Source organism: Sturnus vulgaris, chromosome 3 (assembly GCF_052056855.1).
Source record: "Sturnus vulgaris isolate bStuVul1 chromosome 3, bStuVul1.hap1, whole genome shotgun sequence".
Taxonomy (NCBI): Eukaryota; Metazoa; Chordata; class Aves; order Passeriformes; family Sturnidae; genus Sturnus; species Sturnus vulgaris.
Genome location: NC_142245.1, coordinates 64897160 through 64969248, shown reverse-complemented (window position 1 = coordinate 64969248; position 72089 = coordinate 64897160). Strand labels below are relative to the sequence as shown.

Below are 72089 nucleotides of genomic sequence, written 5' to 3'. Positions count from 1 at the left end.
AGTACAGCATAAATGAACAGCTTCACAATTGAAGGGCTTGGGTTTTTTAAATTAGTGGCTATTCTATTTTTTTATTTTTTCAAGTGAACGGAAATTGACCTTCATTGTCTCTTTAGTCATTCCAGCTCAGAATCAAAGAGCAAGTTAATTATAACCATTTAAAACTTAACAGTTGAAGCCTTTTGATGTAATATCGCATTCATTTCTAATTAACTGTACATATGTCTTGCTGAGTTATCCAATAACTCTTGAGATCTGTCAGCATAAAACCTTAATAAAAGCACGAACACTTCAGGATGAAGATCAGACAATCCTTACATAAGAAGAAACAGAAGGTGACAGGGAACAAGAGTGCCTATAGGAAATCTCTGCCTTATTGCTTCTCCCTGATGTTCTTTAAAACATGCTTGCTCCTCCTGCTGCTGCTGCATAGCAGCTCACTATCCCGAGAGTCTGGGTTGTCACTTTTAGTTTTAGAAGAAAAACCAAAATACATGATTTAAAAAAAAAAAAATTCGATCAAGCATAAGTATTTTCTTCCTGTGGTTATTTATGGCCGAGATCCTAAACCTGGCCCTTCAAAAACAGTGAAAACCATCCCAGAAGCTCAGTGGAGGATACTAAAGGCAAGAAGATGCTGTCTCTCTCTCCCAGTGAAACTCTTCTCTCTAGTGACCAGATTTACTGGATGTGCTGTTTGAGTTGGCTTATAGGTTTGGCAATCAAGATCCAGCAATGTGCTGGGCCTGTTTGGGATCTGAAAATGAAAATACTAATTCATAAAGATTAGCATTATGATCATTATCCTTAATATCGTTCTCTCAAACATAAGTCATCTTGAAAAAAACTTCACACCATGGTCCGAAATATGACTTTTGTTCCGTATGACATTTAAATTAAATCTAAAGAGCGCTCAGGAAAAGATCCAAAGTCAAGGTGTGCCTGCCTTATTCAAAGCTGCATCTATCACCCAAGGAATAGATTTGTCTGGGTGGTCTTTTAACTTGGTGTGGGAAAGAGAGGAACAGGTTGATTGTCCACTCTGCTTCTTCCCTTCAGCTTTTAACCATGTATGAGGTAACTGATGACAAAACTGAACCAAGCACTGTCCCCAGAGCTCTGTTCACCCCACTGAGCCCAGCTGCCCACAGTCAAGGAATATGAAATGCAGAGCAATCTCTTTGCTCTGAGCAGTGACACTTAGGGGGAGGTGGTTGTCTTTGTCTACAGCAGTAAACATATGCCAGGGTGAGAGTGATAGTCATGTGGAGGAATACAGAGACCAGAACTAAATAGCTGGAAACCCTTTGGAAAGACAAAAGGAAGTTCTACGAGAGGATGCTGGAAAGACCAAAACATCAAGATCAGAGTGAGAAGGAGCTGTGCTGGTTTTTCTTGATTATACATTGAATGCTGTTGGGAGGCTACTCTGGAAGAAAGGTTTACAAGACAGCTCTGAGGAAGGTCCAGGGCAACTGAAAAAACATTGTGAATCCACATTATTCTGAGGGATGTAATTTATTACGGGTTACTGGTACCATGGGAAGGATGAAAATCACTACGTACTGGATAATTAGAGCAGTCAGGAAAAGAAGCAAGGAGCAATAGTAGGCACCATTGGACAAAGTCCATATATTGCATTTTCATGGATAAAAGAGTGACACATCATAAGTCAAGCTACTGCACATTCTGCTCTGCTCATTTCCATTGAAATCAATGAGAAGACAGGAGTGAAGAAATGTCAATCACACTCAAAGTATGTTTCCCATAATTTTCCCAAGGAGTTTTACTTTATTTTATTTATTGAAAATCCATTGTACTTTGCAGATAGGTGCATTCTTTAGTTTTTAATTAACTGGGTTTTTTGTCCCACTGAAAATTGGTAAGCAGAAAGCCTATTGCTGCCAAGGTCTGGGAAGAATCAGACAGAAGGACTTCTGTTGCATAATTCTGTATCCAGTTAGACTTAAAATAAAAGCATATAATTGACCACAAAAATTAGTTTTGTCCTCATAAAATCTTTCCAAAAAATACTGAGAGGAAATTATGTCAGTGAGAATATTTTGTATTCAAATGTTTTTGTTTAGCTTCTAGTCATAGCCAACTAGCTGTCATGAAAACACTTTCATATTTACAATGTTTCTCAGCATGAATGATCCCGAAATGTTTCGGGTTTGGTTTCTTTTGGTTTCTTTTGGTTTCTTTGCTTTTTCAAATGAGAAAAAAAATCACCATTGAAATGCAGTCCCTTTGGCCTGGAAGAAGGCAGGCAACTAAACAAAAGGGATATGGAAAGGCCATATAACTATAAAATGAACTAAATTATGACCAGTGCTTTAAAGCAAAACTGCAGCATAAAAGTGTGAGCAGAATGAATTTTATATCCATACAATGTTTCTATTTTGAGGGTCTACACCAAAACTACACTTTATAATAGAAATTCACTTAGGAAACTAGATGCTGCTGATCAATATGGCTCTGGGATACAAGAGACCTAATTTATCAGCCTTTAAGTTCTCATTGCTCTTGCCCTAACCACATGTAAGTTGAACTTGGGATAAATTCAAATGCAATTCTCCAATTTGAGCTACCTGTAGTGCAAGAGATTAGTATAATTAATTTATCAGCATGCTGGCCATTTCCTCAGTGTAGCTATACCCAGTCTCTGGTAAATGGATAGTATAATTTACCTTTCATGGATCTGCAAAATTAATAGTGGAATCTGCAAGAAATTTAGGTTTTTTTCCCCTTTTTCAGCTCTGACAACAGCAGCCAAAATACAATTTATTCATGTATGACCTACAGCTATTCAAAGACTTCTATGTTCATTTTTTTCTTGCTTCTAATCTCCACTGGAAATTGTCCACTCAACATCAGCAGAAAAGCAGTCTCTATTATTTACAATATCGAGGTTTAGTTGAGTCTACTTTAAAGGACTGACTATAGATACATCAATCACTTTTGAAGTGTGATGGCCAGTTTACCAAGTAACTAAAAGTTTTTTCTAATAAATCTTTCCTACATGAAATGCCATTCAGGGATTCATGGCCGATGTCAAGCAGAGGTCAGCAGCTTGCATGATCATAAAATCATCATAGAGTCATTAAGGTTGAAGAAACATTCTGCACAAGTTCTAGACAAAAATGAAACAGCTGCTCATTATGAAAACCTGAAAGATCGTGATGACAGGACTGAAAATCCAGAAAATAAACTTGCATTGGAAAGGAGTTATCTAGACAGTCACTTATATTTAATGAATATGAAAACCGTATTCTGAGGTGGGGGGAGCCATGGGATGCTCATTTAACTCCTCATTTTTTCAAGTCAATAAAAGACAAAGCTGGGAAAGGAAGCATGGGAACCAAACATCTGCTATCACACCCTGCCATGTCATTCTTTTCAGTTATTCAATCTGAAGCAGTTTGGGTTTTGGTCTGTGTTACTTGTCCTAGCCAGTTATTCCAAAGCATCCAGACTCTGACAGTCGGAGACCACATTCTCCATTCCTGGATGAGTCTATCTGTGCTTCTCTACAGACTTCAGTATTCATCTTACACAGTTTTTCCCCCTTTTCATATCTAACAGTCTGTTGTCTTTATAGGCAATATAACCCCTCTCCCCCCTTTTCTCCCTGATTCTAGCAATCATCACTTTTTGGTATTGAGTTACTTCTCCCAGTTTTGACCAGTGCAGCCACAGTTGTCACCCCTGAAGAGATGACAATCACAACACTTCAGAACTGAGAAGAAGCAGAAGTTATTAGTCTTCCAAAAACTCCATGTAGAGTTTTTCAGAGCAACCCAAACAGGTATGATGACATGAAACGGATGCTGTGATCTTTCAGGAGTCTGTTAGCCTAGGTGTTGAAAAAGGGTGTTTTAAATATCTGTGGTTTTCATCTGTGTTTCCCCAATACAGAAATCTGTATCCAAATACTTAGATTAATTTGTAAATTATTTCCTTGCCTATATTTTGACCAACAGTGTTCTCAGTCTTGTTCTCCCCCTGTCCTGCTTCCAGCAGTGAATGGCTGTGTGGTCCTTGGCCAAGTGCTGAGGCCAACCCTACACATATAAACAGAATGCCCTTTTGAGGTAAAACAAATTTCTCCAGTTGTCTTTCAGGAACTCCTCTTGAAAACTTAAACATTTCAGGTTTGCCTTCTTATTTGTGTTTGTCTGTAAGGAGCCTGAAAGAAAGAGTTTCTGCCTTCTGCAGAAGTAAAAGGAGAGGATGTCCAGGAATCAGGATTTATTGAATACTGTCTGTTTTGGGCACTGAACATTGCCCAACTAGCAAGGGAGTCTCCTTATCCAGGTAACAGAAAGAAAGAAAAGGTCTGAAAACATAAGAATGTAAAGGTAATATTATTTACTCCAATTATAAGCAGAAAATATCAAGTTTAGTAATATACTTCAGACTGATTCATAATGAAGTATGCATCAAAGACACCACAGCTCAACAGGTCTGGTAGATAAGATGAGAAATGACAAAGCCTGCAATTCCCAGTACAAGAAAGAGGAAGAAAAGGGGATGGGGAGACTAGCTTTGAAATTATGATCACATAAGCTAGATGTTTTCAAATCATCTTGAACTTATAGAGCTGCTTCTAAGATGCCAGCATATCAGCAGTTATTCCTGAGAACTTCTGGAGGAAGTGGGAGGCATCAGAGGTCTAAGAAATGAAAAATAGTGCCACTCTTTTAAAGGAGATAAAGGTTTGAGTCGACACAACTTCAGTTCTGTTTCAGACACACACGAAAACAAAAACAAAAACAAAAACAAAAAACCAAAAAACCACAAAAACAAACAAACAAAAAAAACCACAAAAAAAACCCCAACAACAGAAAACAAAACTACCAAGAAGAAAAAGAAGAGGGAGGGAATTTGTCAAGAATGTATTGTTTCAAACCATTCTATCTTTTTTTCTAGGGCAATGTAATAACTAACTTTAGCAAAACATCTATTTCCTACTTGTTCCTACCAAACAAATTCTAAAGTTTTGTAAGGGTCTTCCCTGGATGCAATATATTAGCCATCTCAGGGATACAATAGAGTACACTTAATACAAACACTGGCAGGAAGAGACTGAAATCATATTTGATCTAAAAATGATTTTGTTCAGGAAAAATAAAGCGTTATTCAGGCATGAAAAATTTTATAAAATAATTTATTTGAAACAGAATTATAAGCTGCTGAAAATATCACAGTTCTGCTGAAACCGATTGGAAAGTTATAAAGGATAATAGGTAAAACACAGGTTAATAACTTTATGCTGTTGCTATAATAACTTTTTTAAAAGGATAAACAACACACTAGATTTCTAATTAGGATTACAGACAGCAAGATTTACAAAGGGATCCTTCTGTTCCATCCAACATCAAGAGCTTTACTACAAAATGTATCTGTTGACCAAATTTCAAGGGAGATTCAGAAGAACCAGGCAAGTGTAGAGCAGAGCAATGAGAACAATGAGAACTAGAAAACACCCTTGGTTAGTGAAGATAGACAAAATTAGAAGAGAAGGTGAGGTAAGATATAGCAAATCTTTCAAAAGCAGGACAAACAGAAATAAACAGAAAAGGATTAGTTTATTCTCTTATGTCATTTTAGATGTCCTAAGGTATCCCACTTGGCCTCAGTTGCCTGTCCGAGACAGCATCCTGTAGGATTTGTTCCACATGGGCCAAGCCTTCAGAGATGCCATAGGGCATTTGAAATATCACTGAGCACCTCTGACAGCAATCTCTTCTTCTACAGGAAGATGACTGGCACATAGATCATGCTGTGGGCAATAGACCTAAAGGCTAAGTAAATACTGAGTAGTGTGCCCTCTACCTGTACCCCATTACTTCCAAAAGTCTTATATCTAAAATAAATCAGACGAATTGCACTCTAAGTATTTACTCAATTCCATTCTCCACAAGGGGTAAGCAACTAAGGCAGGTGTAGATATGTGTACTGTAAAAATAATGTCCCCCATAGTACAAATATTAACTCCTAGGTCATCCAATATTTTCACTCCATCACAAGTAATGGTTTTGATGCAAGAAATACAGACTGAAGTACTACAAGCTATGCTAAAAATGTCAGATAGTAAATCCTTGATTATTCTTTTAACCTATTCTGTATGAGAAACCTCTACTCGTCTGTACAGTGCTCCACTAAACTTCCTGAACTCTGGTCAGAGTTGCCATTACACACTACAGAAGTCATAAATCACAAAAACAGCATGACTGTTCTGAAGGTAATAACATTCCTCAAAACAAAAGGAAAGGAAATTTTAGCTGTTATGCATTCAACAGAGAAGTCAGTAAGTGCACTGGAATATGGTTGTGCTTGGCATTTTATCTCTATATTATGTTATAAAACTTCATTGTCAGATACCATTAAGAAGATCAAACGAAGACCATATTTTGGCCTTGTATTCGTAAAAGACAAAATGTTTTCCATTTCTGGAAACAGACAAACTCATTCACAGTAATTGGCCATCTACCTAGCAAGATATAACCCAAAGCATTCCAAATTGGTATCTTTTAGTTTCATCTGTGTTTTGAAGGAGGGAAGAAAATGTCAAAAAGAAAATAAACCATTGCTTCTCTGCAGAAATTCATTTTCAGCTTTCCCATCCTGCCTATTTACTCTGTGTCAAATAGTACATAAACAAAAGAATAGTGAGACCATTGGTGTGACTTTTTTCTCATAATCTGGCAATTTAATAAAATAGTACACCTGGCAATTGTAAACTGCTACTGGCAACAACTTCTTCAAATAAATTCTCTGAGTAGCCTATACAAATAAATTTTCTATGACTCTGATTTACTTAAGTAGGACTGTGGTAATATTTTCCAGAAAATTTTGCACTCCTTTGGTAGCATAGTAAAGCATGTCTAAGATGAAATGCACGACAGACTCATCCTGGGTTACATGTGTGTAAGCCATCAGCTGACGTGGTTCTTTGATTCCTTGTGGAGTCTTTGATAAACTCACTTATAAATTGCAGTTGAGCTTCACCTTCAGTTTCTGGCATGCTCAATGGTGAAGTTTACAGTATTTTTTATGATCTTTGTGGCATGAATACAAGCAAAAGATACGATCAAAGAAATCAGTGAAACTGAACAGATTAGGCTTGAAAAACCTCACCAAATATGAAGTAAAAAGATCTTAGACTTCTGGATCCCAACCTGTATTTTGCTTCAGCACCATCCTACAGGCAGTGTGATATTCTGGGATAACTTGTGTCTAACATAGAAAACAGATGAAAAGTTTACACTAGTGTTTACAAAACTCACATTGTATGTAGGGAAAATCAATGAACAAATAACTGTGCATAATACTTTCTGTTCTTCATTTGCCTCTTGGATACCTACAGATCTGAGCCACAAACTAGTTAGGGTATTTCCAATACTCTTGTTGCACAAAGCTCAGCATGCAACTTTATAATAACCAATGGTAACTGAAACAAAATTGATTTCACTCACATAGATTCCCCACACCCCCATTTTCAAGTTCAAACAGTCTGGCTAGGAACACTTCAGTGATGAGACAAGGGACACTGGCTATTCGTGATATCACCTGTCTTAGACTGGCAAGCATGTGCTGGTTCCCTGATTTGCCTTTTGTGCCTGTTAGGGCTTGACAAGAATGCTGGTATTTTGCCTTTTCAACCAAGCAGAACTCCTGTAAGTCATCAGGTAACACTGATGACATTCTCATTATTCTCTAGATTCCATTTCCACATGTAGCCTCTCCTTTATCTTAGCGTGTCCTTCATTTTCCTTCTTGCAATGTCTTGAGAATATGGAAGTAAATATACTTACCAGCAGCTAATCTGGATGCCATCAACATGTGCCATTCTCTTATTCCTTCTTCTTGCTTTGTGGGGTTTTTTAAAATTAATTTTACTGCTACTTTTATATATAGACACTCTCATTCATGTCCGTCTTAACATTTCTAATGTGAATCTCTGCATTCTTAATGCTGAAACTCAGTAGGGAATGGTAAACATCAGTTATCTTATTAGCCCCTTCCCTCTTTATTCATGAAAACAGTAGGCTCAAAATCCTTTCCTTACCTGAATGCATAATACAAAGAGCGAAGCACAGTGTAGAAACAAATATACTAAAGACCTGAATCAAGATGAGAGTTAAAATGCAGTTCCATTTCATATATAGAAATTCTTTTCGCAATAAGAAGAAAACATAGAGGTGATAATTTTGAAATTTTCAGGACAATCACTAATTGAAGAGCAATTAAAGATCTAGGATAAAGGAAAGCACTTTAAGAAATATGTTTTCATAAAAGGCAATTGTCACTCAATCAGTGTGACTTTAACAAACCCTTATTTAATATGATCCCCATCACTTGCCTGATATACCAAAACACCATAAGGCAGGCACGTACTTCCAACTAATTCAGTAGTACTAATTTTAGTACTTTTTACACTGCCACAAGAAACATAATGAGCAGAGTCTTAAAAGATGTTTTTTCTCCCTGTGGCTGGCAATTCACTGCAGCTCACAACTGCTCAAAGGCATTATGATACGAGTGCCGCTACTCCTGCACAGCAGAACAATAGCCATTTTCAAAGGCAACAAAAGAATGATGGACAAATGGCTTAGTATGAACTAACAAATCTTAAAAGGCTTTTGCCCTGTCCTCCACTTGCCCTTTTGGAAAGGAGTTTTTGTGTTATCCTTATAGCTTAGTTACAGTGCATACACCATTTCAGTGTCTAGAAACCTTCAGAGATATTCACATCCTGTCATTTAAGGGAAAGAATGGAGCTTTTCAGAGCACAGCTATTTTTCAAGCAGTGTCATATTTGAGATAATAATGCTATCTACTTTTTAAAGCTGAAGGTGGGGGTTTCAAAACAACTCACAATATCACTACTCCTTCTTTCAACTAAAATGCTGCAGGACTAGAGAAAGTGCTATATATTGGAGCAGTGTAGGGAGAAAACATGGCAATTCTGGGAAAGTAATGGAAAAGGTCTGGTGGGTTAGGGTGTCCTTAATTTTAAAAAAATAAGATACCAGGGAGCTTTGTTTTAAGTGTTTGAATTCCAGCAAAGAGGAAAAGGGAGAGGGTTATGATGGACATAAGTCTATCTCCTCTTGAGAGGAAGGACAAAAATGAAGCCCCAGCAAGCCCAGTACCACTGCAAGCAGCTGTCTCCACTGTAGTCTGAAGTCCTAAGAGAAAAAGACCTGACTGCCCAAACAGCCTCAAAGATCCCACACCTAGGGACATGGTGTAGCTCACAATATTTGGTGCAGCTCTATACTTACCTTGTTCATTACTATAGAAGATTCAGGTACTCACCACCACTTTTGAACAAAGAATGCAGGCATACAGGTTACCCTTTGTAGGATATTACGAGTAAAAAAAGTCTAGAGAAAATGCAAACATGAAGAAACGCTCTCATTTAACAAAAAAAAAATAAATCAATGTTGAGGAATTAAAGGTTAGAATCACAATTTAAGTTTCTGGGGTTATCTAAAAGAGACCTTATCTAAAATTTATTCAAATACTAAAATCTGAAATAGGAACAGGTACAGGGTCTTCAAAGACACATTCTTTGTATTCCTTTATTCCTCACATAGATGGGTATCTCTAGTTACTTGAAATGACAGCTGGCATTCATGTGGAAGGAAGGAGTTTCTTTTTTCACTATTACCTCATTGTATATACAAAAACGTTCTTCTGAGAGATGATGTGATTTGACATGAAGTGAGGCAACGGTAAAAAGATTTTTTTTAAAGGTTTCCTTCAGCTTGGGTGATTCCTGTCAACTTACAAGACTGCCACAGAGCAAAATGTTTTGTGAATAATTAGCAGGTTAATTACCCATAAGCAGTGAGTAATTTGTATTACCTATGTGGTTAGCTCACCACACTCAGACCCATGCTGATTGCACATGTCTGTGTTGCACTACAAATTAAAGGATCAACCCTACAAGGCACTGTCTGTCCTTGAGCCCTATTGCTGTTCCAACAGTGTGCAACACCTAATCCAAAAGAGATTCCTAAGGGATGACAAATGTGTGGTGGAATGGATAGGATGCCCTAGGACAATGTACTTTTGAAAATAATAGAGTCAAGAAAAGCAAAGGAAGAGGCAAGTTTAAGTGTATGTGCCCCACCACAGCAAAACAAAATACTTGTTCTTCTGGTTATAATAATTTTCTTTTATTGTCTATTCAGTATTCACGAAATCACAGGAATCATCTGCTGTAGGAAATGAGACAAACATTACTGCTGAAGTGGCCTCAGCTGCTGACCATATGCATGCCAACATCCCTCGCCTGTACCCACCCCATCCTGTGGCTTCAGGAAAATGAGAAATTTCTCATTTTGCCCAGAAACACACTCCCAGAGTTTCTCTGAACTTGCCATAGTTCATGTCTGTTGTTTTCAGTCGTACGCTTACACATGCAATTTGTAAGTCAACAGAGCTGGTTACCCATGGTTAAAAAGACCTTATTGACTAAATTTGGAGAAATTTGTGGAATTTTACTATATTGACCACACTGAAACCAAAACTTCCCCTGACAACACTGCACTGCCAAGTTCCCTGGTGATTCCATGAGGTCATTTTGTGACCTGACCTGAACCAGATGTGTGCCAGGAAGGGAGTGGGTTCACAGCCTGCTCATGCTGCACCCCACCAGGCACAGCACCAAGTACAAAGCACTTCCTGGCTGGCACTGGATCAGGGTGAGTTTAAAGCATGTTGCTACCACCCAGCTGTCTCCTCTCTCACCGAGCTCTGCAGCCCCCCTACCATCTCACAAATGGGACACTGCTTTGAATAGATTTCCTTTTAATTTAATAAAGCATTGAGGTGAGTTACAGGACAACTCGTCTCTGAACTCTGCCTCAGCTGGAAGCTGTAATGCCAAAAAAGAAAGTTATCAGTCAACAACAGTGACTCAGAAGCGAGTTCCCACTTTTTGGTATCCAAAAGCCATTAAGTAAGCATCAGAATGCCAAGTATCCTAGGCTGCCAAGGGAAGTATGTGTGAATGAGGCAGAAGGATGAAAAAGTATCCTGTACTATGTAGAAATGTTGCACTACAGTCCAAAGGAAATATGTCTGAATGTCTTATTTAGTGTGAAAGAACAGAGTCTGTTTTACTGTAGGCGTAAAAGGCTTCTTCCATTTTCTGCATACTGTGCACAAATGTCTTCCAGTAGAAAGTTTTGCTTTGCTTTTTCACCAAAATACTAAAAGGTTTACAAGGGCTTGTTTTCCCAACGGCCTTAAAAATGTTGGTAGACAGAGCTGTGACCCCAGTGCCACAGATCCTACAACATGAGAATTACTCTATGCTACTTTCAGGCAAAATCAAAACTGCAAGCTGTAATATGGTATAAACATGAGCTCAGTCTTTAGATTAGTGCTTGTGTAAGACGGTGCTCCAAATAGCAAGCAAACTAATATCCAGCATGCTGCAGCTCTTTGATTTGACATTTCCTTAAAGATGGGCTTTTAACTCCATCTCTGAAACAATGGGCTTCTGTGGGTTCATGCAAGACCTTTAAATGTCATTTGATGCATTTATCAGAAATTAGTTGTGTGAATTCTCCTTAGTTGCAAATCATCAATATGCGGTCTGTTGCATAGCTGCACCTCCGTCTACTCAAAAGCTGCGGGCAGAAGTTTTTCGCCGGTGCTTGAAATGTTTCCCAAAACTGTGATTTTAACCACTGGAATAGCGTTAGCACCACCTAGAGGCACACGTAAAAACCACGCTTACCTTTGACCCAGACTAACTGGAAAATGACTCTGTCACCCAGAAAGATTCCAGTTTGAAATTGTCATATCTCTTTATGTCATATCTCTTTAGTTTAAGGAGGTTCCCTTGGGCCAGTTGTTTTGAGGGCTATTTCATATAAAAAGCTGTACTCCAACATCTTCACCAAATACGATACTTCTAATCACAAAAAAAAAGGAGGAATGTTTGCTTTGATTTTATCTTCTGCTTTGAAAGAAAGAAACCTAGAAAGAAAATTAATTCAGATTTCTTTTCATATAATTTGAATGGAAAAAAAATCTCCACAACGAGAGCCAAAACCCACAAGTGGTTCTGTTTTAAACAAATTAACAAATTGTACTAAAACTGCAGTCTTAGTACACCTGATTTTGAACACAGCTGATCAGATCTGTCTTTTAAGTAAGCTCAGCCCCCTGAGATTACTGTGATGTTTAGCCACCTTCAGCATCTCCTTCAGGCTCAGATATACTTTGCCTGCTATCTTTTTCTGAGTCCATATCATGTCAGTGACTTTAAGGCATCACAGAGCATCCCTGGTAAAGATTTAGTGATGGTGACTGAGGCTCACAAAAACAGTTTGGGAAAGATGTATGCCAACTTTCCTTGTCAATTTTATTCTGCTCTTGAAAGAGCATTAACAGAACAAAATTAATGTGGGAAAATGACAGTCTTTTTTTGAGGCTACTGTTTACCTTTTGGTCAGTTTGAGTAATGATGTCACATTGATGATTCTCTTCAAGCAACATGTTGTTTTCTAAAATAGCTAAGGACTCTGTGTGTTCTTGGGTGAAAATATAGTAGCCAAAGCCCTCAGTGCTTCTACGCTATCATTCTCAATCTGAGTACTAAATCAAAGTGGAAGTAATCATCTAGAATTGGGTTATAATGTCAAGAAGACTGAAAGCACGGTCTAGTGATCTAACCTCCACATTGAAAAGATGAGAATTAGTTTGCTTTTTGTCTTCTAAGGCAAGAGATAAGAATGAAAAGTTTAATGCAATTGTAAGGACAGATTACTGGACAGATTACTGGATTGAACAGAGTTTTTTGTTTTGGTTTGGGTTTTGGTTTGTTTTCGTTTGGTTGGGTTTTTTTAAGAAATTAAACTATACAAACCTAAACCTGTTCTTTTGACTCAAAAGAATAGGTCAAAAGACTGAAAACAACATGTTTATTAAACCAAATCTCAAATATGAGGCCCAAGTTTTTAGATTAGCAGTGTATCATTCTGGGCATTTGTATTTCTAGATCAGCAATTTTACTGGTAGGAAAGGCAATATGAGGTTTTGAAAGTTGTGGTAAGCTTTCTGACAAGTGCAAAGCAAGAATGAAAATACGTAATTAGCTCAATTTTTTTAATTGACTAGCATTGTTTAAAATGTTACATGACTGGTTATTTCAAATAATTGCTAGTAAAGAAGACTTACTAAAAATCTGTCTTCTGTTCTGACTTCCATGTCGTTTAGCCTTCACCAAACTAATTACTCTGCATCTCTGTTCCTCTGAGTTGGTGCTGACTGTTTTCCTGTGCAAAGATTAGGCTCCTACATGCTGAAATCTGGCATTTTGGAGTTTGTAAAAGAACTGTTAACATAGCCTAAAAAGACAGTGGTTTGTCTTAGTCACATTTCTATCAGATTTACTGTAGACATAACATAACTGCTTGATTGTCTTGTCCAGTGTAGTATGTCAGAGCCCAGGCACAGAGGACAATTATTAGTTGCATAGGCAGGATTAATCTTTACAGCTTCAAAGCTCGGTACTTAAAGCCTTGCCTTAAAGCCTTACATACCCTTGGGACAAAAGGTACTTGCTTTGGTCTAAATGCTTGTGTTAACCTGTCAGTCAAATGTTTGTTCCTCTTATTTTTTCTGCAGAAAAATGCAATGTTTCCACTTACAGGACATCATGTGTAGTGTCTAATTTATTAATGTATTATAGGTTACTTTGTATTCGATGAGATCTATCTTATTCATCTGCCAAATCTGTTCCTACTTTGGAGTTCTCCTCTTACAAGATTGTAACATAATTTTTTCATAACTTATCACAGTGTCCTTTCACTTTAGTTTTCCTTGCTAGTTTCTCTTTGTTGGTTACAGTAAAATTTAGGAGCATGTCATACACACGTAAGCTTTGAGTCAACACAGCAAAAATGTTTTACTAACATTTTATAGATACATTTGAAGAATCTGCTGTGATTCTATTTTCTTTTTGCATAAATTGTCCGAATAATCAGTCTGTTACGTCCTAATGCAACAAAACAGTTCCAAATATTGTGATAGGTTTCATAAATATTTTTATTCACCCTAAGACAGAAAAAAGTCTTTGTCTTTGGGTTTGGTGTTGTTTTTTTTTATTTGTTGCTGGTTTTTCTTGGGGTTTTTTTGTCACTTGACTACTTCTGACCTTAATTTTTGCATTCATCTTACCTTAACAGGTAAAAAATATTTTATATGTTATGCTTGGTAATTCAGTGGCAGAATTCAGAAAGAGACACAAAAAGTTTAAAATAAATTGAAAAGAACTCTGTACTTACTGAAAAATAAGATTTTGGGAGAGGAAAAAGAATGCATGTGCGTGTTTACATTATGTAACAGAAGCCCTTCTGATTTTGGCAGAGTACAATTGTCATACATTCATCTTTCAGTTCCTTTGCTAACTTTCTCCTCTGTCTTCTGCCCCCAAATAATATTCTGAAAGTTTTCTTTGCTGTGAACTCTGTCCTTTTCAGTTCCTCAGTTGTTTAGTTTGGAGTCCTGGGATGGAGGAAAGGTGTGTCATTCTTTTCTAAGAACTGAGTTATTTAGTCTAATGCTGAAGAACTTTTATGTATTAGAGACTGTGTTTAAAGTAGTTCCTCAAGAGTACCAGGATCCACAATGCAGTTTATTTGGACTGAGAATCTGGGTAGTATCTTCGTACAGAAGCTAAAAATGCAGGCCAAAGACTTTAGTGGGGGCATGTTTTTGTGGTGAGTGGGAGGTGTTTGGGTTTTTTCACTCTGGGTCTTCATCAAAATGTGGATGCCTCAATTGTCATTTACACTTTAGAATATTTGAAAAGGACCTTAAAATTCCAAAGGGAGATTTGTTTCCCTCCTTCTCTCTCTCCCCACCTCCTAGTCCCATTCTGTGGAAAAACTTCCATCTGTTTGCCTGGTTTTTTTTTTTCTTTTTCACAAAAGGTCAAAACTTTGGCCACATCTGTGTCCAGTTTCAGCAGCTCAATGTACCGTTCTCCTTGCTAATGCAAGTCTTAACTGTTTTGTTTTGCCCTTTTATTTGCACACAAAGCCATGCCATTTACCTAAAACTTTGTGTTTTTCGTTGCTTTTAAATTACTTTCAACAATTTATACAATATGAGTGAGGCTTTGCTAAGCAAGAACAATATGGCTCTGGAAAGCAGCAAAACCTCCTTTTCCAATAAATGTCAGGAAAATCTGCTGTGAAAGATAAAAAGAAAAATAACTTCAATTTAAGCTTCTAGGTAATAATAGCTTCAGTTTGTTCCTTAATTTGAAATATTACACATCTGCTTGGTCTTAGGGCATCTCACAGACCAAATACAGAGATATATATATACAGATATTCTAGTCTTGGACTTGGTTAGTCATTTTCATCTTGTAAAGTATGAGAGGCCTTTATGGGTGTTGCTGAGAGTGTCAGTATTCCTACTATGAAGTTTTTCTGGTTGCACACAATGTGGCTACAACCTCTGTAGTCCTCTATTAGCACTATGACACAAGAAAACTTTTCATGTTTTCATGATAACACATTATCTTCAGGTTAAAAATGTAAAAACTCAAAGGCACAAACTGCTGTCTCGAAAGGCACAATTTGTGTCTGATCCTGAAATGCTGACAATTCATGCAAATCTAACTGCTGTGTCTAAAGAGCTGTATAAACAGTGTTCTTATTTTGGAATTTAAAGACCTCATTTCAGTTAATGTGAATGTTAGAGAAGTGCACAAGCTTGTTTGTTCTGGTTCTTCAAGCTAATTTTCCTTCTGTCATATGACACAAAGGAGACAGACAGGTTCTTTTAAGGATCCTGGGCATAATAATGATGACACTAACCTGTAGTTACAATTAAAGCTTTATTTCCTTCACAGGCTACTATGATTACTATAGAACGGAATTTACAATTAGTATGGCACAGGATTTCTAGAAACAGACTCAATGTAGTACAATTTATAATTACATACTGCAACTAATCTTTTAATTTCTAATCACCTGGACCCTCTGCAGGTCGAGTCAGATCTTTGCTGGTTTGCTGTATCAATATAACAATCATAATCTAGACTCACATTCATATACAATAATACAAGTGACTCCCTCAAACCTCCAGCAGTGGAGCCATCCCTGATCATGGAGAGGTGTTGAGTCTTGCAGTCCAGCAGCAGTTTGGGTCCAAGTTCACTACTGAGGACTTGCTGATTTTACAGACAGCTCTGTGTGCTGTTAGGCTTCCCTCAGGGCCAACAGCAGCACCTCCCTGCTGGGTGCCTGGGGCCTCCAGGGCTGGCAGGGAAGGGAGTCATTATCCTGGCACCCAGCAACCTTGAGGCAGGTTGGGAGGGGAAGAAGAAATCTCTTTGGTTTGTCTACTTGGTCCACTAGACCTTCAGGACCTGATAATAGGGGGAAGGGAATGAATTCTCTGCTCAGACAGAGAGCGATGGCTTGACTTACAAAATGCTGTTAGTTAGGCTAACCACAGTGGGGGATACTGGTCATGGATACGTGCTTTCATTTTCATGAACCTTCTGAGAATGTGAGGGAGATATTGAATAAAATAAGTTGTTAAGCATTTGTTTTGTCTCTTTCTCACTGCTTTTATTCAGTGGGAACAACCATTTTGATTGGTTTGGGGACTTTATACATTGCATAGAAATTGGTAAATGTGATCTAGAGGAGATTGACAAGGTGTTAGCTCACCAGGTTCAAGAAAAGCACAAAGTAATGGATTCCACAGTTTGATCATTAAAACAGTATGTTAAATCCTTCTAAAGCTGGTATTTATGAGACCTGAGCATGTGCATTCTTTCTGGGCTTATAGGTGGGAGGTTACTTATTTTCTTCATTATCCTCAACAGTCAAAATCCTTATATGTTTGGGTACTGCTGGGACGTAGTAATTCCAATTTTTCTCTGGAAAGCTATCCCATTATAAAACTGCACATCTGTTGGTTGCCACAGGGGTCTGCTTAATGGGATGGGACTGATCTGCTAATGAAATGTGGTAGCTAACAGTTTGCTCTGTTTTCATAGGTGGGGCCATTGCATCTGACTTATGTAAAGCATTGCCCTTTTTTACCAATTTTGAACCACACTCCTAATTAACATCTTTAGGATACCAATACTAGCCAACCTAGTAATCATTTTCTTTGCAACCACTTATCAACCAGGGTAGACAAGAGATAATCTAACTACTAAACTAAGGAACTCTAAAATTAGATCTCTAAAGTCATCTTCTTCTAGTATGCAATAAATTACTTTTTAGATGTTCATGGCTCCTTGAATCTGGATTCATTAGCTTAGATGTCATCTTTTTAGATGCCTGAAGGTGGCTGAAATGTAGCATGCCTGGAGTGCCTTATGCCTGTTGTAGAGTTAATCAGTTAAGTCTGATGCGCAGCTGATTTATGAGAATGCATTTCTTAAGCAGAATTTTAAATCTTGTATTATAAAAGAAAGTCAGAGAACCTAAATTGCCTAGAATGTTCTTGTTCAACTTTTTTTCTTGGAGAACCCCTAGTGGTGAAAGCCAAGAAGCCATCTGAGGACTGGTACCTCACTGAAACCTTTTCATAGCTTTTGAACACTTTCCTGAAGACTTGATCTTTAAAGCTAATTCAGGAGACAGAGTCAGTACCTTGGATGTACATAATTTCTGCTTCTTCAGGAGAAATACCATATATTTTCATCTGTTTATGACGATTGTTGGCTAACTTCCTCTCCAATGTTACTTCTTGTTTTCCAAGAGAAACAGCTCCTTTAATACAGAAATTTATTTTATTAAACACCATTGTGATAATGAAGTTCTTCCCTGTCCCCAGGGATTCAATTTCTTCCTGCTGCCTTTTCCCACAGAATTGCATTACAAAATGAACATAAGTGTGTAAGGGTGCTGCTTTCTCAATCTAGGGAGTTCCCAAAAATGTAATCCTTTCTGATATATCAAGGCTTTTTTTTTGGTTTGGAGTAGACTTTTTTTGCTGTGCATGACATTTTGATGAAGTGCTGTGAAAATCTTGAGAGATTCTGCATTATGAAGGTACGTGAATCTTGCTAAATCAGTATCCTGATTTTTCACTATCACCTCTTTTCAGAGACTAAGTGTGGTAAAATTATATATATATCACCTGAGGTTTGTGGAGAGGGGTAGTTGTCTTTTATTAAGCTGACTTATAATGGGATAGGGTGCCACACAGGCTTTTCGACACATGGTGACCTCAGAAGGCTTGTATGCCCAGACACTCATCAGGTCTTTTTTCCAGCTATATTAGTTATTCTAATAAAAGGAATTACCTCTCCATAGAAACACTGCCTGACTTGCAGCCTTCATGGTCTAAATATACAGCAACATGGCAACCATTATCAAGACTGAGCTTTCTATGTAATCACACCAGTCACCTCCTCTCTTGTTTGCCAAATGCACTTTTCTTTTCAGGTCTAGACGGTTTTATATTCAAGATATAAAGTCCTCTTTAATCAATGTGATTTGTAGATAAATTGGGAAATAAAATGTGTCTAAATTGAAATGGAAAATTCCACTTTGCAGTGCCTCTGCATGTTTCACCATCAGTTTAGAGCACGTTTTTAGTAAGTGAGACCCAGATTTATAACTCTGGGAACCTAAATGTCATCCGTATTTCAGGTATAAGCAGGTGTAATCTATCACCATGTCATGTTTGCTTTAAGACTAATTTGTGTGCATGAGCAGTACAATGCTTCATGGGGCAACGCTTATTGTTGCCTTTCAGTTACTGAGTAAGGGATACTAGAAACTTGTTTATGAGATCTACTTTATGCAAGATTATTTCCTGTTTGAGATAATGATTACACTCAAAAGCAGTTTAACTAATGAAGTGTTAGACTGTGTCAGTATGGTCTCTTTACTTGCCCTGTTTTAGATCCTTAGATCTCTGTTTTCATGTAAATAGGTTTTACAGAAGTATTCAATTATTGTTTTCAAGAGTTTAGTGTTGCTTACAGAATTCCAGTTTCCCTTCACTTTTTTTTTTCTGAAAATGCTGAACTTTTTTAAGATTACTGGAATATTTCCCTTGAACTTTCAAGGGGAAAAGAGCTCTTTGAAAGGAAGTTATTGATCTTAATGCAGAAACAAATGAGGCATCAATAGATCTGTTGAGGCAGTGAGTAAACATAGCTCCAGAGGGATGCTAAAACACAAAATTTGCTATGGTTTAAAATTGTGTGATTATGTTTAGCTTACTAAAGTACTTCTGACACAGAGGAACATACTGGTGTCCACCTGTGTTTGTCAGCTGTATGGACTTCCAAGACAAATTTTGGCTTCAACAGGTAAAATATCGTGGGGGTTTATATTGCTTCCCTTCAGAATTCTTTACTTATATCTGATTATTCTGAGATATTTCAGGTGAAATATTTAATGTCTTTCCTAATCTTATAAACATGTATGTTTGTATATAAGAAATATCAATATGACATATCTGTCTAGGCAGTTAAAATGATCAAGAGGAGGAAGCCAGAAAGACATATTTGCTCTGGTGGTTTTCATACTGTGAACAATCTGTTTCATTACAATAGGGTTTTTTTTTGCAGGCAATTTAAGGATAATGGCTGTTCAGTATGTAAGTTTGGGATTTTTAAAACTGTGATCTAATTGGTTATTGTGAAACCTGATTTTGTAAGAGGAGAAAATATAGCCATAGTGCCTAAATATATACATTTTCATAAACTGTGTGCATTTAGTTTTCTATTACAATTTGCAAACGCTCCTCAAGTCTTCTAATGATTATCTGAAGAAGTCAGATCTCTGTGTTTTCAATGTAATTGAAATTACAATACTCTCATAAGTAATCTATAAACCTCTAGCTGTAGCCTTCCCCAAGCACTTACAACTTTTATTATAGCTCCTGAAAATTATATAGTAAATGAATTTTGGTCAGTTGCTAGTAGGTCATCCTTACCTTACCTATCCTTACCTGGGTATCAGTACTCCTCTGAGTCATACCTCTTTTGTTGATTTGGAAGTTATAGCATCCTTAATGCTAGGACAGAGGAATTTAATATAGTTAATGCCACCTCATGGTTCTGAGGTTTTTGTCTTACGATTGTGAACAATAACTGACATGTTGCTTATTTTGATTATGAATGAACATCTGGAGTTCAACTGATGTAGAAAGAATTATTTTTACTAACTGGAGTGGCAAGTGGTCTGTTCTCCAGTTCACACTCCCTCCCTCCTCCTAAAAATATCACATTACAATCTTACAGTCCAACTCTTGGCCTGACACCAAGAAAAAAAAAAACCCTAAACAGTTAAATGAAAACAATAGTGAAACTTTTACTTTCTGAAAACATTTGAGCCAAGTGTTCTGCATTATCTGTGTCTCTACTATAGTATCTCCTATGGGTTTCTCTTAGAATTTCAGTCTCTTTTTTCAGAACCAGTTTAGGAAATTTCCTCTCTTGATATTCAAGTGATCTAAATGTGAGGCTAGTGGGCTTTTAGTCCTTTTGCAAAATACATAAGGTGGTGAGCAATTACATAAAGAAAATGCCATTGGTTACAAATCATGGATTTGCTTCACAGCTACTTGAGTGACTTAAATTTTCTACACAAGTGCTTGTAAATGAGACACTTTTTTCAGAACCTTTTTTTAAACATAACATCTTGTAGCGTTTGAATTCTATGTCTAAATCTGTTTCAAGCCTATTTCTGAATGGAAATCCTGGAAGATTTGTAATCACAGAATCAGAGAATGTGCTGAGTTGGAAGGAACCCAGCAGGATCATCAAGTCTAACTCCTGGCCCTGCACAGGAACCCCAAGAGTGACACCATGTTGCCCAAGAGTTTTTTCCAAACACTTCTTGAACTCTGTCGGGCTGGTGCTGTGACCCCCTCCCTGGGGAGCCTGTGCCAGTGTCCAACCACCCTCTGGGTAAAAAAATCTTTTCCTGATATCCAGCCTGAGCCTCCCCTGAGACAGCTTCATGCCATTTCCTCAAGTCCTGCCACTGGTCATGAAAGTGATAGGTAAGAATATACACACCCAGCACTTGTCATATTAGTAGATTTAGGTTTGTTTTTACCAGATGTGTTTTGCAGGTCCTTTAAAAGTAATTCACAATCCATACACTTGAGATAGAAGTTAAAAACTACTGGTCTCTATTTCCATAAAATTTCTTATGTTTGTTTGCTTTTTTTCCCTGTATTCTTAGCCAGTAACTGTTCTACCACAAACCCCAAGAACTTACAGCTCTTCCCTAGAGTAACTGGTGATGTTCAACACAAATTTGTTCTGTCATGGCTCCAGCTCACTCAGTCTGCACTTGAATTCATTACTTATGGATAAATGATACAATTAACATAGTAGTTAATTCATACAATCAGTTCTATTCAATCCTTCCTAAGGATGTAGGATAAAGGAATTCTTCCTCTTAGAGGTTTTTCATTTGGCCTTAAGCTCTAACTCTCATTAGCTTTTTAGCTTAGCAATAATTATCACCACTTAAAACAACACTGATGCAGCTAATCAAGTTTTTGCAATGCATTTGTTTTTCTTATTGCTGATGTGGGATCTAAGTAACTCCATATGAAAACAACAAGAAGTGTACACACTGAAAAATATGAAGTAACTTTTGTGACCTCCCTGTAAGAGTACTCTTGCTCCATTCTTCATAGTACCAGTGCAATTTTTGGGTAGTCTCAGTGTTAAGAGTTGGGGGTGTTTAAATTAAAAGGAAAAACCAGGTGCTTAACTGGATCAGTTCTCCTGTGTTCTGCTGTGTATTTTTCAGGGTCAAATAACTGATTGAAAAAAGCATATTCTTCATGACATTGTGAAAATATGCCACATATGACAGTAATTCTTACTACCTACATAGGGTCATTCTAACTTGCTGTTCTTGAAAATATGTTTATTTTTAAACATTCAAGTTAATATCATGCAGTGTTGAAATGGAATTTGTTCAGTCTTGATACAAAGAATCTCAAAGTTTAAAAAAAGTTTTAGTAGTCACACTATACTGTTAGCACAGTAATCTCAATATTTGGAAATTGAGAAGTTAGCTTTGTTATTAGACTCATTTGGAAAATATTCATTTCCTGAAAGATATACTACATAAAGTCTTGCTATGCTACTTAATATCTGAAATATTGAGAAAGAATGTTATGTAACTTGAGTTTAATCTTTTGCATACTAGTTGTAAGGGGCTGTAATTCAGCAAGCATGGGTAAAATTTTAAATTAAATGAATACATCTCTTTTTTCATATTCTTTGGATTGTCACCAGGGAGCACTCATTTTCTTACTGAATTTTAAATTGCCAGATCCTTTTTTGGCATTAGAAAAGTTCAGTTCTGTGGGTTTAGATATTTATTTTAAACTTCTAATACAATTAAAATATTGATAGAAATGGGGTTTTGGACCTTCACAGAGGAGAGGGTTTTTGAGGGACTGTATAAAAATAGTATGCCTTCCTGAAAGAGTAGAAAAATTAGCTGGTGGCCTCAGAGCTGTAGTCATCAGAGAACCGTGTTTCTTTCCATGACAGATATTGAACTGCCAGTCAAGCTGTTTGGATATTGGGGTTAATATTTTGCCTACAAAAGTTCCCATAAAAACACTAAACAATCCTGAGGACAAAAATTATTGTGTTAAATGTAGTGATGATGATCAAAATGGCAGAAAATTTACTTTTCTCTGAAAATGGAATTTTGGTAAATTCAATGAATCAAATTTCTAAATTTGGAAATAAAGTGTTAGGAAGCCCATTCTTGATCTTTGTTGAGGTTGATCAACAAAACTGTGTTATGAGTGACTGAAGTTCAAAGCCCTCATACACTGTGTAATACCTACACTTAAGAGCAAACCCACTAATGGAATGGGCTGTCAGGGAGGTGGAGGAGTCACCATCCCTGAAGGTGTTTAAGAAAAGACTGGATGTGGCCATGGTCTAGTTGATAAGGTGGTATTAGGTCATAGGTTGGACTTGATGATGTCCAGAATCTTTTCCAACCTAGCTGACTCTGTGATTCTACAAAGACCTACCCTCTCCATTGTCCCTAAGCAGTGCTGAAGCAAGGCCATTTTAGAGGTTATTCAATACTGTCATTCTCCCATTTGTGACTGTAGCAGTCCCCTCCTCACATTCTTTGTACAATCTAAGCTAAACTTGGATAATTCCTTGCAACATAAATTAAATAGGGCTGTACAGTTATGAACTTTATTTTTAATTTGCTTTACACTGAATAAAGATTTAATTGTTTCAAAGAAAACTGCAGCCTGGTATAGGGAAAAGTTTCATGCTGGGATTTTTTGTTTGTTTCTGTTCTTGTTGGTTTTTTTCCCTAAAAACAGCCACTGAGGTGCCTTTTATTTTTCCTTTCTGAGTTTGGAAAATTAATGTGATGGGACAAGAAGCAGAACTAAAGTTGGAGTTGGTGGTCTTGATCAATGAAGAGTTGGAGCAGACACATCTCAAACACTGAAAAGGACAGCTGAAGAGTAAGAGCAGTGCATTCAAATTTAGGAGGAAAAGAGTACCAGAACTTTAAGATCTAGCTAAGCAAGAAGACCGGTCTTGAAGTTTAGCATTGTGTAACAAAGAGGAAAGAGCTTTTCTGTAACCAAGCTGAAGTAATGTTCTTTCTTCTGGTATCCTGTTTGCCTTCAGCTGTGGCTGAAGTTGTCCTGATTCATGACAGCTGGTTCAGCATTTTCTAGCTTGCGATCACAGCTGGTTTGAGTTAACTGATTTTGAACTAAAAAGGGGAAAATTAGTAAGAGAGAAAGGAAGAGTATTGTGTAGGGTAGGAGGGCATGTTGTGAATGATCAGTAGATATTACATTTGTTTGAATCTTGATAAAGAGCAATGATATGGCTGAAAATAATGTGCTACTCCATAAACTTACCTGTCCTTTCTATTTATGAGTTAAGAACAAGAGACGGAGCTTTTGCAAGTTCTATTAAGATAAAAAGAGACTGGGAAGAGCTCCTTCTGGTGACAGAACAAGAGTGAGAAAAGGGAACCTGTTTTCTGCCTCTACAGAGACTCTTTCCTTACAGACCTGCTGATTCTCAGGTTATTATTCATTTTTACTTGGTAGGTTATGAGTTGAAAAGTGAATTTTGGAGTTTTTTGTTTGTTTGAGTTTTCTGTTTGTGTTGTAAGTGGAGTTAAAGCAGAAACGGGAAGTGGACAAAGTGTTCAGTCACTCTAAGTTGTTGTGGTCAAACAGCTGCTCCAAGTGAGTCGTGAGCAACATGATGCATTTTAGTTCTTGCTGTTGAGTATGGAGTTCTGCCATGGACAAAAGCAAAGGCCTCAGAATGGCAGCTTGGGCTCAATGCTGGTATGAGGTGGGAATGGGTTTTCTTGGCTCCCTACACAAGGAGTGCAAGTGCCAGTTGTTAGTGCAACTTCTCTGTTAGCAACAGGTACTCTAGTTAAGCTCTTAAAAGGGAATTTGAGTAGTATTCAGCACATTGATATGCCAGAATGAACATACACTGTGGACCCTGGAATGACCATCTGATATGCTAATGAGATACATCTCCTTGAACAAAACAAAGATGTGAAGTTGTTGCTGTTTTGAATTAACTGCAGTTCTTTCAGACAGCTCAGTAATACTTGAGACCTGCCAGGCAAAATCTGACAAATTTGAACCATGCATATTTTGGTTTAAAGCTGCCTTTCTAGAGTATGTTTAAGAGTGTTTTAATCTTTGACATACGTTGTTGCTGATGTCAGGTTATCTTGCAGAATGGTAATTTAATGAAGCTTTTTAATATGGATAAAGTGGATTGCATTTCCCTCCATGTTTTCTGGCGGGCTGGTGTTGAGAATCTGTTGAGAAAATGTGTCCTGTTTTGATGCCATGGTTTAACTTCTTTGCTAGAAATCAAAAGACTAAATAAGTTGGTAGGCAGACCACTGTGTTTTGACTCCAAGAGAACAGAACACAAGCTTAAGAAAATGTAGAGATTGCAGTTTGTATGCTCCTGGAGCTGGCTACTTGTATAGTATAAGTGAGCACTTCAAGAAGTCTGAGATTGAGAAGCTTGCTGCCAGTTCTGAGGAACTCGTGTAACTAACTGATTTCACATCTCTGCTAAAGGGTATATGAGACTTTTTATACAAAGTGAAAACTAGATCAAGATTTGCACAAGGCTGTGGTGTCATTAAATTATTTCACCCACTTCCCTGTAACAGTCGGTAGAATTTGTCTACTGTTTTGTGGTTTGAAGCATTTCTTTTGTTTAAAAGATTTACCTCTCCTAAGTCTCCTTAGGCTTCTCCTTAACTGCAGGATCATTAGCTGAAACATTCTAAGGAATAATCCAGTTCTGGTTCCTATTTTCAGTATAAAGTGATGTAAAAAAAAAAATCTGTTTGTTGACATTTATTGTGTATGCACACAGAGGCAACATGTTGTTTGTGGCTTCCAAAAAAGCTGAAAATTAATGTATAGTTGAAATTACATGATTCTGTGGTATCAAATAATTTGACTTACTAATAAGATCTTTTGCTTTAGTGAAGAACTCTTTCCTTTTTTACACCTTTGCTCATATAGTTTGAGAGAGAATGCATATCAGTGCAGTAATATGAACACGGGTTAAAATGTAGTAACCCTATAAGAAGTTACTACAACTGAGGTGTAAGACAAGTCAGTCATTTAAGCAAAACACAGGTGTGGGCTGTGTACAACCCAAAATTTGCATCATCACTTGCATTTCAACTCCTGTCTGGCATGGTTACTAATCATGTTACCAAGAACAACTCTATGACTGGATTAATGTTATCTTAAAGTTTGCATAAAATCAAAGAAACTAAATTGTTGGTTAAACCTTCTGATTATTTTATGCAATGAGCCATGTGGCTGTCTTCAGTCACTTTTGGTTGTTTTTTCAGTAGGTCTGAAATTTTGTCATGGTTACCTTTTATTGGAACACTTCTAAATAATTTGGGGTTGCACAGCACATGGTGTGTTAATGCTTTCTTTTTATTTTTAGTATGCTAGAACTATCTGTTCCACCCTACAGCATGAGCTGGCTTTCCTTGGCCACATTCCTTGCAGTTCATCTGCCTATAAATGTTTTTAGAGTACATTGAATGATAATGCTAAGATACTGTTGTCTTAAGTCTTTAACAATAAAAATCAAGCATAAAATTTTGTGGTGCGTTTTGTCCAAACACATTCCACTACTACTGCAAAATTGAGCAGCCTCTATTTTTTAATTAAAATCTTATTTGTAAGATTTAATCTAAAACCAGCACTTATAACAATTGTTGAGAGTGTTGGGGAATTTTTTTTTTCCCTGATAGAATAACTTTGCCTTGTGCAAAGCAAAGAGCAAAAGTTTGTAATTAGGGCAGGCAGTGAGAAATGTGTCGTCTCAGACTTGGGGAGAATCTGAATGTGTTTTCCAAGATGTTAGGAAGTGAAGGAGCCTAAAAGAGGCTATATTCCTATTCAGCAAGCAGGTTATATTTTCTGAGAGGTGGGTGATTTTCACTTGATAATCTTCACTCAAATCAAAACCATTACGTTGGGATGTTGTATTATAAAGCACTGTATATTTACAAAGCAGCAGAGGTTGCTACTTCTTGCTTTACCTCAGTAATTATGGATCTAAAAATACTAACAAACTTACAGCTGCCTGCAGTTCACAAACTGCAATTTTTGCAGCAGGCCCCCTAGGATTTCTGAACATGCTTTAGGCGTAATGCTTCCACTGGTGGAGCCTTGAACTTAAACTGCTTTTAAGCAAGAGTCATAGATCTTGTGATCCCACAGTGGAAAAAGAAAACAGGTGGTAGGGCTAGATGTAATGGCTCTTTCCATTTTTACCATTGCTCTGACAGCTTGCCCTAGGAAGCTTTCCTTTTAGAAAAGAGATAAAATAGTAAACAGAATAGCCAGGCATATATAGTGCTTGTCAGCCTCTGACTTTTGCCATAAATCTTTAATCCATAAATTAAGAGTTGGTGCTTTATTGTTTATGCAGCAATAAAACATTTTATTCTTACTTAAAAAAAAAATTGTTGTCAGTGTATGACATACTTAATTCAGTAACACCGAAGCTAAATTTGTGTTGTCTGACAACGCCTATGTATGACTTTAAAAAAAAGTAGTGAGTAAGCAGGTGATTCAATGCATACTTTACCAGATCCAGATCAGTATCTAAATAGAGCTTCATATACCCACAGTCTTGTAAGGAGTAATACTTATGTATTTAGTATCACTGTCTTCTACCACAGTTCTTTTTCCTTCATGGTAGAAAAGGCTTTGAGGTGAGAGTTCTGTACACATTTGAGTCAGTACTAACAGCTTTGCACTGGTATTGTTCTCATCAACAGCCACTCAGGGATGAGCAGAGCACCGTGTCACTGGCACAAACCTAGATTACATCAAGAAAGAAGGAACAAGCAGAACTGATGCTACTTCATCTGGATCACCACAGCAGATACTGTGTTAGGACCCTTCAACACTTAAATGAGCATTGCATGCGCATCTGGATCTTGTCTGTAAGAATGCTCTGGAAAATGAGTCTTAAATACCTGTGCATAATATGTCACTTCTGGCATTTCAGTATCCAAATCTTGGTAGGTTAACCAAGCTTTTTTGAAAGAGCATGTCCACCTACCTCACTGTTTTTATATTAATTTCTTCTATGATGCAGCCTTTTCTTCAAACCTTTGTGCTAGTTAATAAGTATAGCAATGATGGCTTACATGAGTTATCTCAAATGAGTATTTAAAGGGTTAGATTCTGGATTCAAATCATACTGATTTTATCCTTTAGATAGTGGGGTGACTCAAAATGCCTTTGTCAGATGTCTTTAACCTCTCCACCTGTCCTGTCAGTGAGGATGAGTCAGAAGCTGGAGTCTTACAACCAACACTCCCTAAATCTGGAAAGCCCAGCTGTTACCATAACTGATTTGGCAGCTTGAGGCAGGATGGGGACTAATGTGTTACTGAGATGACAGCAGCTTTTCCAGAGTGCTCCTGCATCTTTCAGAGAAGAGAGGAAATTCTCTTTGTCCTTTGTTTTATTCTACACTGATAGTGAAAACAGTATTTTTGAGGGGAGCTGAGCTGATTCATGTATAGGAGAAATAGTGTCTTGATAACTTATGAGGCTGATAGTATGGAACACTTTGTTCACTTCCTATGCTGGCATTTGAAGCAAAGTGCTGAATTTGTAGAACATGTGTGGTACAGGATGCAACTGGTCTGTTGATTGAGTCTGAAAGAAATGTGTCTGGTCCAGGTGGAGAGGGCTCTATTAACAACTGGAAATTTCACTGTTTGGTAAATATATATGGCATACACACAGACTGAATTTATGTGTTCAGTCCTGAAATATCTATACCTGTGTTATACCTGTATGCCCATTTATACCTGTGTCACCCAGTGCCAAGGGGACAGACTGGTTCTCTTACAGATCTTAGGCAGAATGATGATGATATCCTGTAGTGTGGAGGGAGCAGAAAACATTCATAAAGCAGAGAGCTTCTCTGTGTCCCTAGAACAGGCCCCATGGAAAACCATAGCTTAAAGATAAGAAACTGCTTGTTAAATGACGAATTCAAAAAGGAATTCAAACCCCCATTAGTGGACCCTCTGTTATCTATCTGTAATATTAGTGGTTCATTTTCCTTTAGTATCTATAGGCTACTTTTGAATGTAAAATCCTTCGTGGATTGGTTAGAATGTAGAATTCCCTTGGTAATTGGTGCAAAATGTAAAACCCTCAAAATATATAAAAACCCCTGAAAAACACCAACCATTGAATATGCTAGACTGGATACATTCAAAGAATAAACTATGGAATTGTGCCTCTCTTCGTGTTCTGATCTCTTCACCCTGCTAGCTTGAAGCCATGCCAGAGGCCAAATTCTATCTGGGCAAGGCTTGGAAGCGTGCTCTGTTGTTGAGGACTCCTTTGGCAGTCTCGGGGATCCCAGGCGGACCCAAGAACCCACCAGCGACACTGTAGTAACAATTAAAACTTTATTTTCTTAGCAGCCTATTATAGAAATTTATTGCTAGAATGGCACTGGATTTCTAGAAGCAGAATCAGGGTAGTCCAATTTAGAAGTAGCCTAATACAGCATTTCTAATACAACCTAACTTGCAATTATAGCTCTGTGTGCTGTTAGGCTTCCCTCAGGGCCAACAACAGCACCTCCCTGCTGGGTGCCTGGGGCCTCCAGGGCTGGCAGGGAAGGGAGTCATTATCCTGGCACCCAGCAACCTTGAGGCAGGTTGGGAGGTGAAGAAGAAATCTCTTTGGCTTGTCTACTTGGTTCACTGGATGTTTAGGGCCTGATAATGAGTGAAAATGAACAAATACACTACCTACTCGGTTACAGAGAGCTGCTGCTTGGCTTATAGAATGGCATTGGCTATAGCAACCATGGAACACGAGGTCAGGAGCAGGGGGTACTGGTCTCATACACACGATGGTTTTGGTAGCATTGTGCTATGGATGTTAAGTAGAAATACCCCTTCTCACAGTGAGTGTAATAAAATACTTCATAGAAAGTAATTCTGTACAAATTGTGGTTAGAGCCTGTAGGTTGCATCTGTGGCCTTTGCTGCCTTGAAGTCTTCCAAAGGGGAGCTCTGCACTTCATGAACACCTGGCAACTGCATATACAACAGAGGGATTTTACCCTTTTCAACTAGCCATAGTTATAAACTGGTATGGTCATAGATTATTCCCCCCCGCCCCGTTCCAAAGAAACTCCACAGATCTAACAGCTAATTTTTTATCGGTATTTCTTTTAAAATTTCATTTAACATTTCAGGTCTTTAGGCATAATCAAACAATGCTTTCCTGAGATTTTGTTGATGGTTGCTATGGCTGCATGTTTGAGTAGACTTGGTCTTGGTTTTGCTTTCAGGGTAATGTTAAAACTATTACACAAACAATGCTTTCATTTTACTTCCACAATATCTCCTACAGGCTTCAACAGAAACACATGCAGGAAATGAGAGTTCTAGCACTTTCATTGTTATCTTTAAAATGCAGATTTTACAGTGGTAATAATAAAATTTCCAAGTGTTTTTGATTTTTTTTTTTAAGCTAACTAGATTTTGAGTAGTCTGCTGAATAGTTGTGAAAAGGAACTAGTCCATGTAATAAAGTTACTAAGCCTGAGATCTGCTTTAGTCAAGACCTGCTTTCAAGTACTTTAAGTACTTGAAAATAGAATTTTGTTGCTTTTATAATGCTTCACCTCACTTCATAAATCCTTTTCCGGGAGAATCTCAAGGTATAGTCTGCCCTAGCTCAAGCTTCCTAGCTCTTTACTTCCAGTGCTAGGACGTTGTTTCGGCTAGGATGCTGCAACTGCTTTTGGATCTGAATTATAGTCTAGGGAACGCAACAGGTGTCCAAAGAATTATTTGTGTGTATGTGGTTTTTAATATAATTTGCCTTGATCTAATAGTTATTGCAACTTAGCGCTGGAAGTAACACAGCAGTAAGGGAGTGAAAAGCATTAAATGACACTGTATTGTAAAGTGAGGCAGAGGGGGAGAAAAATGTTATTGAACCTTTATCCTATATATGCTTTATATACTTGAAGGATATGAAGCCTTTCATATCCCTAGGATTCTTGCAGTGTTCTCTCTGTGAAGGAGCAGTACTTAGATGAACTTAAGGACAGCAGTTTTTTAACAATAACATGGAGAAAACGCTTTGTTTCTTTTGGAGAAAAAGTATTATGTTAATGAGACTTCTTTAGTAATATAACTAGTAAATGTGCAAGTGGAATGTCAAAGTGGTGCTCCATTTGTCTAACTGGCATGGTAACAGAAGAACTTAGGAGCTTTAAGAGTACAGATTCTGATTCATAGCACTTGTCAGTAGTGCCACGCTTGTATCAGAAATAATGTGGCCAGCAAGACCAGGGCAATGACTGCCCCTCTGTACTTGGGACTGGTAAGGACACACCTCGAGTCCTGTGTCCTGGTTTGGGTCCCTCACTACATGAAAATATTGAGGTAGTGGAGTATGTCTTGAGACGGGCAATTGAGCTGGTGAATGCTCTGGACAACAAGTTTTATGAAGAGCAGATGGGGTTGTTTATCCTGGAGAAAATAAGACTCATTCTATACAACTGCCAGAAAAGAGGGTATAGCCAGGTAGAGGTCAGTCTCTTTTCCCAAGTAATAAGCAATGGAACATGAGGAAATGGCCCCAAGTTGCATCAGGGGAAGTTTAGATTAGATATTAGGGAAAATTCCTTTACTGAAAAGGTGGTCAAGATTTGGATCCAGCTGCCCATGGAAGCGGTGGAGTCCCCATCCCTGGAGATATTTAAAAGACATGTGGATGTAGTGCTTAGGAACATGTTTTAGGGGTGCACTTGGCAGAGTTAGGTTGATGGCAGGACTTGATTATCTTAAAGGTCTTTTCCAACCTAAATGGTTCCATGGTTTTCTAATTTTCAGGTGCTCTGCTCATCCAGCAAATTATGAATGTGATCATAATTCCATAATTTTCAGGTGCTCTAACAAAGCACTTGACACTTGTACCCCAGCACTGAAGGATGGACCTTAATGATGAGGAGGGAAGTCTAATGAATATTAACTTATTTGTTATGTCCCTAAAACATGTGGTATTGGGCTATGACTGTAGCTCTTATCTAGAGCAGGGGAGAGGAGGAAGTGACATAGTGTTGAGACTACATTAAAATTCCAAGATAAGGCACCAAATACGTGCAAACCACAGACAGAATCTGCCAGAACTGTGACGTCAAGATGCTCTGTCTGTGTTGAATTCTTACACCTGCATAACACAGAAAACTACCAATTGCAGGGGATTCTCAACTTAATGGTCAATTTGTGTGGGGAAGAATAAGCAGCCTAGCACGGGAGACAACACTGATGCACATTCAATAAGGGCTTGATTACATTTGACCAACTTAACAGCGGCAATGACAGCTGCAACTGCAGTTACACTATAGACAGCATTTCAGTCACCAGCTGTCCACTCAACTGTGCTGGGTGGCTGCTATAGCAGTAGTTTTAACTAAACTGGGAAGGAAATAGCAGAATCCTCTGGAAACTACAGTAAATAATTGGTTTTTTTTCTAGTATCTCTGACAATACAGGAAAACTAGTAATTTGGACCATGTTTCTGGAAATCAAGCAATTTTTTTCCTTTAAAAAAATTTACAGGAGCCTGAACAAACAATGAGAACAGTAGATTAGGCACAGACACAGTTCTACCTATTCAGATTCAGGTAAATTAGATTGAGATTACCCAGTTTGGTTTGTTTTGTTTTCAGTCTCGGTGCTTTATGGTTTAAAGGCTGAAGAGAGTTTTTAAATGGTGATTATCACTGGGAGACATGATATGACAGACTCCACACCCACAGAGCAGGTGCTTTTTATCCATTCAAATCATATCTCTGAATGGCCTTGAGAGCAGACTAATCTAATCTAATTTATTCTTGAAAATAATGTTAATTTTAAAACTTAAAAAGAACATTGTTGCTTTTCTGTGTCAAATATATGGTTAAGGTTGCTCACTGATACTTTGACAAGAATCTCTACTGTGCTTTTGATAAGAATAAGCCAATGCAAAGGCCATTCTTCTTTGAAGAAAGCTTTGTCATGCTCTGGAATTGAGCTGACAAACAGTTATTTTATGGAAGTCCTAATGTTTGGAATGTGAAATTGCATGAAATTGAGGCCTTACAAAAAGTAAATCATGGATGTAGTATGTGGTTTATAAACTAGCTTCAGGTGAGATAAAACTTCTCATGCTTTATGCTGATTTATGAGCCTTTCATTGCCACAATGTTCAGAACTTCTGTGTAACAAAATCCTCTTTGAAGCAGAGAAAACTCTGCTAACAGGTTTTTGTATCTACTTCTTATTTTAGAGTAAAACAGTGTTAAGTTTGGATGACCAAATGAGCACAAATACTTTGGATTTTTTTCTTACTATTGAACTTCCACAATTGCCAAACATGGTCACAGAAATTTGCTCAAACGCCAGTAAAGTTTTCTGCCAGGTGTACCACCCATGAAACCCCCTTCCCCCCTCTTTTTTCCAAATCTACCATCTTTTCAAAAGCTTCAATATAAAGATTACCTGATTTTCAGGGTTTTCTACAGAGGTAATCTGGTCTGAACTCCTTGTTAGCAAGTTAAGAAATGGGTTTCAACTCAGATATTATTTTGCCTCCTTTTTTAAGATGAGGTTTTTAATGGCTTCAAGCATTTTAAATCTTGAATTTCTTTCAAGACACTAAGTAAACTTGAAGGCTATCTCAACTGAACAATGCTACAGTTTATTTAAAATAGATCTTTTCCAAGTTTGTAACTTTTCCTCATATTACAAGAAAACAGTCTTTTAAGAAACACCAAGCATTTTCAAGGTGTATGGAAGATCTTGTCCAATTGGGAAAGTCTGTTTCAAGCATTCCTCACACATAAGCAAATAAGAAATGGATACAACTCCTGTGCTATTTGCAAAGTAAGCTATCTTGGAGGGTTTGTAGTCAATATGAATGTAGGTCTGAATTTTCCTTTCAAAAATGAAAAGCCACTCATCATGAATGGAAGTTGGTTTCAGTTATCATAGCTTAATTTGAAATATACTGTGGAGAACAATTATCAAAGCTTAATTTTGAAATTTGATGCCAGCCTTTGTTTTATCACTGTCTATTAAATATCTGGTGTGCTGACTGTGCCATCTGTTCTTCCTGCAGGGCATAAGAAGGAAAATGAATCATCTTAGCCATCCAAAACACTGAGTGGTACTTGAATCAGATGCACAAGGATGGCATTACATCAACTGAATGGATATTACTGAATGGATATTACTTTGGAAGATTAATCTCTATAGAAGCTTTCTGAAATGTCATCTACCTTGGCTATTCTAGCTGGTTTCATCACAAATACAGATATCTCAGACTATCCTTGGTTCAAGGGGGATAAATTTAAAGCTAGACCAAGAGGTCCCAAAGAAGGGACACTTTTGATTCAAGGAGAATCAAAGTATGTGCAGAGCTGGGACTTTCAGGAACCCTTTCAGTGATTTAAGCAGTGTAATAATTTTTTTAATGTGGCAGGCTTGCATCAAATTTGGCTATGAAGTGCTCTGCAGTGTTTGATCCAGGACAGCCGACTTGTGGCTGGCTGTATGTCCTTGTTCTGGGGGTAACATTTGTGCAAGCTCATTGTCTGATTTTTGTCTCTTGCTTTCATATAGATCAATACAAGTGAATCAATAAAGATAACCTTCAAATGGTGGCCTTTCAGGCAGGAGAAATAGTGGTTGCAAAAAGAGAAGGGTATTGCCTTGAAATCTGTCACCCTGCCTTTGTCTTTCCTGTCATTTTCAGTTTCTTGTTTTGCATCATGCTGTTTGTCTTAAGGAAGATCTGCAGACTGGTGTCCCTTGGGGAGTTGACTCAGGCTTTACTCAGGGTCTGTTGTAACTGGAATTCACAGAGATTGCACTTCAGACTTGTAAGAGCCAGAACAACCCACAAGCAGGGCTCTTGACCCCTGCTGCATATTCCATTGTAGGGGAAGAAAATAGGAAGTCAGAGAAGAAAGGTTAAATTCATATCAGAAAAGTATTGTTACATGAGGGCTGCCCTACTTGTAAATGTGCTGTGGAACAGTCCTCATCCCAAATTACTTTTCTGAAAGCATATCAAAACTGGACTGTCAGAGGCCAAAGCTCCTATAAGAGAGTATGGAAGTGCTGCAGGGCTTCCTGCTGCTCGAGCATGAGGAAGAGGCCAGTGATGGATGTGATTTTTAGGTATATGGGATGTCAAAATAAACAGACAGTGATATGAACAGCTATCTAACTTTATTCTTTGGCCTTCTGCCCAGATTTGAGGTGCTGCTAACTATGTAGCCTCTCCATGAAAGCTGTGGAAAAAAAGCACTGGAAATCAGATGTTTTATGTTGGCAGTGCTCCCTTAGTCCCCGAGCACCAGGTCTTAGTTGGAACTCCGACATGTGAGGGAACTATGGGCCCATGGGAAGGGGAACAAGGCTCAGGAGGAACAGAATCTGCTGGGGCTTGAAGAGTTAGTTCAGGGATATGGGAAGAGATCTGAATTTCCAACATTTCCCAACACCCGAAGAGTTTTAAAGTGTTAAAAGTTTTTCTGGAAAGGGGAGGATGAGAACTGCATCGGGGAAGATTTAAATAGCTTGACCTGTCTCAGAGCTGATAATTGCCAGATTTCTGCAAGCTAAGTGGAGGAAAATTTTACTGTAGTGTGGAAAAAGATTACAGCACTGCTTATGAAGATACTGAGAAGTCAAATAGCCCCAGATTAAAGACTAGGGAGTCTTGCAATGGCTGGGTTGTAAAATAATGTAATCAAAAGCTTTATGAACAGGGACAAGCAGTTACTTTGTACTCAGACCTTGTAAGACAGCAAAATAAAAACCTAATGGAAGCTTTATTTGAGTTGTACATTGCAAACACTTTATGTTAAATATTAAATAAATGACTTCCAGTTCTTAAGCCTTAAGGCTTTAGAATTTTTTTTTCCTAAACTGAGGTTTAGAAAGAAAGGTTAAAAGACTTCCCTCAACTGTAAAACACTGGAAATCAGGTTGCATGGCAGTCTTTTTCACCATGGTGATGTTCAGTCTGCTAGAGAAATTTAAAAAAAATTAATTGTGTGGTTCTACTTCTGTCTCAGCCAAAGACATCAGTATATCCTTTTGAACTACTGTCCAACAATTCTGCAAATCAACTCTTATTTTCAAATGGAAGTTGTGAACAAGAAATATAAGATGCAGAGCACTACTGTGTCCAGATTAAGTCACAACCCTATTCTTCTCTCTGCTCATCTAGCATTTTTATCTACATAAATGGAATCAGGTGGAACCTTGCTGCACGTCCATGTTAGGATGAAAAATTACTGTAAATTTGTGTTTAAATTCAAAAGGTGTTCATTTAAGTTTTTTTACTGACCCTGAAAAGCTGAGCCATAAAGTTAGCAACTGTGACTTCTCTCAGGAATGATCCAGTTAATATCAGGCAAAGGGTTTGTTATAGGCTATGGTAGGCTGCTAATGAAGTGATGGAAGGGAAGCTATGTGATATACAGCTTGAAACAGAAATATCGACCTTAATTTCCCTTCAGGCTGCCCTGCTAAAGATTCTGTTATCTTCACTGTGCCATTGTGCTTCATTTTCACTGCCAACTGAAGCAGATCAAACTGAGATTGAGATTTTTTTTTGAGAAATTTCAACAAAGATATTATAACAGTATCAGTTGATGAAGGTTTGAGCAAAAACACTATAATTTTAGTTCCATAGAACAACTTCTTAAAAACTATTTGCAGTTAATATGTGATTATGTTTTGCAAAACAGTTAGTAGAGTATAAAAAAATAATTTTAGTGCCATTTCACCATTCGTTAGGCTGTTTTCCTTGAGATACCCAGTTTCTTTTCGCAGTTTCAGTAGCTGATAGGTCTGAAGACTAAACAAAAGTTGCCTCGCAGAAGGGTCTGCTTAGGCCCGCCTGGGATACTTTCAGGGGGAGTTGGCTTGGATGTTCCTGTTGTGTATATATGTGCAGTGATGTTTTTGAGATTACCAGCTATTCTTCACCTTTCTCCCAGACGGTTCGGAAACCCTAGGCTGGGCTAAACCCTCAGAAAGCCTTGCTCGGGGCACTCGCCCGCCTTTCCCTGGGGGCTGCAGCGGGAGCGCTCCCCCTCACCCGCCCGCCTCCCTCAGCCGAGCCCCCGCCCCTCGCCACGCGCCGCTGTCCCGCCGGGAACGTGCGCCCGCGCGGCGCGGCCCCGCCCCCCCGCCGCGAGGCGCGCCCCTATTGGCCCGGTCCCTCCCGTGCCGGTGCTGTTGTGACACGTGAGGGCGGCGCACGTGGGGACGTTATGTAAGGCGCAGGGGGAAGGGGCGGGGCGGGCACGCGCGCGTGCGGCGGGGCCGCCGCGCATGCGGGGTGGGGGCGAGGGGCGGGGCGAGCCCGGTCTGGTTGTGCTCATTCCCCGGACAGAGGCCCCGGACGCTCCCGAGCGACAATGAAGCAGCAACAACAGCAGCAGCAGCAGCAGCCGCCGCCGCCGCCACTCCCGCAGCCTCCCCAGCAGCCGTCGCCTCCCTCCGCCAGCCCGGGGGTCCCAGCCTTCCTTAGCAAGCTGTGGGCTCTGCTAGGCGAGACCCCCAGCAACCAGCTCATTACCTGGAGCCAGGTCGGCCACCTCCACCTCTTGCCCGCCCGCGTGTGACGGATCCCCCGCCATCACCCTGCGCTTCGCTCCGGCGGGCACCGGCGCCGGCGGGGGGGCGTGGGCCTCGGCGTGGGGTGGGGACGGAAAATCAGGGCACGGCCACATGGCTTGGCTGGGCTCGGACCGGACCGGACCGGGCCGGGCCGGGTTGGGCTGGGCTGGGCTGAGCTACTCTCGAGAGGCCGGCTCGCCTCGGCCCTCAGCCTTGTTTTAACCATGGGGTAGGAGCTCCCGCGCCCGCCCTGGAGGCGCATCCCCACGCACACCCGCGGAGGAGGGGGGTGTCTGTCTGGCGGCTCTGACTTCGCGGGCTCGGGCGTCCGTGGGGGCTGGGAAGGGGCCGGGCAGCCGGGGGATTCTGCTGTGCGCTTCAGGAGCCGGCGTGGGGGGAACGTGGAGCTGCGGGGGGATTTCCCAGCGAGGGTTGGTGGGTGGTGGGTGCCCCAGGAACGCGGCTCGCCCTCGGTGAGCCGGGGCTGCGGAGGATGGGGAGAGCGGCGTGCTCTGGCCCGCTGTTGTTTCCTGTGTGCTGCCCGCAGGGCCGGATCCCTCTGGGGCGGTGGGGAGCGGCCACGTGGGGGATGGCCGGGGGCTTCCCGGGTGTCCACCTGCTGGCGTGGCGGGAAAGGGGATGGGCCACGCGGGAGGTCGAATTGGGCACCGGTCTCCTTACCGTGCAACGAAGAACTGGCAGGTTCTTCAGTGAGCATCACTGATAGTTGTGCTAAAAGCTAAACACATATTTTAATAATAACTACTTCATTTTTTCCCTATGTGCTGTTTTCATTAAAATCTTGTTCTCAAATAGTGAGTGGTATTGAGTTAAACTCAACTGAGAACTCCTTATTTTAAATGCTTTAGAAATAATGAAACGTCATAAATATTTTAACTGAAAATGGTTTATCAGTACCTTCAGCCAAAACTTCCCAAAGAGAAGCAGGAGGCCTCAGTAGATTACGGCAGCATTTCTTTCTTTTGTTTTTGTTTTAGAATTTTTTGTGATGTTTTTGGGGTTTGTTTGGTTTTGGGTTTCTTTTGTGGTTTGGGGGGGGTTTTTTGTTGTTTTTTTTGGAAGAGAGGTATTTAAGGCTGTATGAAGATTGATGTTGTCTACATTAAAAAAATGCTGGTTTTGCTGCCTTATGCTTTTAATGGAGAATTTCCAAATCCATTGTTTATGTTTATCTCAAGTAAACACACCAATATCTCTTAGGTATCCTTGTGTTATTTTTTAGTTTAACACTAACAATAATTGTTTGAGACTCTGCAAGGCTGTTTCTAGAGGGGAAGGTCCCCCCATCACAGTTGATATTATTAGCGACCAGCAGTTCTTGGGGCAAATATTGGGATTACTTGTGACCTAGAGGAGGAGTACCAAATGAAGTGCTTGGAAGACTGCTGTAGTCATTGGAACTAGGAGTTGACATTGTATTTAGCTGTGTAGTGAAGCTTACAGGCCTTAATGTCTGTGCAGCTTTGCTGTAAATGACTGTCAGAACAGCAAGAGCTTGTGGATGTGTTTCCCAGATTTTTATGTGCTACGCCTGGACAATGTCAAAGTGGTGATAAAGTGAGGCACCCCTTGGGAGTTGTCCGTTGGTGTCACAGGTCACTGTAGTGTCACTTGGTTCAGCACCTTCAGTTTGTGAATTGCACACACAGCATTGGCTAAAATAGTCTGTTCTTGCCATTTCTTTTGCTTCCCCTTTTTCTTCCACTGATTGATTCTCAGCAGGAGGTTGGTAGGCATTACTGGAAGTTTTCATCTGCCTATCTTCTCAGTGTTAAGCACCTAAGTCATCCAGTGGAAAGCCATTTGTAGCATCCTGTTTCTGATGCTCCCTGCTGATTTGCAGGAACAAGCTGTTGTGGTTTAACCCCTGCTGGTAACTAAGTACTACTCAGCCACTTGCTCGCTTCCCCACACCGTGGTAGAGAAAGTAAAACTCGTGAGTTGAGATAACCATTTAAAATTGAGATGAAGTGAAGTATATGAGAACAGAAAGAAAACACAAAAAAACCAAATTATACTCAATACAATTGCTAACCACCTGTGGGCTGGTATCCAGCCCATCTGAAAACAGCAGCTGGCCCTCCTGCTGCATAACTCCCCCAGTTTATATATTGGGCAAGATGTTCTCTGCTATGGAATATCCCTTTGCCTAGTTTGGGTCAGCTATCCTGGCCGTGCACCCTCCCTTCTTGTGCACCTGCTTGCTGGCAGCATTTGGGAAGCTGAAAAGACCTTGACTTAGGGTAAGCACTGCTCAGCAACAGCTAAAGCATCAACTTACTATCAACATTATTCTCTCACTGAATCCAAAACTCAGCTTTCTATCAGCTACTAAAAAAAAATTCTTGTCCTAGCTAAAACAAGGACACCTGCCTTTGGACAAGAACCTTCATGTGGTCTTACAGTTGGTTCTTTAAGCTTCTTGGGATCATAGAACTGCTGGCATTTGAGGATAAGAAAAGTGACTCATTAAACTAAAAAGGCCTCTTAAGAAGATGCAGGAAAAGTGTTGACATTTTTTGAAGATAAGAGTATTAACTGCAGGGTGAGAGTATTGTGGACTTGTAGACAAAACCTAAACCATTTCCAAGGAGGTAATTTGCGTTCTGCCAATTACTTGCCCTGTAGTTAAATGGAGTGCAGTCATTAAAGAACAAAGAGCTGATCCTTCTATTTTAGTTAAAGCCTGTGGATTAAGTAAAAGATCAAGTCTTCCCTCACAGTTGGCATTCCAGCAGGGGAATCTTGCTTTAGGTGGCTGCCTTTCTGGTGACTCCAAAACCCAGTGGATAGCTTCACCTCTTAGACAGTTCCATCTGCTCTACAAGTCTTATCAAACCAATCATGCTTTTACACTGAAAACCAGATGGAACTGTCAACTGGTTGTTGGTATTTTTTTCCTTGCTCAGGTTCTTTGTTAAGATTCCTTACCAGGGCTTACAAAACTACATTCAGAATTGATGTATTCTACTGTAGTGAAACAGTGATAATTGCTGATAAACAATTATTTGTTATCTTGATAAAGCAGTGTGTAACAATAGAGATATTCCCCTTCAGATACAGGTAGCGATGTAAATTGATAGTACTCAGTTGCTTTGCAACTGCAAGGTTTGTACACTTTTTGTTTTGGAAAATTGTAGGCAAGCAGATCAGTAATGTACTGCATGCACAAAGGAAACATTCCAATCTGGTGATTAATTCTAAAAGCCCTGTGTGTTTTCTGCTATGGTTTTTAAGTAGCTTAATGTGTCTCTTTCATTTTAGAATGGAAAGAGTTTCTTGGTGTTGGATGAACAGAGATTCGCAAAAGAGATTCTTCCCAAGTACTTCAAGCATAACAACATGGCAAGCTTTGTCAGACAGTTAAATATGTGTAAGTTCCTGGATTTTTGCATTCTAGCACAATTCTAAATCCTGTTCATAAAAGTTATCATTTCCTTTGAGCAATGGCCTCGTGTTCTCTGCAGCCAGGATACTGTCTTACCCTCAGAATTGGAAACAGGATAGTTGGGACAGCATACTTGGAATTTTTTAATGTGAGTTTTGAGGTTTTTCTTTTCTTTTATTTTTAAAGATGGCTTCCGTAAAGTCGTCCATGTTGATTCTGGAATTGTCAAAGTGGAGCGAGATGGTCCAGTAGAGTTTCGGCATGCATATTTTAGGCAGGGACGGGAGGACTTGCTGGAGCATATTAAAAGGAAGGTTAGTGAAAATTCAGTGTGTAAAAAACCTGTACTGTTATGTATTGATGAATAGCTAAGTTCATGTCAAGTTTAACTGCAGGATTGTGAGTGCAAATAAGTTCACAGTTTATGGAAACAAACTGCCCTGCTTTCATTTATATCTTGAGCTTGTTTAAAGATATTTTGGGGGATTTGACAAGGCTTTTTTATCTACTTTGCTATCATTATAGTAAAGTTTCACTGGTGGCAAAAAAGTGTGAGTTATGCAATATGACAATTTGCAAATGAGTATTAGAAGTGCAGAGCATTGCTTTGACTTTACCATCAGCAATATAAGAAACTGCTCATTTATATAGCTTGTTTTAGAAGCATCTGTAAGCATTAGACATTCCACCCAAGAGAACGGGGCAAACCTGTAAACACGTTTGTTATACTTCTGAATTGTGCTCTGCTGTTACTGAGTTAAGTGGATATAGATGGCAAATAGAAATAAGGCAAATTAAACGGGATGTCATGGTTAACCCCAGCCAACAGCGCAGCCCCACAGCTGCTCGCTCACTCCCTCCATGTCAGGATGTGGGAGTGAATTGGGAGAGTAAAAGTGAGAAGATTCATGGGTTGAAATAAAGGCAGTTTATTAAGTAAAACAAAAGCTACATACACAAGCAAAGCCAAACCAGGAATTAATTTACCACTCCCCGTGGGCAGGCAGCTGTTCAGCCATCCCCAAGAAAGCAGGGCCCCATCACAAATAGTGGTGACTTGGGAAGAAAAATGGCATCAGTCTGAACATCCCCCCCACTTCCTTCTTTTTCCCCCAGTTTTATATGCTAAGCATGACACCATATGGTGTAGAATGCTGCTTTGATCAGGTGGTGATAAATGTCCCAACTGTGTGTGTGACCTCTCAATTTTTGGTGCAGCCCCAGCCAACTGCCTGGTGGAGTGAGGTGAGAAGCAGAAAAGCCCTTGACTCCATGTGTGAGCACTGCTCAGCAGGAATTAAAACATCTCTCTGTGCTGCCAGCACTGCAGCACAGCTGCACAAGTCTAAAACACAGCCCCTTATTTGCTACTATGGGGAAAATTACCCCATGCCAACCAAAACCAGCACAGAGTGATGTAGTTGTTATCACCGGGTTATTGTGATGCAGTTAGGATGAAGTAGAGTGCATGGGAAAATGCCTGAAGAGTCAGGGTGTACACAAAATGTTTGCAACAACTAAAGCTAATGCAGTGATAGCTGTATTGCTGGTTTTGGGGGTTTTTGGATGCTTGGTTTATTATTAAGTGCATATTTTATCAACAGTAGTAAGAAAAAATACTTGATCACCAGAAGAGAATAATAATTAAGCCTGAATTAAGGAAAGTGTTGTTTCTGGATTCTAACCTTCTAAAGGTTTCTTCTTCGAGACCTGAAGAAAACAAGATACGTCAGGAAGATCTCTCTAAAATAATTTGCAGTGCTCAAAAGGTGCAAATTAAACAAACAACTATTGAATCTCAGTTGTCTCTTTTGAAAAGGTGAGTTGCTTCATCAGTATCTGATCCTTAATGCTGAGTAATTGTGTTACTAGATAAAGACTTAATACTAGGTGTCTCCTGATTTCTGGTTGCCTAATTTCCATTACTACTTCAGGAACATAAACTTCAATAGAAAAAATTGCTTTAAAATTGAATTTTCTGATATTATTAAAAGTAATAGGCAATGTTGGTGTTTGCTGAACTGTCTAGTAGTAAAAATTAAATAACACCTTCAGTAGTAGTTCCCTGTAGATGCTGAGTCTGAATATTTAAATCAGCTCGTAGTATAAAGTATGCTGGTTTTTGTCTTCACGTTTGAAATAGTTACTGTATTTGGTTTGAGGCAGAGTTTGGTTTCTGTAGTTAGCATATAATACTTTTGTAGTGCAATTAATGTCTTTGCTCATTTTTTTTAATTTTCCTATTGTGTTTGTCCTCATTCCTAATTATTGTTTAAAATTGTGGAAGAATTAATACCTATGAAAATGTGTTTAGAAATCTAATTTGGAAATTCATTAGTTACCTCATTGACAGAGAAACAGAATTGAAAATACAAATGTAGAGAGTTTTTTTAGATTTTCATTACTGCCTTCTTAGAAATTATGATTTATTCTCAACAGTGAGAGAGATGTGTGTCACAAATTACTTAATCCTTTAGAATATGTAGATACAGATAAGATACAGGAGTATAAGGTCATGCACTGTAAGTCATATCACCTTAATAGAAACTCTGTTAGAGTTTCTATTTCTTCTTTTAGTAGAAGGTCTCATGACAGCGTACCTCTGTGGCAGAGGTCACCGATTAGTTAAGGTTTTAAGAAGTAAATATTCTCATTTCTAGACTTCAGTTCTAGTGACTCGAGTGGTAGAATATTCAGAGGCAGACTTCTTTTGCTGAAGCATAGTCTTTGTTAGAATCTGGCCAGTCTTGAGTAAAAATCATATTTGCTCTTTTGAACTCCTAGAGGAATTTGGGTTGAAAGGAACCTCGGGAGGCCATCAGGTCCAAACCGCTGTCCAGAGCAGGCCTGGCTTTGACCGAAATGACAGCCAGTTGCTGATGAGCTGACAGTTTTTAGAGATGAGAACATAGTGGTTGGTCTTTGACATCCATTATGTCATCTCATCAGTTTAAAGTGACTGAGGTGGAAACGAGCTAAATCAGAAGACCTGGTCTTACAAAACATTTTGATAAAGCTAGTGAAAAAGTTGAGAAAGTTCAGAATACCTGACTTCTGCTGTAATTTTGTGATGTACTCATAAATTGTATGTTGGACATAAGAGCAGTTTGAGGAGGGAGTAGTACCTTTCTACTAGTAGTAGCTGCTGTTTCTGAAAGCTTAGTTTAAGGTTTCCTAAAAACCTAGATACCAGTAGAGTTTGCTTCTTTGTGTTGGAAATCAAACTACAAAAGAGATGAGGGTGGTATGTTGTCTACCCGTATTCGTTGAAGCCTTTGGTACTCACTATCTACTTCTTAGTATGGCATACACTGTTGGAAACAACAAGGCATGTGGTTACAATAGGGCAGTTTTTACACTGTCTCAGTAACTGGAGTCCTGTGACTACTGGAAGAATCAAGGTTTCTAAAATGGCAGTGTTTCATGAAAACTGCTACCTCTGACATGCTCCTGTTATTTTTTTATCACCTAACATGCCGGTTTACTGATAGAGGTAGCTGTTAAATGCTTATAGTAAATTTTTAAATGCTGAATGTATGGGTAATGATTATTGCCAAATTTGGGAATTTTTTTTTTTCCTTTAAAGCAGATGGAAATTCTCTGCAGGCTCTTTGTTGTGTTTGGGTCTCTGTTTCATAGTTACTTTCCAAGGCTGCTTGCTGCCTATGTGTGGCACCAACCACCAATCTAGAAACACATTTCAAAGAGTTTTAATGAAGCTATCTGACCTTTAATAAAAATTAATAACTAGTTTTAGTGTGACTTTTAAATCATCATTTTTAAACAGAGAGAATGAATCTCTTTGGAGGGAAGTATCTGAACTGAGAGCAAAACATTTACAACAGCAGCAAGTTATTCGAAAGGTAAGGCTTCATTCAAGTGTCGTGTGGGCTTGAGCGTGTGCTTCTGAAGTAGGGATGCTTTGTCATGTGCTTTGCTTTGCCCTCACTCAGCTTTTTATAATGTCAAATCTCTCTTTAATTAAAAAAAAACCAAAACAGCAAGGTGGTATGTGATGAACAAACCCTAGTGATATAAGCATTCAGGGTATTTTCTTGCACAAGCAGAAAATAAGGCCCAAGTCTTGCAAACATTTTCAAAGAAAGAGGCTCAAGAACATCCTACATCAGTCATTAAGTTATCCTTAATATGGTCCATCCATTTTTTTATTACCTTGGGAATCAGATGTGTAATTCTCTGTGTCAACTGATTTTGGGAGAAAGTTTCTCACTGCAAGAATTACAAGATTCTGTATTGGAAGTTCACTGCTGCCCCACTTAACTGACCCACTGACTGTATATTCCTAGTTAGCAGAGAAATAGATAACTGAGTGGAACCTATTGATAATATGTTAACTTAGATTATTTAACAGTTAGATTTATGATCTACCAAAACTGATATAAATGATAGAATTTATAGATCTATTTTTTTAACACATCAGAAATGGCATCACTGCAAGTAGCTTTGTAGCAGAGACTTACTGATTTTTTTTTCCCCCGGTTTCTTCAAGCCAGATACATTAAAGCCTTATATTTAAAACATTAGAGAAGAAAGGCTAACATTTCAGAAGGAAAGACAGCTAATGAATACTGTTAATTGTATATGTAATTTTTTTCTGAAACTGTCAAAAATGCCTTTCACCAGAACGGGTATTTACAGATACAGGTTATGTATATGGTCCACATCCCTATATGCCTTTTGTAGTTGCTTATTACAATTCTTTTAATCATTTGAGTTGCTGCATGTCTCTGTGTGTGTTGTATGATGTCATGTAAAAGCCAGCTCTTATCACCTGCTATGTGAAAAGTCTTTCTTTAACAGTTGAATAACTATTTGGATATTATCAGCACTGCTTTTTACCTTGATTTTTAGGTTTTCTGAACAGCTCTATATAAAAGTTATTATACAAAGGAAGTGTTTTGCTGTTTATGTATAGATCATTGGTATCCTTTGCTATAAGTGCCTTGGTACTCAAGAGAAACAATTGCAAAGTAGAGCAACCAACAGTAGTGTTCTCTCCCTTACAGATTGTACAATTCATTGTTACCTTGGTGCAGAATAACCAGCTAGTGAGCCTAAAACGCAAGAGGTAAATATGGTCTTGAAAACTTTCTGTCCGCTTGATAAACTGACAGGCATTGTTGACTAATTACCAAAGAGGTGTGTTTGACATGGCCTTCTTCCTTTACTCTTTCTGATGTAGGCCTCTACTTCTGAACACAAATGGACCTACAAAGTCGAATGTATTTCAGAAAATTGTCAAAGAACCAGCCGATAGTAGCCACCATGTAAGTTCTCTATTATGGGTGCTCTGTTATGGAGTGCAGGTGGGCAGATGGGTCAAATTCATTGTTGTATGGCGACTGTAATACAGCTGTGTACTGAGAGCTGTCAGCTTGTACAAGTGATAAGCTGTGTTGTTTCCTTTCAGAACCTAAACCTGTGTCTTAAATGCAGCTTGACATGATCCTGCTGAGACCAGTTTGCTTTTAAGAATGCTGCTATCAGAAAGAGCACGTATAATGTTGCATTGTTATCTCTGGGAATGTGGCATTCCTGGCCCCATGCAGGGACAAGGGTTCAGTGTGTTGCTCTGCAAGGCAGCATCCAACCCAGTAAAATCATGTCGTGGTCCTGTTACATTCAAATGAGTCACACCACTGAAAGTTGTTTTCTGCTGTCCAAATGATGATTGGTGAGGAAATTGTTAAAGCAAGTGCTATAGTATGGCACTAGAATTAGTAGCTTTATAACAAAATACTCTTGAAACAGCAGTCACTGTTTTAATATTTTTAGTTCTATTATCTGACAGTGCTAGTATAATTTTACTTCTACACCTGTAGTATTTGCCAAATTCTTTTTCCTATTGCTGTTTTTCTCCAGCTTGTTTATTTACTTGTATGGCTTTTTGAATTAAACATAGATCTGTACAAATAGCTTGTAATCTACAAGGTGTAGGAAAGCTCTTAGACTTCATTAGCTGTGAACCATTGCAAGATACAACGATAACTGTCAAAATGCTGAAGCTCATTGTCCATCTGTGCCCTGACTCTTTTATAAATAATTCTCAGGTACCTCTCAACAGAAATGAGGGCTTAAAACCAAGGGAACAGATTTCAGATGACATTGTTATTTATGATGTCACTGAGGATGTGGGTGAGGAAGAACATCCCATGGCTGATGAAGAAAATCTTACTGTTACACCAGAAACAAGTGAAGATACCACTTCAGATTCTTCCAAGTAAGAAGTCTCAAGAAGTGTGTGTTGATAAATGGCTTTCAGTGTTGTATAATATGCACTAATTCAGATGTCTTAGATAATTTTTTTTAGTGAAGTGCTTAGAATTATTCAGCACTCTTGCTCAAATAGAAACTTAATCTGTGAATTCACACTAGCTTTTGATTTATTGACCTCTGGATTTGTTCCAAAATAGTTAATTGGCTGTTGGAGTTTTAATATCAGGAGGATAGATGGAAACTGATGAAAGCAATCTGTATTATTGCATAATAGTTAAATATACTAAAGCCAGAGTAAGAGAAGTCTTCTTACTTTTTGGTTATCTGTGCAGACAGGAACGACTTCCCTTGTTTTTGCAAGGTTTTGTGGAGAATAATTTACATGTGGTGTTTGTCAGGTTTTGGTGTGGTCTTTGCATTAAGCCAATTAATTTCAGGGTTTTAGGTTTTTTACAGTCTCAGTTGTTTTTTGTGATTATGTTCCTTCCCATCTGTACTCCAATACTACAGAAGTTCATCTTTCTTTCATCTTTCAGCTACAAGCAAGTTGAAACTTGCTCCGTGGATGCAACGTTTTTAGATGCAACTTTTTTTAGATACAACTTTTTTCTTGCATTGGCTTGATAGGGCCTGTATTATGCCCCAAGGAGAAAAACTTACTATATGTAGCTTATACTTGAATTGGCACCATTGTTCTCTGCTGATGCCTGGGAATGCATTCTCTGATAGAAAAGCTTCATGAGAAAAGGGCTGTGATAGAGAGGCAACATAACTAACAGCTTCTTCAGGGTTAAAAGCTAGAATAGGGATGAAAGCAAATTAGTTGAGGCTCGCTCTTGGTTTTCAGGTTTCATTCCTGGTATGCATAACAAGGTTAACTCCAAACCTGTAGACTGAGATGCTTTGTTATGGGTGTTCCAGAGTTGACGCTGTTCAACAGGAAATATGCAGAATACATGCTGTCTGTCTGGTTTGAGGACCTTACATGATTTGCTTCACTTTGTACATACTTTATGCAAGCTTGTAGTTGCTCTAATGACAAAAGCATCGGTGTTCTGTAACTCTCTAGCAGTTGGTTATTGTGGTCTGGCACAACAGTGTCTGCTAACTGAGCTGCACTAATTGTATTGATCATTACAGATTCATATCAATGGAAAATAGATACTCTGAGTATCTTGCTGTATTTAGTATTAAAAAGCAGTAGAAAAGTTTATTTCCTGATAGTAGCTTGACTAAAGTGAGAAGTAACTAAACCTGTGGAATAATACCAATATAAAGGTGTATGAAACGCTGTAATTAATTTATCTTACATTGCAGCTGTAGCTGTAGCTACCATTCTCCCGATATTGTAATTGTGGAAGATGATAACGAAGATGAATATGCCCCTGTAATTCAAGGGGATAAAAGCACTGAATCAGTTGCTGTCCCAGGTAATGATCCTGTCAGTGACAGCACAAGCCCACTCATGTCAAGTGCTGTACAGCTGAATAACCAGTCAACTTTAACTGCAGAAGACCCAGTCTCTGTGATGGATTCCATACTCAATGAAAATGGAGTAATTTCACAGAATATAAATCTTCTTGGAAAGTGAGTAGTCTTCTCTTTTGTTTTTTCAAGTATTAGAACTGATTATTTGGCTGAAATGAAAAGAACTGAATAGCAGTTTCTACTGAGAACTTTAAACTTAAAGGCCACTGTTACTCCAGCCAGTTTCTGAAGATCCTTCTATTTTAAGTACTTTAAGATGCAACCTCTGGTTTTCCTTATTAAGTGAGTGAGTTGAGATGTTTAATCTGGCATTGTAATGTTGTGAAGATTGTTTAAACTGTCAGGATTTTTTTTTGTCACTCCTGCAGGTGGATTAGACCCATTACAGCTGTGTGCATGCAAGAACTGCATCTCTACTAATGTCATGTAATAGTGTTCTGTTGATGTGATTCCTGTGATACCTATTCCAGATCACCTCTCTGCTGACTTGGGTTCTCTTCTAAAGAGGCTAAAAGTCTTCATTTTTTTCCAGACGTCATTTCTTATGAAAGACTAGTTCATTCTACTTCTGGTGAAGATTTTTTAGATGCATGTAGTGTACATCTGTGTAAAGCTTACTTAAGGATTTCTCTTACTTTATTAAGGGATATAGCAATAAAATACTGTTTGCCTTCTAGAGTTGAACTTCTGGATTATCTGGACAGTATCGACTGCAGTTTAGAGGACTTCCAGGCTATGTTGTCAGGACGACAGTTCAGCATAGATCCAGATCTCCTGGTTGATGTAATTTTGACTTAATTTTAAGTATTTTCATAATAGGCTATAGAAAAAATTTTTATGTATTGTTGCTGTTTAATGTGGATTTAAATCACAAATGATCTTTTTTTCCTTCCTTTTACAAAGCAAAGTTATAAATATTTATGAGTTTCTGGAGCACTGGTATAAGTCTTAAAGTTATACCACTGCTCAAGTGAATGCCTCTTACTGAACAATTATTTCTTGATGAAATAATGCTTATATTTATTGTGAACTTAGATGTCAAGTTGATTAATACTCTTGCTTTGAAATAACCCAGCACATCATCTTTGGTCTTCTCAATGAACTGAGGTTAAAAAGAACCTTCCTCCCTTGTAGCAAGGCCATGTTGCTGGCTGGTGGCAGGGTGTTGCCTGCCATGACTCACATGTCCCCTCTCTGAGGTGCTGCTCCCTCTCCATTTGTTCCTTAACGCTAACGTGGGCCAGTGCATGAGGTTACTGGGTCCTGGTGACATGTGGCTGTTGAACCTGCTGGAGTGCCTGTTGGCCCCTCTCTCACTTCACTGAGATCCCTCTTAAAAGCAGCTCTGCTCTCCACTTACTGATAACTTCTTCCGGTTTGGTGTCATTGCAACTTAAGTTCATCCATAGTGTAGACAGAATTATTCATGCAGCAATGCCAGAAGAAATTGGTGTTTTAACACTGCAGCCAATAGTGTTAGATGCTGTATAGTTATTTCTTTTGTGAACAGGGTCCATGGAATTCCAAACCATTGTGCTCCAAAGCTAGATTTTCTTTGTAAAAGCAGTAATTACCTGTAAATAGACTCCAATTTCTCATAGAGGCTAGAATAAGTACTGGGGTTATTCTCACACGTGCAGAAGCAATGGTCTTGTATTCTTAATAGCAACACTGAGATATCTAAAACTTGATGTCTTTTGTCTTATTCAGCTTTTTACAAGTTCTGTGCAGATGAATCCCACAGATCATGATCATATCACTAATACCAAAGTAAGTCTTAAATCCATTGCTCAACATATGCAGTAGTGAGAGATGCGAAGTTCACTCATCTTTTGCTGTTTTCTTTACTGGAATCATAGCACTTTAGGCTCTGGCTTTAAAGACTTGCATGAGTATAGGAAGACTGCAGCTGAGTTCATGTTGTTGGGCTTTAAACAGCAAAGGAAAAGGCACCCTAATTAATTAGTAATGTCCTTTATACCAGTCTCTTAACTTTTGTATCCCTTGAGATTTTTTTACTTGCAAACATGTTATGTACTCCTATCAGAATGGTTTTATCTGTATTGTCTGGTGGGAAAAGAAACAGAATAATAAGCAGTGGAGCAAAGATGTAGCACTTTAAATTTGTCCTGTTGATTTAAAGCATTACTTTTGGTTCTTGCTTTGTAGCCTGTGTTTCTATTTCATGTTTTCTCAGCCAAGGTGTGTTAGTGTGGGTAATACTGATTGTGCCACTGCATCTTGTCACAAATAAAAAGATTTTTTGGTAGTCGTTGATCAGCTGTTTTCTAATGACATTAGAATAGGCTTTAACCATGTATTTTAAGAGTTTGCTTTTGTTCCCAGACGGAGACAAAGGGAAAAGAAACTAACAAGAATAATGCTGGTCCAGCAGCTTCACAGGAAACACAAGGTACTAAGCCCAGATCAGGTTAGTTGTAGTGATTATTGAAACACTTCAGAAGTTAAACATTACTCTAAAAGCCATCTCAGTTATTTGCTCCTTACTTGGTTTTATGTTATGCTGATTGAAAAATAAGGAAAACACAGTCTTTAGTATACTTACTTTTTAGATTTTTGTCTCTGCACTAGATGCAGAGAAACTGATGTTTTGCAGGTGAATCTGCACAAATAATGTTATGCATGAACATAGTAATTCTTTAAAAGCACAAGCACCTATCTTTTTTTATTTATCTTTATTTTTTAATTAATTATTCTTTGAATAAGTACTGTGGGTTGGATTTTTTTTTCCTTCTGCATGTAGAAAGGCACATTAATTGATAATTTGGGCAATTTTTTTCCCTGTAGATAAGCAGCTGATACACTACACTGCGTTTCCACTCCTTGCATTCCTCGATGGGAACCCAGTCTCTGCTGTTGAGAGTGGGAGCTTCACAGCTGAAGGTCCTTCCACTGTTGAAAAATCCCTGGAAGGGGACGAGCTCCTGGAGAGCAGCCTGGATCCCCAGCCCACCCAGAGCAAGCTGGTGCGTCTGGAGCCGCTGACGGAGGCAGAGGCGAGCGAAGCCACGCTGTTCTACCTGTGTGAACTTGCCCCAGCACCCATGGACACAGACATGTCGTTCTTGGATAACTGATGGGAGGGAGGCTCTGTATATAGTCATGAAGATGAACTATTTATTTAGAATGTTTGGTATGAGAGTTTTTTGTAAATCACTGTTTTATGTAACCAAATATGTGGAATCTGAAGTACCTTTCCTATCTTATACAAGCAGTTGTTTAGCTTTGGAGTTAGACAAGCCACCAGGCACAGCTGGCACTGCTGAGCCAGGCTGCTGCTGCACTGCTGTGAACACTTGGTGTTGCACACATCGCTTGTACTGCGGGTAACCAACACTTGTCAATAGTGAGCTTTGGTTTATGGTTTCTTATACTTGTCTTACATATGATGACATAAACTAGTAGTGTATGGTTAGGGAACACTGACGTTCTGTATTTTGGGGTTTTTATTTTTTACATTTTGTTTAACACACCTGAGGCTTTTTTGGGGTGGGGGACCAGGACCGGATGTAGGCTTTTTTTTTCCCTGCTTCAGCTGGGAACAAAGTGCCTGTACCTTGCTAAATCTTGGTTCTGCCTTACTTTCACTTCAGTGGAAGTGCTCACACAGCACAAACTGGGGAAAAGTTCTTGACAGCTACCAGGCCCCATGACTGCATGAGTACTTTTAACTTGGACCATCTATGCTGACAAAATAAATGTTACTTAAGTGTGGTATTTGTCAAGAGTTTGTCTCTTATCCTGTCTGCCCGGCGGTTATGGATTTAACAGCCTGTTTTCCTGTCACAGTAGCTGTGCAAGGTCTGCTGTGCACAATTCCTGGGAGATAGTGTAGCACCAGCCTGAAGGGTTTATTGGTAAGCCTGCAAAACAACTGTCTAATGCAGCAATTTTCCAGTAGTAGCACACAAAGGGTGTTCTCTCTTTGATTTTGTACTGAGAGCAGTGGCAGTGGAGGAGCACGTCCCCTCTAAGCTGTGTGTCCTCTACCACACTCATGGAACCTACAGGTCCTGCAGTGAGTTTGTGTACTTGTGCTACAGAAGCAGAGGGGTTTCTGCCCCACTGGGTGAAGAAGCAGCTGACATACTTTAAACCAAATCATCTCACCTTGAGCTCCTGCTTTTTATGTAAACAGTAAGTCAAACTAACTGAAAATAAAGTCTGAGAACCTCCAGAGCACAAAGGCTCAGCAAAGAGAGAAACTAGGTTTCAGTAAGTTCATACATGCAACACAAAAACCACACTCCTCCACTCTGGCAGTAGATAAAAATTTTTTCACCAGAGGTGTTATCTGGCCACTTGTACAAGGAGCTGAACTGACAGACAGAGCAGTCTGCTCATCTGAATTCAGCAACTTCTTTGTTCCAGGACTCAGGAACTGCTGTAGAAGAAGTGATGCTCAGGTGTTTAACCCAAATTTAAACAGGTGCAAGCCAGTGAGGTGGGAGCACAAATGTTGTTACAGGTGCAAGGCACGTCTGTGTTTGCTGGGACACAGCTGCCAAGGGCACAGAACTGTCAGAACTTCACCCAGGGGCTTACACGTGACCTCTGGAAAGAGCTGGGCACTCACAGGTACGCTCTGCAGCTGACAGCTACAAAGCATCCCCAGAGGAGAGGATGAGAAGGTTACACAAACCCTTGCAATAGCCACATCTGGCATCTGCATGAGACATCAAAAGTCATGGGACATCTTCATCCAAATTTATTTATTAATAAGGTAACAACATATTCCAAATTATTACAAGCCTTTACTAATCTTTCCATTACTGTCTCAAGTTTGACTTGACGTGTCAGACTTTTGCAGTAACTGTCAGTGTTCAGGTGCAGAATTAAAATAAAAGCTTAGAGAATAGCAATAGGAAGTCACAGTTACAAACACCACAGAAAGAGATGAGCATGACATCTGCTGCAGGCTCCAGGGTCACTCCCAATCAGGCTGCTCTAGGCTGAAGGCGTAGCAAGTAACAAAAATTATACAGCTTATGTACTTCAGTTACAAAGCAGCAAGCACAAAAGCATTTTAAGAGTTTGTAACTGCACAGGAACTATGCCTAGATTTAGACTTTTTAGGCTCAAGTCCATCTCCGGCAGTGGACAATAAGCAAAATACCTAATACAATAAAAGATTTCAAGATTCAGAGCCCTAGATATTTTAAGAAACCCTGCAGTTGAAGCCGCAGTAAATGCAAACCTCCTCCTTTAGTTATTGTAATTTCAGTGCTCCTTTTTCTCCACTTTTTTTTTTTATTAAATCACAATACTCAATTCCTCCAAAGGGCTTACATAGCTTTCACCACTTGGCTCCTTGCAAACTCCATGATTGTAGCTTAGCCAAGAAGAAAGTGGCACACAAAACAGCAATAAATTACGCACGGCTATGCCATTTAAAACTACCTTAAAAAACAATACTAATATGTAGGTGCACATTGTAAACAGGTGCCTTAAAAACATGCTTCTGAGCATCTGTTACCAGGATAATTCTCCCCAGGGTGCCTGTCCTCCTGTGTGCAATGGGACACACTGGACTGGCTCCTCTGCAGCTCCAGGTGCAAGTTTCCCCCTCTCATATCTGTGCTGAAGGTACTGCTGCCCGAAGCATGGGAAAGGTCAGGCTGCTAGTGCCAAAGTGCTGCAAGGTGTCCAGTAAACCCTCAGCGTGCTCCACTTTGAGTCTAACAACACTTACTCAAGGCTTACTTTGGAATCAAGGCAACAGGGATCATCAAAGGCAGCCCCTCCTTTACTTGCAAAGCCTGACATAGCACTGTTCAGTTACCCTAATTAATACTTGCACTTTTTTTCCTACAACTATTTAATGCAATTGAGGGGAAAAAAACCATACTTCCAAAAGTTCTTGATCTTACATCTTGTGCTCCCAAAGCACGCAAACTAGGAGTAATCCTATGAAAACCATGGTTATTTGAGCTCAGCTAGAAAGTCATTTAATGAAATGACAAGGCATGATTCAAGGTAATCATGCAGGATAAAGCAAGGGAATACTACCTGGACAGTACACACACACACACACACGTATTTACACCCCACTATTACCCAAAATACTGTTTGTTTCAGGGACACATGGTGCTAACACAGCCTCCCGCCAGAGCAGCACAGCTCAGTCAAAGTCGCGGTTAGTAAGAACCAGTGGAGCCACCAGAGTCCACACGTACAGCACAATGCCAATCCAGCTGGAAGAGATCTTCACCCACACGGACGGCCACTTGCTGGTCATTGTCTCGTAAGAAGAATCCGGACTGTGAACCAAGGAAAAGAAAAAGGATCACTGCAATTTTTATTTCAATACAACGTACTTGTGTTCCAAGCCACCCTTTAAACACTGTTCTCACAGGAGATCATTTTCAATTCACACCTCAAGGGACCCTTCTTCCAGGAAGTTCACAGCCTGCTGTGAAGTCTGTGTACAAGAACTACTTATAAGTTGGTGTCACAAGAGGTGGAAAAACAACAGCAGCACAAAAAATACTCAGAAGCTGCCAAGAAGCAGAAGTAATTACAAGGAATCCCTAACAAATCTGCAGGAAGACAGTAAATACAGCGCTTAGAGATACAAAGAATATGTTTTGCCTTGGCAAAGGACACCACCTAGAGAAATGAATCATCCTGATGTCATATCGACCCAAGTAGGGCCACAAATCAAATCCACAGCAGGACTATCTATTAAGAGTTATTTCTGAAGGAAGTACCTTTTAGCAATGCTTTTTCGATACAAATTGTTCTTTGCCAAGTAACTAGAGACCTTGATTTGCATTTTTTAATTCTGAAGAACATCTTATCAAGCTTTTAGCAACAGTTCACACACAGGAGGACTATTTAATTGTGAGGATTTTTTTCAAGGAGCAGACAACATAATTTCCTTCCACAAGCCCTGTCACAGAATGACTGTGGTTGGAAGAGACTGCTGAGGTTCTCTAGTCCAGCTCCATTGTTCCAGTGGGGACACCTAAATCCAGCTGTCCCAGATGGCTTTGCAGTATATGTCCGAGAATGGAAACTCCACCACTTCCCCTGGCAACCTGTGCCAGTGCTCAGTGGCCCTTTGCTGGATGCTCTCCAGTATGTCCAGGTCTCTCTTGTACTGGGAAGCTCCAGAACTGGAGGAGTCAATAGCACTGAGGAGATGGGAAGAAATACCTCCCCCTTGACCTGTTGATGTAACATGTCCTTTTTCTACCTCTCTGTACCAGACACAGACCTAGTGCTTATTGATTTTTAATTGTTATATAATTTAAGACTTTATCCTGTTCACTTCAGCAAGATGTATTTCAGCAGTTCAGTGAATGATAAGAATCATCCTAGAAAATATGACAGGGAACTGTATTTGAAAACTGTAGCTAACTTTGTTCACAAGCATCTGTCTGTAACTCAAACAGTAACTTCCCTTGAGAAGGCCCACTCAGGAGCTACACTCCAGAGCACGTAACTTTTGCGTCCTTGTCCAGCAAGAGACAGCATCTTGTGTGCTCATTATCAACCCAACATCTAATCAAATGTAAATACCTGTACCAGTTGGTAAGTGTCATCATGATATACAGTGATGCCAGGAAAAGCATGAAGTGGAAGAAGGAGTAACTGTAAGTAACTCCATCCCTCTCATTATCTATAGCTCGGTGAACATCATCTCCATCATCAAGGGAACCATCACTTCTGGGCATTCCATCCTCTATCAGTGTTGATTCATCACTGGTCAGCATCAGCTTGTTAACTTGGCTGTTGTTGGATGTCCGGATGCTGGATTTGACAGGAAAGGACACGGTACAGTTACCCAAATAAATACAATTTAGTACCCAACAGTAAGAAGTGATATAAATTAATGTATTTTTCGAAAGGAATCTTACCTTGAATAGAGAACACACAGCAAAAATAAAACCAGTCCTACAATTCCTTGTGCATCCCACCACTGCACTACCTGACCTTGGGTTGGAATGGTGGTGCTGTTGTAACCAATGATGCTCAGCAGACTGGGGTTACAGCGCCTGTCTGTGAGGGAAATTGCATTAGAACTTACATAAAACAAGAACAGGACAAATACTTAATAGCACATTTACATGCTGAATGCACAGAAATAGAATGGAACTTCGTGACTGTGACAGTCTTGAAGTAAAATTTGAATCTAATTTTAGCCTACTGAATATCTCTAAAGCAGGGTAATGACAGTATATGGCATAAAAAACTCTCTGAGCAGATAAAAGGATTCTGAACTTATATAAGATATGCATCAACTTCTTTACTATTCCATCTCACATAATTAGATGCAACAAAACAAAAATTTCTGTATAATAAATTTCAGAAATTCTACTGCTAGAAAACAAGTTTGACAAGCATATTCTATAGATGGTACCCAAGTCATCCCAGAATTGGAAAACAACGCCAGTAAGTCAGTTTTTTATTATGAGTGGTTGCCAACCCACAGCATCCACAGGTAACGCTGATGAAACAGATGAAAGTAGTAGACAATCTTATTCTCCCATAATCATTGCCTGATTTAGATGACTCATGTATTCTATGACACAGAAGCACAGAAGATTGTCCATAAGTAAGATAAAAGGGTCAGAGACCCAATTAAAACCACTAAAATCAATATCTGGTGATTAATTTTAATCACCAGAATTTCTGCACTTTTTTTTTTTTAGATATTCAACTGTTTCCAGACACAATAAACACTGACATTTATTAATATTTGTTATAAATCCTCAGTTTGAAAAAATTATAATCAGTAGCGTCTTGGTCACCACCTAAGAAATGTGAAACTTGGTACAGAGATGAAACTTCTAGACCTCTCGGACAAGCTGCGGTGATCTGCAAAATCTAAGCTTTAGAATACTGCAGTTCTGCCAGTAAAGAGAAGAAATTCTTACATGCCATATAAGCAGGGGGAAAAGACATCACCCCAGCATGCTGGTTGCAGAGGGGGCGGAGCTCAGAGATGTGTGGGCAAGGCTAGGTTGCTATTTTATACCTCCCACATTGTTGCTGGGAGCGTGGCTTCAGAGGGAGGAAAAGGTGGGCACACCCCTGAAGAAGTGCCACTCTGCTTCCCTCTCCCCCTGGACCAGCCATGCAGACCCTGCCCTGCCTCACTGCTGCCCATCCCTTCCTATCCCTCAGGACAGTGGGATCCTGGCAGCACATGCAGCTGAGCCCTAACGCACACACATTCTATTACCCTGCTCTAATGCCGCCCTGCAAGAGAAGTGGAAGTACAATTTATTGCTGAACTGGTTACCCAAAAAGCTCTACATTGCTACTGCACTTACCTGGCTCATTGGTCATAGCTGACCAAGTCAAATACATTGTGTAAATTGTGATGACCGAAGACTGCAGCAAACCAGATCTTGGCTGAGATTCCTATACAAAGGAGTCACAAAACAGGGAAGTCAGGCAATCAAAACTTGCAGGCACCATTATATTGTGATAACACAGGAGGCAAGAGAATTAAAATCGTACCTGAATCCTTGGCAGAATTGACATTACAGAAGCACCAATGCACAGGAGCATATTAACACTGATGAATGTCTTGTTTTCAGAACAACCTTCTGGATGAGTGTAATAAACATAAAACAAGACAATAGCTACTAGAGACAGCAGATAATTGACAGCTGTAGCAGAGAGGAGAGCTGTGAAGAAACAAAACCATAGTTAAACTCGTTAATAACAGGAACTACTAAGACTGAAGTAATACTGCATGATTATCAAGTATGGGATACAATATACAACTAGAGTTCTGGGAATTGAAACATAAAAGAAGTTCTCAAATAGCCTGTGAAGTATTAAAAAGAAACAATACATAGGAATCCTGAAGCCATGCTCGATTTTCCAGTGTTCTAACAACAACCAGGAGTATTAAAGGAACACAGTTGTACTGCACACACATTGGTTAACAGCTTAAAAAAGAAACTGAAGAAATACTTTTCCAACAGAGGCTAAAACAAAATCTCATTTCCAAATTACATCTTAGTAAAAACACTAAATAGAGAAGTGACCACTGAACAAAGACTGACCATGCTGTCTTTTGAAACACCTGAATTATCACATCTGAAATACTTTATTAAAACATAATTCCTCCAGTGAGATGACCTGAACTCTCCTTTACTACCCTGGCCTTTCACTTAACATTTACCTTCAAAGAACGACTGACTGGCAACTAGAAAAAACAATTGTTTGAGATGATTCTACTCAACATGAAGCACTAACAGTTTACTTTGTTTTCAATCAATACTAAAGGGACAGCAAATTCTGTGGCAGCAAAAAGAAAGAAAAAACAAAAAGCTGCAGTTGCCACTTCTCTGGTATCATGATGCACAGGAAGTTCCACCTGAATGTGAGGAAGAACTTCTTTACTTTGTGTATGACTGCACCTTGGAACAGATTGCCCAGAGAGGTTATGGAGTCTCCCTCACTGGAGATACGCAAGAACCATCTGAACACAATCCTGTGCCATGCGCTCCAGGATGACCCTGCCTGAGCTAGGAGGCTGGATCAGATGAGCTGCTGTGGCCCCTTCCAATCTCATTCATTCTGTGACTATGTCAAACTCCTGCCCTGCTCCCAGGGAATAGATTTCACTACTCAGAAACTGCTGCACCTCTCCCTGCTTCCCGTTATTTAACTTGACAACAGAAGGACATCAATGGAGCTGAACTACACATCTGAGAAAACGATACTTATGCATGAAACATCCCTTTCTGCACCGCTAAAATGAATTACTCAGTGAGTAACTTATTTAATGCAATGCACATTAAATTAAATTTACAACTTCATTGTAGTACAGTCTCTCCTTACCTGCATACCAGCATCTTGAGTTACCTTCCTCCATTTTTTCAACCCAAGATTCATTCCAGGAATGGGCAAAGTCAATAAGCAAGACCAGCTGAATAAGAATAAAGCAGAATGCTCCAGCCATACCTACATAAAACCACACTAGAAGAGAAGTAAAAAAATAATTTAAGAACCATAGGTGATTTACCCTCCATCTTAGTGTATCTAAACACAGAGAAGCACTACAGTTATACAGCTACAATTAAAACTGTATGACATCAGCATGCACTTACTTTTTTTAAAACTAAATATGATTGCATCATGATACAGAGGAAGAAAATATTCCCTCACCAGTTGTAAATGGTCCCTCAGGTATGAAGAAAGCTCCAACACTAATTGCAAGTGCCGTCGCAAATTTAAAGAACCAGAATCTAAAGGGAAATGAAAAAAATAAGGCAACTGTTAAGTCTGGTCTAATTCACACATAAAATACACATCTTTAAGAGTTGGGGTTTTTTTTAATTTACTCATTCTTACCTTGCCTCATTTGAAGCAGGAGAAAAATTTTACCTGTCCAAGATCTTTGTTCTCAAAAAAATTACGCTTAAACTGTGCTAGACTGACACAGACTTTGACACATTTCCCAGAGGTATCTTCCTACTCATGAATTATAAATTAGGCCAATTGTAAGCTGGTTTTTTTTTCCTTCCTAAGAACGTTTTAAAGCAAAGCAGTGAGATTACTGAATTGTCTGCATATCAGAAAAATGGGTCAAAAAAATCCCTTCCTGCTTTTAATATCAAAGGTCTGGTTGGTGCCTACAATGACATAAAATATTACACTGGAGCTCTCTACCAGTAGTGGCTCACTTCCCACATGAGAGATATACAAAAGTCTGGATCCTTCCCACCCAGCTTTAGATTCTTCAGGCCTACAGCTGATAAGGATTTATCACAAAAACAAAAGCAAATGATTTACCCTGCACAGAAGAGACACAATCAAGATCTAAGTCTCTGTTTCAGTGCAGTATCATTGGAATTTTTCTTCCAGTAAAAGATATGCATTCAGAGACCATCAAAACAGATTACATGTTTCCAGAAAGCATACAAGGGGGTATTCTTCTCCAAAGATGCACCAAACTCACCTCAAATACTAACTGTATAAATATATCCTGCATAGGGAACATCAAACTGTTATGCCAACAGAACTAAAAGGAGGTGAAGACTATTTTTTCGGATCCCAGTGATAGGCAGCTCCAAAAACAGGCATGATGCCATATACAGGCACTTCAAAACTCAATATAACAGCACAAAGATATGTACCACACCCCCACAATGTCAAACACTTGTTAATTTTTCAAGTTTCGTCTCCCTTCCTATTTCTTCCCATACTTTGAACAAGTTTAATCTCTCTTGCTGGCTGTTACAATCAAGTGATAGAGATGAGAAGAACAAGTGCCAGCTGTGTGGAGAGGAAGTACGTGAGATGACAGAAGTGTAGAATATAGAACAAAATGAACTAGTTCCCTGGGATACAGAGAAATTAGTAAATCCAATCTGAAAGTTGAATTAAGCTGTAAGATAAGGTATCTTAATACTGTACTCTCTTTTTCTTTAGACCAAAAAAAATCCATAAGTAAACAAAGCAATATTCTGCTCAGTCTTAATTATTTTACTTTCTCTACAGAAATAATTTGAAGTTTTTCTCATTTTATGGTCGACATGTTTAATCTTACTATACTGAATATAAAATAAAATTTTATCACTTAGCTGTTCATAGCTTCTGTTAAATATAGTCACCTTGAAAAAGCAGTACTCTAAGCAATCACTGTGACCACCAAGATCAGGCACCATAAATGGTTTTAGGCTTTTTAGCATCATGCCCTCTTACAAATATTTACATCTCCTTGGTTAAAGGAGCTACATCACATATAGGCAGAGCCTGGATGAAAACTACCACTTGTGTCAACACACAAGCTGAAATTGCACTATATTCTTCCATCTGATAACCCTAACTAAAAAGAAATACAAAAGAAAATTACTGGAAAGCTCAGAAACTAGATACATAACTCAGTTCTTTTTGCAGAGAGGCAACTGAAAAGACAGCAGAAAGAAAAAATATACATTTTATACATCTATAGAGATATATATGTGTAACTGCCATAACCTTTAAAATAAAACAGAAAAGAACAAAAGTTCTTACAAACTTCCAAGTTAAGAGGAATATAATTCTGAAAGAACAGATGTGAGTGTGTGTGTTTTATTTCCCAAAAAATATCTGTGGAATGGAACAAAAATTAATCACTAACTCATTTGAGGACTCGTTTCTGCATCTTACCCATTGTGCACCGCTGCTCTGGGGTCGTTGCTGCTCTTCACTTTGATCATCAGCAAGGAGAAGAGAAGGAAGAACATGGCCATGCCAAAGCACACACGGTACACGGCCTTGTAGCCAACCAGGACATCACAGTTCACGTGGCCCTGCACACCAGGAATGCTTGTGCCCAACCCTCCATCACAAAATCCAGGAATCTGTGATGGATACAAGAAATGTCAGTCATCTTTAAAAGACCTCCTGTCAGTAAATGTATATTAATAAATTTCCAATACACAATTCATTAATATTGCAACATTATGTAACTATTAACACTGTTAGAAAATACAATATTGAAGGACTGCATCATTAGCTATAGCCCAACTAGAATATCAAACGCATGCAAGGAAAAAACCCCCGAATAGGCAGCATAAAATAAAATAAATCTTTCCATAGAATAGTCTGGCTTGGAGGAGACCTTTAAACCTCACCTAGACTACTCCCTCTGCCATGGGCAAGGACATCTTCAACTACATCAAGCTGCTCAAGGCCCCATCCCACCTGACCTTGAATGTCTCCAGGAATGGGGCAGCGATCTTATTAACAGATTATTTATGTTACTAGCAATTTCAGAACTTCTCAAAGAAATGCAGTTTTCCCTGGTTGATCTGAATCAAGAGATAATCAAAGATCTAGGAACTGATAAATTTGACTTGACAGTTACTATCAGGCTTATGACATAGCTAGGAGGTGGCAGTCTGTTTACATCTCTCTAAAACAGACACAGCCTTTCCCAGAAAAGTACCATCACCATTAACTGGGTGTATCCATAACTTCCATAGGGAACAGCTGAAAACATTCTCTCCAGTCACTACCAGGACATGAGCAACATCTTTTACAAGTCAAATCATACTCTAAAAGGCTGTAATTTTCTTTCCTAGGTGACTAACATGGCTCTCACTAAAGCTCTAATGTGGTAACTATACCAACTTACAATACACATTTACAGATGAATCATCTGGGGGGAAAAACACATGAAAATCATGCCTAACAACGCTACTATCTACTGAAAAAAACCCAAAAGACTGAAAAACAGTCTTTTGAATGTACTTTTGAAGTACATTCAACCCAAGTTCAGTGAACCTATAAGCTCTACTGTAACTCACGTTACCACTCTCCAATTTTGTATCACATCTTCATATAGCTAATAAACCATAAGATCCTACAAACACTTGCTAATTCCATGGGTGGAAAACACGCTACTATGATTAGTGAAAAATATTTTTGTTATGCCCTGCAGACTTTAAAACAGAACTTTAACTAGTACAGCATGACGAAACTAGAACACATCCTAGAGTGTAGTTATTTTTTTTAATCGCAACCAGAATAAAAATCAATTCAGTGCCATAAATACAAGCATCTCACTAATACTTAATTTGAAACTAAACATACGTAGATTTTCTTGTTTGATGCAATCTTTTTTTCTGCTCTGAGCATTTAAAGAAGAGGCTTTACCTCAAAACAGTGCTTTTCATCTACACAGGGATCTTCCCACAACTTCTTTATTTGACTTACAACTTAATGGTGACTGTGAAGCTCAGCTGGTAGCAAAGTTACATATTTCCAAATAAAATCCATGCTTTTCAAAATGTGAATTACTACTATCTGTGACATTTGTTCTACCAAAAATGTTAACAATAAGTAACCTGACCTTCTTCAGCTGCTCTTCCATGCCTGGTATTAGCATCACACAGGCAACGCTCACGCCAAGAAGTAAGAAGAAGGCGTAAATCAGCCGAGTTATGGTGGAGTTGTTTCCACTGGGGCAGCATCGGCAAAGCAGGCATGGGGCACTTCCACACAAGCATGGTATCTGACAGAAAGACAGAACATGAATTATTTAAACAGCTTTGGATTACTTGATTTCAATATTTAATCAGGCTGTGCAGATCATCAGATATTATGATGGAAAATGACTCATCCTGTGCATCCCACCACTGGTGCAGATTAAGTCACTGCAACACGTTACAGAGCCACCAAAGAACAGCGCTTCCCGATGTGCTGCTGCAGAACGAAATTAGGGCTATGCCAGGAGTAATCACTTAGCCATTCAGAAGAAATAAAGACTGGATTCAGGATTCAGGCTCATTTGTTCTCTTGAATTTTAGTTCATTTCAGCTAAATGACATGCAAGGATTGCTTTTGTTAGCAACTACATCCTGCCTTCCACAGCTGCAGAGATTAAATAAACAAAGCAAAGGAGCACAACTGTCATGTAGGTACACTCTCAGCACCCGGCACAGTAGGGATACAACCCTCACTGGGGCTATAAATATTTCCAAAATACAAAAAACTAAAAAAACCTAAATCTTAGTTTGCAAACTATTTCATATTAGCAGCTACTCACATATCACATAATTCTATTAGTATGCAAAATTAACTTATGCAATATAGAAGTTACAAAGAGTAAGAACAGAGCAAATATGCAGTATATGTGTTATTGATACCAAATATCAATGGCAAAAGCAGATGGGAATGCTGTATAATTGTAATACTACAATGGGAAAAAAAAAACAGGATAAAATTTACCAAAATTTAATTCTCACACAGAAAATTGTGGGAAGATAAAAAGGGAGCTATTTCACCAGGAAAGGGTTGGGAAGCAGAGAACAATTATCTGCCACTTGTTGAGTAACAATTTGGGAAGTAAAAGAAAGGTGAGGTCCCACAAATAACCATTAGCAAAAGGAGGAAAGGTACAATTGAAATGTGAGATCGTTGCCCTTCTCTGAGCTACAAAAAACCAGGCTATCTCTGACACAAAGAACAGGGTAAAAACTCAGCTTCTCCCCCAGCATGCATCCAGGGATAACTCCACCATGGGACAAAAACCACAGGTGTTCATCACTGCATGAGAGACTCAGTCATGTAAGGACAGGAGTAGTTACAAGGCCGCATGACCTGGACATGCCAGTCACCTGGTATGACTGGCATGTGTCAGAAAGAGTTCTCCGCAGTTTAGTCATATGACAACCAAAAATGCCAGCAGCCCGCTGCTAATGGAAAAGCAGACAGACTGCCACAACACTCCTGGCAGCCTCCTGAGAATCCCCCGGGAAAAGGCCTATTATCATTCTTATAGTTCCAACCAGACACACACTGGACCCACAAACTTCATCTTTTAAATAACTTCCCTGAATTCTTTTTGGCACATGTGTTCCTTCCCAAGAAGCCAAGAATTTTCACTCCACCGTGTTATAGAATCATCTCTAAATTATCAAATTTCATCATTACATTTGTCTTGCTAAACCAGTCAAACTAAGCATATTCTCATTATAGGTATTTCAAGATATAAAAATTATTATATTGCCCCTTTTTAACTTCTCCTCCAAAATTAGTATTGTTATAGCACAAATAATACGAAGGGGTTGATTATAGGAGTTTTCAGCTCAATATAACAAAGAAATTATTTAGACTGGGACCAATCAGTCCCTGCAACAACCTCCTCAAGGATATAGTAGAGTCTCCATCACCGGAGGTTTTCAAGATGCAAGTGGACAGGGTACCAGATCATCCCACTCAGACCCTCTTTTCCATAAAAGATGGAGGCAGGTGGACCTTTGCTATACGACTGCAGGCAACTACACTAGGAGAATCTATGCTTCGCAAGCAGGAAATGTAAGGCATATATTCTCTCTGAATGCATCAGAATTTTGTATCACTACTGTCTTACACCATTTCCTACATACACAAATAACCCTTCCAGTGAAAAATACCTCTGTTCAAAAAATTACTTTCTTGAACTAATTCTGCCTGCATTAATATTTCTAAACATACTGTTGAATAAAAGGTTGAGTTTGGCAGAATAGAATATATGACTCGGCTTATCTGCTGCAGAAAACGTGGGGAGAGGAGCACCTGTTAAAAAATTCACTTCTGTAAGGAATCCCAGTGTTACACTGTTTGTTAAACACCTAAATAATTCAAGCAACTTGCTCCTTGCATCAGCAGAAACAGAAGCATGAATGCTTCTACAGACAGAAGAGACCTGCAGTAGCTGAAATGAAGATGATTGTCTCCACCTCACTGGGAAACAATGCACCTCAAGAGAGGCCACACATCTCACTGGAGAGCCTGAACTCCAATACCAGCTTTTAAAATGTTTTGCCCCTAAACAGCTCATGCACATGCATCTCTGAACAAGAGACACCTATTGATACATTACACGATTTATACAAGCTGGTTAGTTACACAAGGAATCACATTACAGTCCAATTCTCTCTTTCTTCGGCAAAAGAGAATAAAATACATACCATTCCAACAAAATAGTATTATACTATCAGCAAAACTACTTGTTACAGACTTCAAAAGAACAGAAGCCAAAGAACATTTAGCCCATGGAATTCAGCTTATCAGCAGAGGAGACAAGGTGAGTTTGTGCTACTTTCTTCCTAAATTTAAAGTACACCTCCCACACAGATTTCAGTAGTAACAAACAGCAAGATACTACCATGGAAATCAAAGCTTAACTCCCCAGGTGTGACTTAGCTTAGGCACAGATGCAGACAAAAAGTTACTCGACAATTATTTTTCACTTGCTTCCATAAGGAAGCTTAGACAAAAGTTACTCAGACACAACTGAATAAAATCTATTGCCTTCCAGAAACTCTTTTATTTACCTATCAACTCATATCCCTTTACATTTTTGAGGAAAAAAAAGCAGCTCAATGGTGTTTACTAAGTCAAAATAAGAAAAGACAACCCACACACCTATTCTGGGAGCAGCCAGCTGGGCAGACAAGTTAAGTCACACACACTTCATTCCCCAGGGCAGTGGAAATTGCATGAGGAACACATAACAGGATGTATACTAGAGGAGACAGAAAACCCTACAAAATCATGGAAGGTCAAATGTTGCTGCCCCTGATGCACACAGAACAAGTTTTTAATATCAAACATAATCTTCTTACTGGAGTAATGACAAAATCATTATATATTGAATTACCTCTTTGCAAAAACACTAAGCCCCTGATGGGCCTAGTCGGAGTTTAGCGACATCATCCCTACTCTTAAGCTTAAAGACATTGAATTAATCAAGATCTTTGCCCTGACAGAGAATATTAAAGGAGCACAACAACAATAAAAAAAAAAGCAGCTCAGTTGTTTCAGAGAAGAGAACAATAGAGACAAGATGCAGCAAAGGGAAAACGGTGCTGCATTATCAATCCAGGCCGTCAGGAGCAGAAGGAGCATCTCACTTGTGGTGAGATGGCTCTGCTGTTACGGCTTTGGCCTCATCTTCATCTCTCTGACAGGCTCCCCTTGCTCTCAAAAATGCTAACCTGCCTGGTCTGCTAGCACACGGGAGGGCAGAGCAGTAACACAGCACAAAAGCCCAGAAGACAGGAGCAGGGCATGAGGCCTGATGGGGGGCCTCAAGCAGAGCAGCTCTGCACAGCACAACACGTGGCCCTGCAGAGGAGCAGCGCTGACAGCAGCGTCCTCACAGGCAAAGGGGCTTTGCTGGCCGTGGCACAGCCCGCACCACACCAACCCCACTGCACCTGGCTCAGCTGCTCCCTCACCCTCACTGCGTGCTTCCTTCTCAGAGCCAGAGCTCGTACTCTGTCTTAGAGACCAGCGTGGACAGATTCCTCCTATTCAGAACTGCTGTACAGGCATAAGTGCTGACTAGCTGTGGTTTTAAATGTGGAAAGAAAATGAATGCTTTAAAACTATCAGGAGAAAGAGAAAAATAATACCAGAAAAAGCTACCCACTCTGATTTGTTGGGCACTTTAAAGGAAGGGACAGGGGTTAACTACTCACAGTAAATCTGACTTAATTAGGATTATGATCTCATGCAAATCATTTTATCTAAAAGGCCACTAGCTGAACTTCTCTGTAGAGAAACAAACAATCAAGAGCAAGGAGACAGCGGGTCTTCATACACTACAAACACAACCAGTTGTCTGAACGGCTGTTTATGAACTTGAAAATGCAGTATACATTAACACAAGTACTTGAATTAAAGCCTATAGTCATAATATCATTAAGTATTTGACAATAATTAAAAATAATGTTAAGTATGTTCAGTTAGTATTTAAAGCCTAACTGGCTAAACCATTAAGTAGTGTTGAAAATGTTAATGAGAGCGAAATGAACCCTGACAGTAATTAGTTAAAAGGATGTCATCAGTGTTCCAGTTGATTATGTTCAGGTATATCAGCCTAGAAGTTAACTTATGCAGATTTTCCAATTCTGTGATAATTTAATGTAATTTGTACATGAGATTAAGGGACTATGGATCATCTCCTTTAATTAAAGATCACTCTGCATTAGAGGAGCCAAAGCCCATACATTCAGATATCACAAAAAATAGTAGATTGGATAAATATGAGGTTTTGTTATATCACTAGAAGTATGTGTATGAATGCTTTAATAATAGGTGATTTAATTTAATTCATGTATGGTACAATATTTTTGGTATGAAAAATTCAGATTTTCACAATTTCACTGACATTCATATGGTAAACACCTAACAATTCACAAGTCACTTGATTATGCCAATATAGACAGGGACTAGACTTGGAAAGACATATTACTTATGGATAAAAAAGCAACGCCTCAGTTGAAGACTCTTTACCAACTTCTTTGCTTTACTGCATAGTGCCAACAGTTTTAATGCCAACTCAATCTACTGTTTGCCATGAACAAAAATCACCTGACGGTGCTCTCTGAGCACGGTGGTGACACATCACCACGGATTACTGTGCCGCGAGCAAAGGACGGCTCGGCGAGACAAAGATGCTACAAAGGGTGGAGCTGCTCAAGACAAAGCCGTAAGAAAGAGGAATTAAGTACAAGTCTTAGAATCGGGGAAACGTGCGGGTTTTGATTTTACCAAAATAAATGCTGGAGTACAATGCATTTCATCAGACTCTTTACAGATTCGGGGAGAGGTGATTTAGGTGGACACCTCCCGCACAGGAACGCGGATTAAGCGGCGTCCAGCAGCTCGACAGGCCGGCCTGTCTGGGTTAAGGACAAAGCTCCTCATAACACCGGTGAAATAGCTCCGACGGATCCCTGAGGATCCCGGGAGCAGCCCGACAGAAGGGGACTACGGCGGGGCCCGCCCCCTCCAGCGCGGCAGGGAGAGAGCCCTGCCCGGCGGAGCAGGGGCCGCGGCAGCTCGGGGCGGGCAGAGCCCGGCTGAGGCCGGGTAGGGGCCCGCATCCTCCCAGTGCCGCAGGAGGAGGAGTAGGAGGAGGAAGGAAGGCAGCGCCTCAGCCGTCCTGGGTGACACAGGCGCGGGGAGCAGACGGGCGAGGCCCGGGTGGGGAGGGAAGGAGGAGGGGAAGCACCGGCCGCCGGCTCCGAGCCTGCGGCGGGCAGAGAAAGGCAGGGAGGGACTCCCACGCCACCCGCATCCACCTTACCCAGCTCGCCATGGAGCAGAGGCCCAGGACGCTGCCCATGGTCGCCGGTGGGCTCGGGCTCAGGCTCCTCCAAGATGGAAGCGGCGGCCGCGGCTCCCGACGCCGTTGTTTACTGCTGCCCGCGGCGCTTCCGGCCGCTCTGACGGCACGGGTACGTCACTTCCGGCCTGGCGCTGCCCGCCGCCGCGCGCGGGATATGGCGAGGTTGTGGAGCCGGGATGTTCCCTGAGGTAGCGGCCAGGCCTCTGAACACCGTCCGGCCTGATAAGCGGAAAGGAGACCTAGCCAGGGGAACAGCCAGCAGGCAGCATCCGTCAGTCAAGGACATCTGGGAGCTGAAGCTTCAAGCTCGTTAGTTGCGAGCTGTGGATGTAGCAAATCAAGATATAGTGACCTGGATGTAGTAAATCAAAATGTTGTATGTCTGTAAAACAGATAGTCAAGGACATCTGGGAACTAACGGACTTCAAGAATGTAATAAACCAAGGTGTTGATACACGTCTATGGGTACGTTAATAACTTGGCAGAATATTTGATGTCCGTGTGTCCCATAGCTGAGCTATGTCCATTACAATAGTAAAAGTGACACTTACAGCTCACAAAGACCCCTGGCCAGGTGCAGACCCTCCCCCTTTGCGTGCATAGATGTTAGCTGCGGTTATGTAGCTTGTATGGGAATTCCTAACTAATCATAGTAGATGAACACAGCCTCAAAAAAGGAAAAAGGCCCACAAGAAAAGAAAACAGTCCTAAAAGAAAAAGTAGCACCTAAAAATCTTTAAAAAGCAATCAATCAAGGACCGGAAAAATTAGGTAATGCATATAATAATATAGCCATTATAATACATACTTTTACATACATTTATTTAAAAATACTTAATAATGAGGGTATTATAATACGAAGGGTACCATCTCAGCTGAAAAATAAAACCCTTTCATTTGTAAAATGTCTTAAGATCCAAAACTAGACACTGAAAAAGGATACATAAAGAAATCAGATTTTTAAATAACACCAGTATACATCATTTTACAAGTTAAGAACATTTTTGTCTCTTACAATTTTCCATACTTACTAACATGCAGTCATTGCACTACTACATGCTGGGCTCAGGTTGGATTTATCTGTGGATGTTGCTAAATCTATCCTTTGTAATTGATTTTCAGAATCAAACATGAAAAGACTTAGAAAGAATTTTTGCAGGCTGAAGGTTTAAGGCTGCAATTGTCTAGTGATAAAAAAATGGGAATAATTAATAAAATGGTTATAGCTATTTGAAAGCTTAAGTAAACAGAATTAGTGGACACTGAAAATTTTTGGAGTACCTTTAGTTTGGCCAGTAGACCCACAACAGTAATTAAGAATGTTTATTTTTGTTTGTGCACTAATTTGAGCCAGTGAAGTGTGCTGTTCATATTCCACATACCACCACAGCAGCCAGAAGGTCCTGGAGGCACAGCATCAGCTCACAGCTAACATTGTGGCTTGCTTCATGTGATGAATGTATAATCTCCATTCCCTCTCCTTTGTGAAGCCTTTAATCTTCTTCAGAGATGAGTTTTCATTAGCTACTGATCTTTTTCCGCTTCAGTATTTCTGCAATTTTCACAGTGTGCTCTTTTTCCTTACAAGAATTTCTGATAGCCATGGCAGCCTATTTCTCTCCATATCAACCTGATCTCTTTTATTTCCCAATACTAAATCCCATCATTGTTCTCTGATTCAGTCATTATTTCTGCTATCTGTTTTGGAGCATCTACTGGGGAAAGATACTGAAGCATTATGTACACTCCACTGAACCAAGTCCTGCTCCTCCTTCACTACACATCTTTTCTAAGAAATTGTAAAAGAGAAAAGATCTGCTATAGGAACTTCTTTTCTGGAATTTTAATCCTTTTTCAAGTCATATAGTTGCCTGACAGCATTAAATTATATTGTGAAAGACCAGTTTTATTTCATTTGAAGGGGTGTGGAATTCATCATACCCAGATATATGTCCCAGATGGTCTCCCCAGTGTGATATCTTGCTTCCCTGTGACCCTTTTGAGTTGGTATGAATATGATAATCATAGTTGTCCATTATTTAACTAGCTCTCTGATTATTTCATTTTAGAAAATAACAAGACTCAAATAGCAGAAATAACTCTTTTTTTAATATTAGGAAGCTTCTTACTAAAACCTGCCTTTTTGTCAGCTGTTTATTGGAAAATGATAATTTTTCCAGACTAGAGACCACCTGTCAGTTTAATGGTTTGTACAAGCAACTGTGATCAGCTCCTTCAGTGAACACCAGACCAGCAGAGAGCCCCCAGCTGCCTTGTGGAGGATCCCTATCATGGCTACACAAGCTTTACCCTCCAGCAGAAAAGCCCTGTTAACCACTTTGTCTCGAGTCCATGTGCCCAGACCAGTGAGAGAAAGGGTGAGCTAGACCTGGCAGGATTCACTCCTAAACAGGCTTATGCTTTAGGCAAGGCATCACACACACAAATAGAACACGTAAGGGAATAAAAATGCAAATAAAACATGACTGTGCCGGGGCCTCATGTTTGTGCTACTCCTGCCGAACTCATACCAAGGATCAGCGTCACATTTGGAGGAAGCAAAGTGTTCAACCTTCAAAACTGAAGGTGAAAAGCCAGGATGGCTTTTGTTCTCGCTGCACGAACATGGAACTACAGCTAAAGATCCTTTCCCCTAGAGGGCAGTGCAACTTTAGGAATTGAAATCTCTCCCTGGCAGCGTTCAAAGGGAAATCGGCACTGTGAGGATGTGCTTTTTATCTCAACAATGTTAACAGAAAAATACTCTACAGGGGTGTATTTTCTGGAATGAATCTGTGTACACAGTACGATTCTACATTTCACTTTATGTAATTTTCAAGTGAAATCTACAAAAACACACCTTTTTTCCCCCCCTTGATCTTCTAAATGAAAAGTAATATTGAAATAATGTCTGTGACAACAGATTGTAATATCCAGGTTTCGATCTCTATTGTGAGAAGAAGGGGAACACAAAAGAATAAATTCTTGTTTCTTATGGACTGTGCAAGGACTTGTGATAGAGATATCAGAATTTGAATGGAATTCAGAGGCCATATTATTCAAAGACTGACCTAGATATAAATCTAATAGATTCAAA

The 72089-nt window shown here is 39.3% G+C and overlaps 2 protein-coding genes across 5 annotated transcripts; one reads left to right on the top strand and one right to left on the bottom strand.

Moving 5' to 3' along the window:
- Positions 1–36980: 36980 nt before the first annotated feature.
- Positions 36981–52139, top strand: HSF2 (heat shock transcription factor 2). 4 transcript variants are annotated; one of them, XM_088161875.1, is made up of 14 exons: positions 36982–37228; positions 40545–40653; positions 40855–40982; positions 42363–42487; positions 44456–44531; positions 45696–45757; positions 45872–45956; positions 46740–46909; positions 48223–48335; positions 48417–48492; positions 49071–49176; positions 50104–50163; positions 50740–50806; positions 51202–52139. In XM_088161875.1, exons 1-14 carry the CDS (start codon positions 37058–37060, stop codon positions 51489–51491), a joined length of 1638 nt encoding a protein of 545 aa, XP_088018001.1. In that variant the 5' UTR covers positions 36982–37057; the 3' UTR covers positions 51492–52139. The 4 variants fall into 4 exon arrangements, with proteins under 4 accessions (XP_014732190.2, XP_088018001.1, XP_088018000.1 ...); XM_088161874.1 differs by having other exon boundaries at positions 50740–50824; XM_014876704.2 differs by having other exon boundaries at positions 36981–37228; positions 48223–48492; positions 50740–50824.
- A 972-nt stretch (positions 52140–53111) lies between these two features.
- SERINC1 (serine incorporator 1) lies at positions 53112–68993 on the bottom strand. The gene is made up of 10 exons (XM_014876706.2): positions 68951–68993; positions 63221–63382; positions 61534–61727; positions 59548–59627; positions 59221–59358; positions 57886–58055; positions 57696–57786; positions 56277–56418; positions 55939–56169; positions 53112–54674 (listed from the first exon to the last, which is right to left on the bottom strand). Exons 1-10 carry the CDS (start codon positions 68987–68989, stop codon positions 54536–54538), a joined length of 1386 nt encoding a protein of 461 aa, XP_014732192.1. The 5' UTR covers positions 68990–68993; the 3' UTR covers positions 53112–54535.
- Positions 68994–72089: the final 3096 nt, after the last annotated feature.

What these genes read in the sequence shown, in the direction of transcription:
- HSF2 (XM_014876704.2), top strand. Translation starts at nt 37,058, where the DNA reads ATGAAGCAGCAACAACAGCAGCAGCAGCAGCAGCCGCCGCCGCCGCCA. An exon ending in AGCTCATTACCTGGAGCCAG is followed by an intron (nt 37,229 to 40,544) that starts GTCGGCCACCTC and finishes CTTTCATTTTAG; the next exon opens with AATGGAAAGAGTTTCTTGGT. An exon ending in ATCCAGATCTCCTGGTTGAT is followed by an intron (nt 49,177 to 50,103) that starts GTAATTTTGACT and finishes TGTCTTATTCAG; the next exon opens with CTTTTTACAAGTTCTGTGCA.
- SERINC1 (XM_014876706.2), bottom strand. Translation starts at nt 68,989, where the DNA reads ATGGGCAGCGTCCTGGGCCTCTGCTCCATGGCGAGCTGG. An exon ending in AGCTATGACCAATGAGCCAG is followed by an intron (nt 56,419 to 57,695) that starts GTAAGTGCAGTA and finishes TTTCCCTCACAG; the next exon opens with ACAGGCGCTGTAACCCCAGT. An exon ending in CTGTGTGTTCTCTATTCAAG is followed by an intron (nt 56,170 to 56,276) that starts GTAAGATTCCTT and finishes TGTCAAATCCAG; the next exon opens with CATCCGGACATCCAACAACA.